This window comes from Plecotus auritus (genome assembly GCF_963455305.1).
Source record: "Plecotus auritus genome assembly, chromosome: 3".
NCBI classification, from domain to species: domain Eukaryota; kingdom Metazoa; phylum Chordata; class Mammalia; order Chiroptera; family Vespertilionidae; genus Plecotus; species Plecotus auritus.
In genome coordinates, this window is record NC_137772.1 from 33656884 (window position 1) to 33728972 (window position 72089).

The 72089-nt window shown below is 42.5% G+C and overlaps 1 protein-coding gene and 1 pseudogene across 3 annotated transcripts; one reads left to right on the forward strand and one right to left on the reverse strand.

Annotated features, from left to right (window-relative positions):
* Positions 1-4214: 4214 nt before the first annotated feature.
* LOC308243489 (peptidyl-prolyl cis-trans isomerase B-like) lies at positions 4215-4750 on the reverse strand (annotated as a pseudogene). The gene has a single exon. The product of its transcript is annotated as a peptidyl-prolyl cis-trans isomerase B-like (transcript).
* An 11920-nt stretch (positions 4751-16670) lies between these two features.
* Positions 16671-45605, forward strand: IRS2 (insulin receptor substrate 2). 2 transcript variants are annotated; one of them, XM_080661169.1, is made up of 3 exons: positions 16671-21196; positions 32089-32312; positions 43150-45605. In XM_080661169.1, exons 1-2 carry the CDS (start codon positions 17191-17193, stop codon positions 32295-32297), a joined length of 4215 nt encoding a protein of 1404 aa, XP_080517295.1. In that variant the 5' UTR covers positions 16671-17190; the 3' UTR covers positions 32298-32312; positions 43150-45605. The 2 variants fall into 2 exon arrangements, with proteins under 2 accessions (XP_080517295.1, XP_080517296.1); XM_080661170.1 differs by lacking the exon at positions 32089-32312.
* Positions 45606-72089: the final 26484 nt, after the last annotated feature.

Genomic DNA, 72089 nt, shown 5'->3' on the forward strand with positions numbered 1-72089 from the left:
TTACACACATATAAACAGGAAAATTTTAAAGTCGATGCTACCCTTCTGGTAGAATTTTCAATTTGTATATTCACTTTAAAAATATTTTTAAAATACGCATTGAAGTTAAAGTTGGGCAGAATTAAGATAGTCTATTCCATTCCTGTGTCCAAAACAATGTGCATTAGAATATATATGTATGTACAAGTATATGTTAAATAGTGCTTAAATTGTTAAATATACATTTTTTACAAGTGAGGTTAAAATAAAAATTTTAAATGTGAAACAACTACAAATAACCTAAATTTCCATTGGCAGAAGTGAAAAATTGTTATATATTTATTACAGTTTAAATGAATGAACTGAAGCTACATGAATAGAGGCACAAAGTGGATTAGTGGTCAACAGGATTGGGGAGAGTGGAGTCAGGAGTGAATTACTAATGGGTACAAGGTTTCTTTTTGGAGTAAAAAAATGTTGCAGATTTAAATAGTGGTGATGATTTAACAACTCTGTGAGTATGCTAAAACCACTGACTTACTAGTACACCTCTTTATAGTATACAAATTGTATCTCAATAAAATATATAATGTTTAGTAAATAAAGCAAGTTGCAGAATAATACAAATAGTATGATAATGCTTAAATATAAGTATAATGCAGAAATATATTATTTTGTTTACATACATATGTGATAAAATCTTAAAGACAATCAAAGAATAGTAAAACAACATTCAGGATAATGATAAGTCCAGTCAATAGTCTTCAAAATATTGGTGATATTCTATTTTTCAGGTGTACAGATGAGTATATTTATTTAAAATTATTTAAAATTGATATAAATGTTAAATATAACTATGTTACATAATGTAAAAAAATTTTAAGTACTAGTAAACAAAACAAAATCCCATTAAATACGGGGGAGAAAAGTTGGAAGAGGATAAATGACACCTGCCTCTTAGAGTGTGAAATATAAAAGAGATAACAAGTTCCTAGCATATTACTTGACCAATAACAAACTCAAAAATATTAAGACAAGGTGTTAATACAGGGGTAGGTACAGTAGAAAGAAGTGAATAGGTTTTTGAGATATTTTGGATGGTTTGGGATTGGGAGTGATAACCATAGCAAGAATGACTAGTAGGTTTTTAACTTGCACAACTAAATGTCTGACTTACTTACCAAAATACAGCAGTGAGGAAAAGTAGGTTTACAGTTGTTTATATGGAAAATAATACAATAATTAATAATATTACAAGAATAAACTCTGTTTCTCATACTCATAACTGTAAACCTACTTTTGCTCCCACCTCTAATGTTTAGTCAGTTCAGTTTAAAATTTTTAAGTTTTAAAAAATGTTTAATAATAAGAAATTAGCAATAAAAAAAAAAAACATGGGCAAGTATGAGAGTGGTTAAATGAGTCATAGTATAACTGCATGGAGGAATGAGTGTGTAGCCATACAAAATCATGATTACATTCAAAAATATAAAAACAGACTAATATCTGCATATTCAGAAGAGTTCCCACTTTTGCACAATAATATACACTGAGTGGCCAGATTATTATGATCTCTGAATGCATAATAATCTGGCCACTCAGTGTACTTCTCTTTAGTATCTCATTTATTTGATATCAAAGATACTATAAATCGTGCACCTGATCAGTTTTCCCCTTTGCACTGGCAGATAGAAAGCTCAGGGCAAATAGGTGGTTGATCTCCAGCAAAAGTCTAGAATACTTTGGTACCCATTTGAGATACAAATACACTCAATGGCCAGATTATTATGCGTTCAGAGATCATAATAATCTGGCCACTCAGTGTATATGCATCTTATGCCCAAAAGTCCTCCAAGGGCTAACAATGGTTGTCTCTGGGTGATATAAAATTGTAATTAATTTTTATTTATATAACTTTAATTTTATAACTAATTTAAAATTATTACTAAGTTTAATATTCTTCTATTCACTTTTTCATAGTCTAAAATTGTTCTACAATAAGCAATTAGTTATTGAGATTATTTATTTATTTATTTATTTATTTATTTATTAGAGTGGGAGGAAGGGAGAGAGAGAGTGAGAAAGAGAGAAACAGCCATGTATGAGAGATACATCAATTCATTGCCTCCACATGCATCCCACCCGGGATCAAACCAGCAACCTAAGTATGTTTCCTGGCTGGGGATTGAACCTGCAACCTTCTGGTACACTAACTGAGCCACACCAGCCAGGGGAGCAATTATTTCTGCAATGATCAGAATATAGTATATGTGGTATGTTACATTATGGCTGAAATCATCGCCAGTCTCTTCAAGTGTATGTTAAGACACTGAAGTTGTCTAGTAGGTTGCAAAGCCACACATGAAACCATGTGTGTGCTGCAAGATAGTGTGGGAAATCAATTGGAAAGAGAAATGTATGTTTGTTGTGACATAATCATGTGGTTGAGGTTTAAAAGCCTCTTTCGGCAATCAAATTATAGCTTTCACTCAGACATTTTTAATGCATGATCATAACGCCTTCTTTTCAAGTGCATCCCAGGTGATCCAAAGTGAGTGTTCAGCACAGCACCTTCCTGCACAAAACCACCTTAGGAAAGAAAGCTTGTTAATTTATCAGAGATATTTTTAAAAATCTGGTGGGACTACAGGCACTACATGGTTTTTCTCTTCTCCTTAATTTGGGAATGTTGGACCTTTGTATGTTTATCCTGGCCTTGCCTGTTTTTCTTAATTTTCTCTATCCCTTTTTTTCTGGTCTCCTTCCCTTCCTTCTTTTTGAAAGAACATATTTTGGAATAAATGTTATGTTTTGGTTTGTCTAGTCATTACAGTAGGGAAACCATGGTGTTACTTGAACCTTCTCTTAGAGGTGATGTGCTTTATTCATGGCAGATATTTTTTTTAGTAAAATTCACATTATATAAAATAACTATATTAAATTATAACATACAGTGACATCTAGTACTACTTCATGGTAATTTTTTTTTTTTTTTACATTTTAAGTGTTTATTTTTTTTAAGGTCAATTTTAGGTTCACAACAAAATTGAGAAAAATGTACAGAGAGTTCCCCCTGGCCCACACATGCACAGCCTCTCCCCTTATTAACATCACTCACCAGGATAGTAGAGTTTTTTGTTTGTTTGTTTTGCCAAGGATGAACCTACATTACTCCTCCCTACCCCACACTAAGAACCTCAAGCTGGAGCCCCTCTACTCAACCATGACAGCTTTGCTGCACTGACCATGGATGCCAACACAAACACCACACAGAAAGTGGGTCTTGAGTGCCCCCACCAATGCCAGGCCTCACTTTCCGGCTGCAGCTTAATTGGCATCTTCACAGACACTGTTAAAACTCAGCTTGCCAGACATCACACTTCTGCCCACAGCAGGAGCCCTCCAGCCATCCACCTGCTCCCACGGGTTATCCTGACTGGTCCTTGCCTTTCAGCAAGCCCAGTTTTCCTCCTTTATCCCCAGTAGGTTCTTTCTTTCAAGTGTCCATCCCACTATAAACCTGGGTCTTGTCTGAAGCCTGGTTCCATCTGGGGGCACCAAAGGCCCTTTGCTCCCTGAGGATGCTGCTCGTCCCTACCCTACCTTACCTCAGAATTCAGTGCCTTTCTTGGTCCCCACTTTTCCTGTCAGCCCAGGACTTTCAACCCATCATTGAAAGTACTTCCCTTGTTAAATGTCATCTCCAGGAACCCTGGCCATCTTTCATGCCTTCTCTGGGCTGCATTCCAGCCACCCCCATCTCTACGAACACCTCACATGAAGAAATTGAGCGCGTCTAGGTCAACAGCGGCTTCCAGGCACCCAGACCCCCCTGCTGGACCACTCAGCATCATTGTCTACTCCCCCTGATCCCTCCGCCTCGCTATCTTCTGCTCATCCCGGGATTCCTCACCCGCTAGTTTTCTCCTGCTTCAAGGAAGGCTTCTTCCAGAATGTTTTCCTTGGGACCCTCTCCCTCTTTCTGACTTTTATTTTATTTTTATTTTTTTAAAAAACTCCCTTTTTTAAAAAAAATTGGTCAGCATTGGTAGATGTTTGTTACAAAACTGGGCCTATGGAATGTGAAGGGCGGGTCTGCTCTGTCCGGCATCCACACTAGGGCTGGTGCAGCACAAAGCCCTGTGGAGGGCTGTCTTCAGCCCTGGCCCCCGCCCCAACCCAGAGAGGGCCACAGGCCCAAACACAGTCTCTCAAGAGGAAGCTGTCCCGGGGCCCTACTTCTTGGCAATGGCAAAGGGCTTTTCCACTTCGATCTTGCCACAGTCTGCAATGATCACATCCTTGACTATTGTGATAAAGAATCAGGAGCCATTGGTGTCTTTGCCAGCATTGGCCATGCTCACCCAGCCGGGCCCATAGTGTTTCAGCTAGAAGTTCTCATCGGGGAAGCATTCACCGTAGATGCTCTTACCTCCAGTGCCATCTCCCCGAGTGAAGTCTCCGCTCTGGATCATGAAGTCCTTGATCACACGATGGAATTTGCTGTCTTTGTAGCCAAATCCTTTCTCTCCCGTAGCTAAGGCCTCAAAATTATCCACTGTTTTTGGAACAGTCTTTCCAAAGAGACCTATGACCACCGGCCTATGTCTTCATCTTCAATCCACAGGCCGAAGTACACCTTGATGGTGATTTTGGGCCCCTTCTTCTCATTGGCCGTGGAAGGTCCCGGCAACAGAAGGAAGACGACAGAGCCCACCATCAGGGCGGCGATGAAGAGAAGTTTCATGTTCCGCTCCCAGAGGCGTAGCATCCATAGGGAGTGACTTTATTTTTTAAATAAACTTTTTATTGTTGATAGTATTACAGATATCTCCCCTTCCTCCCCTTTGCTCCCATCCTCCCTGCCCCTTCCCACCCACCCATGTCTTCACTATCCTATTGCCCCTGTCCATGGGCTATGCCTATAAGCATATAAATTCTTTGGTTAATCTCTTCTCCTCCCCTCCACCCCACATCAAGGTATGTCAGTCTGTTCCATGCCTCTATGCGTTGGGTCTTATTTTGTTGGTCAATTCATTCTGCTCATTAGATTCCCTGACTTTAGAATGTTAACGTGGTCTGGGCACAATCCCGTGGTCTTCTCTATCTCATCTCTCACATAAGGTTTTTGCTAATCCTGCATACTCAGATGCAGCTGTATGCCCCTGACTCCCAAACTGATACTTCCCATCCAAACCTTTCCAATGATCTACCTGACATCTTCTCTTGGATTGCGACATCTATGTCAAACCTCCGTTGTCTAGAATCACTCTCTCAGTTCCCCCTCTGAACCCTCTCTCCTCGGCCAGTCTCCCCTCCTGCAGGGAAGGACGCTGCTGTGTGCACAGTTCCTGTGCACAACTTTCAGGAGCCATTCCTGATTCTTCCCCGCTTCCTCATACTCAAACTGTCACCAAGGTCTACTGAGCTTTTAACAACTGAAACACATCCTTTGTACACTTTGAATATTTAATAGATTCTTGCGTTACAAAATTCAGAAAATCGAAAAAGTAACTCTGTGAAATGTGAGTCCTTCTCTGTCTCCTACCCCCAACCCCACCTGGGTCTACAGGGTTGCCAGCTTTGTGAGTATGCTTCCAGAGTGTGTATGCATGTACAGGCACACTGCTTTTTTAAAAAATAAAAATGTATCACTCTACTATGCACACTGTTTTGTGATTTATATTCTCACCTTACACTGTATCCTCCAGTATTATGAGTCAGCATAAATAGAGCTATCTCATTCATGTTACAGTTACACAGTATTCTGGTATGAATATATACACACATACCTGTATATAGATAGGTAGATGATAGATAGATATATGTAGATCTATATCAAATGTCTCTATCTCTACATATTACATCTATATTTCTATATCTACATATCTATATCTCTTTATCTATCTATTTATTATCTATCTATCTATCTATCTATCATCTATCTAAAATTTGACCAGTTCCAATTGTTGGCATTAACTTGCTTCCAATTTTTTTGCTATTCTAGACAACACTGTAATGAAGATATTTCAATAATATTATTGCACACATGTGCATGAGTTTTTATTCTAAACAATAATGAAATAAATACTCTTGTAAAGAAACCATCTCATATATGCACAAGTAATTTCTAGAAGTTAAATTGTGGGTCAAGGAATGCCAGCATTTGTCATTTTGATAGCTATAGTCAAATAGCCCTGCATAGGTGCTATGTCGGTCTGTACCATCAGCAACCCTGTGTGGAAACCTTTCCCAACATTCTGGCAAATAAGCTGTGTTATCAAACTTCTCGATCTGTGCCAATCTGATAGGTGAACGATTGTAGCATTCTGTGGTTTAAATCTGCGTTTATCTTATTATGAGAGAGGTTAAGCAAACTTTCATTTGTTTAATACTTTCTTGCATTTATTTTCATTATTGTGAACTTTGTGTTTAGATCCTTCACCTATTTTTATATGTCGTTTTGGCCTCTTTATTATTCTCTTACAGGATCTTTTTAAGGTATTAAAACTCAACCTTCCATTCAACATACATCTGCCCACTGCAGAAGCTATCTCAAGCCATCCACCAGCTCCCACTGGGCTGTCCTAACTGGTCCTTGCCTTTCTTTATTTTATGTTTAACTAAATTTTGTTTTTTTAAGTTTTCAATTGCAGTTGACATTCAATATATTAGTTTCAGGTGCACAACATAGTGATTAGACATTTATATACTTTACAAAGTATTCACCCCAAATAAATCTAGTACCCATCTAACACCATACATAGTTATTACAATATTATTGACTATATTCCCTAAGCTGTACTTTACAACCTGTGACTATTTTCATACCTGATAATTTGTACTTATTAATCCCTTTCACCTTTTTCACCAATTCCCCCAGCCTCCCTTCCATCTAACCACCATCAACTCCTTCTCTGTATTTATGGCTTAGTTTCTGTTTTCTTTGTTTATTTTTACTTTTTTTTTTTTAGATTCCACTCAGAAGCAAAATTATATGGTATCGTCTTATTCTATTCTGACAATTTTCAACAACACAATGGACCTAGAGAGTACTATGCTTTTTCCTCGTTTATTTCCCAAACACTTTCAATAGGTTCTTTCTAGTGTCCATTTCACTGCAAACCTTTTAAATACATACATACATATATATATACATACATACATACATACATACATATATACAAACATACATAATTAGCACTTCATCTGTGACACTAGCTGCAATTTCTTCCCAGTTTGCTTAACTATACTTTTGACTTTGTTTTTACTGTATCTTTCCTCAGCATTCTTTTTCAAAAAGTCACATCTTTAAATAGTTCTTTCATTTTCTCCTAAATTTTATGGTTTCATGTTTTAATATTTAAATCTTTGATTCATCTGACATTTTAAGGAAGACCTGGGACCCAACTTTAATGTGTCTTCAGACTTATTTTCCAGTATGCCAACCCCATGATTTATCTTCTCCCCAATGAAATAAAATTTTTAATACACAAATCTCCCCTATGCAATTGGTCCTATTTCTGAACTTCACACAATTAGCCCTTTGATTTGGCTATCTGCCTATAGGTTCTTTCTCTCCCATTAGACTGTGAACTTCCTGAGGGTACTGTGGGGTCAGAGATTTCATTTCACATTTTTTTTTACAAGCTGGTGGGTCAGCCTGCTGCTATGACACGCGTGCTGGTGGAGGACATGAGCTTCTCAGATCCGAGATTTCTGGCACAGAAACTTGCTTCTGTTCCTCTTGCTCCCCTCTTCCCAAGCATGATTAAGGTGACATAGAGAGGCCCAATGGGCATTACCCCTGCAGGGGCATTTTCACAACTGACACACTGGGCTTGAGGCATCCACCCCTTTTGTAGCAGGAAATAAGCCAGCTGTTTGTCCTGGAGGGAGCCATTATCTTATGGGGTAAGGTGATTGGCTGCAAAAGCAATCCCTAGAGGTGGCTTGAATGAAGGGAGGCCAGGGACATGTAAATTTCACGTGGCCACCGAAAGATTTGGGAAATGGAACAGGTGGAGGGGCTGTTGCAGGTTTGCATTTTGTTGTCCACAGGAACACACACACAGTGTTTAACACAAAGTAGATGCTTGAAACATATTGACACATTTAAAAGAATCCAATATTTCATGGGGTTAGTATGAATTTACCAGACTATGTAATTGGGAACCTCACTGTTATTCCATACTAAGCAGATAATTCCTTGTACTCTAGACCTAGGCAGAATCAATAGTATAAAACATTAGCTTTAAAAAAATTAACCTAAAAATAGACTAAATAGAATTACTGATGTTTGACTAATTAAAACTAATTTCCATGAAACGAAACTTAGAGACTTTATTTACAATTCCATTCCCTGCCAACTACTCAGCTGATAAACTTGAAAGCACACACTGAGTTTAAGCGCCCTTAATAGCTTTTAAATGGATATGTCTTATTTATAAAATGGGCACTTGGTTATAACCATTAAAATGTTGCAATTACACATTATTCTGTTTGAAACAGTAATCCAATCATGATTGGGAATACTATCCAGAAAACAAACTCTGGGAGACTAAAAAGGGTTTTCCCCTCCTATGAAATTAGTTAGGATGCAAACACCATTGAGAAGAGAGAAAAGTGAACTTGTTTAAGAACTTTTAAAAAAAGAACCAATAGGAAATAACAGTGAGACACCAATAGCAAATAGTTTCATTATATTTAAGGAACATTTTGAAGTGAATGACAGGGACTTCAGTATCATTATAAATGGAGTTGTTACTCTTTAACTTAACACTGAATAATGGGACAACCACGGTGATGCTTCTGTGGGGCACATTGAAGATGTGGAACAGCAAGGTGGGTGTGGCAGAGACCACAGGAAGCTTCAGGATCGCTTGCAAACCAAGGAGGATGTTAACTGCTCAATACCTAAGATCAATCAAATAAAACAACGTCAATTTTAAAGTTGTCCCACTTTATCTTTTACTTTATTCCCTTTCTTTTAAGTGCAAACAAAATTTCAATTAAAATTTAGTTCTACTTAATCAAAATGAAGTCCAGTTCTTCTTTTACTATATTTTCATGTCACCTTTTCCTAGAATTTTTCTGAATATGATGTGACATATGATACTTTGAAACTTCCTGGGCTCAAGATAAAAACCATTTTATCTACCATGCAGTATTAGTAAGAAGAGGCTAATATAGCAACTTTAGGAATTAAAATAAAGCATTAAGAAAATTAAGAAAAATGCCAGATGATAGTTTTAATAACATATAACAATTTTTGTTTCCAAATTATTTGACAATATTTAACAAAGGCACAAGAAAAAGAAATCAGTAGTATAAAACATTAGCTTTTTAAAAATTAACCTAAAAATAGGTTAAATAGAATTATTGATATTTGACTCATTAAAACTAATTTCCATGAAACGAAATTTAGATACTTTATTTACAATTTCATTCCCTGCAAAGTATTCAGCTGATAACTTTGAAAGCACTCTCTGAGTTTAAACACCCTTAGTAACTTTTAAATGGATGTGTCTTATTTATAAAATGAATGACAAGGACTTCAATATCATTAAAAATGTAGTTGTTACTCAAACATAAATAATTTAAGAAAAATAGTGCCTTATTATTTAGATAGAAAACGCAAGGGGCAAAGATCTGTTTTAGATAATTCCTAAAATATGCTTGCTACTTAACAAATACTTAACACATGTTTAGCAATTCAATGTTTATTTTTTTATGTTTTGACTTGAGAAAGATATGTTACCTGCATAATAAATGATAATCCTATAATCCCACTTATTATTCTATAACTGAAAAGTAATGAGGATCAATGACAATCTGCATATTAATTTCCTTTTTAATTTATACTGTGAAGGATATGGATGCAACTTTGAAATTGGGATACACTTTTAGTTTGTACAAGTTTTAAAATCAGGTACACATTTACCAAAATAAAAACAGAAAAATCTCATGTCTCAAAATCTTCATATATTTTCTGTGTGCTGCTTTTCAGGATGGATAACATGACTTTTTAATTCTTACTCTTTACTATGTAAAAAGACATTCTTGCAATACAAAATGTAATTTTAAGAAAAATTTAATGTAATTATTTTTTCTCTCATTTAGCAAGACAATAAGTTGGCATCTTATTTAAGAAGTAGCAAACTCAAAAATACAGGCTGATGCTTACACTTCCAGTAGTAATTCTTAGAATGTGTTTATCTAAACTGAAATCTCTATTTAACATTTAACAGTCCTCGGGAAATGGCAAAAGATGGCATCTGCTTTAATTGTACAAGTTGTTCCTTTATCTATTTTCTGTGAACCTCACTAATCCACATTTCTTCAAGTCGCTTTAGTTAATATCATTTGTGTTGTAATTGTTCTAAACAAGGCAAAAAACATAATGCATATGTAAATAGCTAATCATGCTTCTTAAACATTGTATGTGCACTCATAGGACAGGTTAAAAAAGATTACCCACTAGGGGAATTTAAAGACCTAGGCTCCATGCTCAATTGTGTTAGAATCGTATATTTATCATATATTTATAATACTGGCATTATGGGAAGATAATATATATTTTTATTTATCCCACAGACTGGTAAGAATCAAATGGCTTAACTTACATAAATACACTGATAAACTACTCTCGCTAGTTATTATTATTTTTATTATTGCTATTTTATATACAAGCTTTTTTTCCAATCCACAAATAAAGGTACCTGAAGAACATGTTTGATAGCAAATAAAATGTCTTCTGATCCCCTCACTCTATTTGGATAATTTAGCTCTAAATACCATCACTAACGAGAATATCTTTATCATTGGCATTGTCTAAAGACTGAGACTAAAGCAGTTAAGGTAGAAGATGTAATTTATACATTTAGAGTTGATAAATAAGTGATGAGTACATAAGTCCAAATTATTTTAATCAAAAAGATAGCTACATTTGACATATTGACAGCCATTTGTCATTTAAAGTTTTAAAATGTTTCCATTATTTATAGTTTTCAAATATATTTTATTTCCCATCCATACTTTTTTCAAATTTTGCTTTTCAATAGGACTTGGCTTACTCTTAAAAAAAGAAAGAAAGATAGGGAAAAAGAATGAAAAATGAGACTGATAGGCCAGTTTAGGGGAGAAATATAATTAAATGTTTACCTACAAGACAAGCAAATCTTGATTGTAACTCTTAGGATTGCCATAGCAAACATTCCAAAACAATCCTGAGTGTAGATTCTTGTTTGTTTTTATTTTGTTGGCTAGATAGTTTTCTGAAATCTTACAAACTGGCACAGTAAATATGCAAATTGGTAAGTAAATATGCAAATTGAAATATAAAACGTATTAGAAAATGTGAACACATTTGCTTAATACTTACTCAACCATAAAAAATAAGTTTGTAAACTTACTAATGTATCCATTCCTTAGTTGTCATCTGATATCGTTCTTAGTCACTCATTGTCAATATTTCTTTGTTTTATCTCAAATTGTTTCTATCAACTTATTTAAAGATTTGTACAAAAAAAAAATGTATGTTAGGTTGTAATCAACTTTCAAAAAAGCAGCCACCACCCTGGCTGTGACAACTGGCAGGAGAGCGGGTTCTGCCTTGGGAAGAAACATTGCCAGTTGGTGGCAGCATTCACAAGAGCGGGTCACATTTCCTCTGTTATCTTTGGGTTGTATTTCAAAACAACTCAAGAAAACAGACTCAGAGGCAAGCCTGGAAACAGCACGTGAACTGCAGAAAAGTGGAAGATTTCTGATTAAAATTCAGTTCCACAAAACAGTAGAGCATCTGGCGGAAAAGGTAGCTCGTGTCCTATTTACCTCCTGAGCAGTTTTAGAAAAACAGGTGAAAGCTTGCTCCTAGAACAAACAGTGGGATCAATGACCAGGGGGCTGGTCTTTCCCCTTCCTAACATTTGCTCTGGGTTCAAGGACACTACCAGCCATCCTCACTGCTCATCCCCCCTCCCTCTCCTAGAAAATAGCTGTGTCATTTCTTCTGTCATCTGCTCATGAGCTACAGATTGAGAAGCAGGCATTTTTGTTCTGTTCTGATAGAAAACAACAACAACAAACAAACAAACGTTTTTAACTCAGTAGCTAGAACACGAACAGCCAAAACTACACCAGGCATCAATTTAGTCATGCAAAACGTGAGTGATTAGGTTAAAGGGCCAGCATTCCCAGGAAGAGGGATGTTCTAAGAAGAAAACTTTTGCTTTTTTTTTTTTTTTTTTTATGATTCAGTAATGTCATACAGTCAATAATGTAAAATTTTTATTTCAATCATGGGTAATCATTGAGAGATTTTTTTAAAAAAATCTAGAAATACATTTTCAAAATTCAAACATAGCAAAAATCCAGTGGTGAATTAATAAGAATTTTAAGTTACTAACTGTAGTCACTTTGTAATTGGTTGTTTATATGTTTAAATTTCTTCAACTTCATTATATTGAAAACAAAAATGTTTTTAATATTCGCTTAGCTGTTCTTGTGCCTACTGAATGAGTATTCTTCAAAAACAGTATTGTTATCGGTGAAAGTGAGTTATCTATAGCAGTTTGCTCTATTTATATGCACATGAAATATTCCTTTATTATGGAAAATCCTTCCTCTCTAAATGAATATTTAAGAAAAAGACCATTTGAAATATATCAGTATTTTAAAAAATATGTTTTCATTGATTTTTAGAGAGGAAGGAAGTGAAAGAGAAACACCATCCATCCACTGCCTCCTGCACGCCCCCTACTGGAGATTGAGCCTGCAACCCGGGCATGTGCCCTGACTAGGAATCAAATTATTGACCTCTTGATTCCTGGGTTGACCTTCAACCAATGAGCCATATCAGCTGGACTATATCAGTATTTTTAATGATCAAAATAAATACTAAAGTGAAAAGTCTTTACAATTCCCAAGGAACTGATAAGATCTATGAACAAATCCTGATCCTTTAGACATTTGGAAGGCCATACATTAGATAACAAGTGATCTGAACAATAGTTACATTCTCTCATATAAAGCATTGCAGCTCAGAATTAGCAAAACTTGTGAAATTTCAGTTGAAACATATTAGCAAATATATTTGTGAAGGAAAAAAAACCTAGCCACTATAATGTAGGAAGTCCCCTTAGAATCCTAGATGAGGAAAAGTCTGTCTTTGTATGGCTCATTCATCAGAGAAAGGGAAACTTATTAAATGAGCTACTAAAGTACTTTATTTATAAAGCAAAATGTGATGAAATGTTGCCATTCTTTAAAAAGTCAAATATATTCTGTGACATAAACCTCTGAAGTTAAAATCTATACCTCCTGAAGTACATTTTAACTTAAAGCTATTTTAACTGGTCACACATAGTATTCCACTTAATGATCTCCCTAGTAAGTTTTCAGGTAGAGTTAATCTCGATAGAAAATACTGTCAAACAGTTGCAGTGTTATGAATTAAAAAGAAAGAAAAAAACCTAAGCACTGTAATGTTATCTACTTTTCTCCTTCTAACATGTCGTTTCTATATGAAACAGAGAGCGTATAAATGATGCTTACTATTATAAGCAGTATGGATTTTTATACATTTTAACATCTATATTTTAATGAATGGACTATTTTCTGAAAGGCAATTAAATTATTCCAGGAAAGACTTTTTTTTTAAATAAAAAGGGTAATTGTATACAATTTTATGGAAAACACACACACACACACACAACACAAAACAAAAACACTCCTTGCTAAGAGATATGGCCATTTTGTTATCCATGAAAGGAAAGAGGACTTCCAACGAAAGATCTTGGACCATGAGAAAAAATGACATCCAGGCTGCTTGCTGGCAACAGGCCACACGAGCAGTACCCAGCCCTGCATGGAGAGCAGGTTGGCAGATGTTGTTAGCTGACTTTTGCTGAAAAAGTATGGGAGAACAGTTGGAAAATCACAAGGTGTCGAACAAGCTTTAAAGAAATAAATAGCTTATTTGGCAATAGAAAGGGAGAAAGACAACGAGTTCCTTCGTGGAGGAAGAAGACTGGGATACTTCCAATTACAGAGTTTCATGAACTGACTTCTTAATAAGAATAGAATTTGTATTTAGATGTGATCTTCTTGTATGAGACCACCACTGATACAGGTGATAATTCCTCCCCCTTCCCTCTTCTGCCCCTAACTGGTAACTGAGGCAGTACCTGGGGAAAGTGCAAACAGCCAACTTAGAGCCCCTGACACCTTAACCTGAATACTGGTATTTTAAACTAGAATAGTCCTAAGGGAAAAAAACAAACCCAAGATGACACTGTGAATACCTGATGGGCACAGCAAGTAAATATTCAATAAATATGTGAAAATCTAATTTTGTATTAAAGTCTGAATCAAAAAGAAAATATGAAACAATTGCAAAGGATACTTTCCAGAAGAAAGCATTATTGCATGATGCTGAAAAGAGGTTGCCCCATGATCATTGTCTGCTAGTTAGCATGACTGAACATACAGGCAGGCCCGTTAACATCCCTTATACAATGGGATGTAAATCATCACAAAGCCAATAAAACTGAACCACATTTTCTTCAAGCACTAAGATAAAAATCCTTTCATCTGAGTAGACATATTGCTAGGCAACATTTGTTAACATAAAAAGAGCAACAGGGTCTAAAAGAATAGAAAAGCCAGAGTACAATGTCCATAAAGGTACTCTGCATACACACAATTATACATGTATAGACATATATATACATAACCATACATACACACATATAGATACACATATAGATACATGAATTCATACAGACACACATATACATACACACATGCCTACATGCATACACGCACACCTATATATACATATGTACACAAATACATACATACACACACACACACACACACACTTAAAAATGGCATTCCTAGCTGTATTTTTTAAAGCACGGTTTAAAATGGAGGTGCAACTTCAAATATAATTCTATTATATTTGCCTCACTGATTATTCTTCCCAAATTTATGCTTCTCATAACTGTATGCATGCTATAAATGCTATGATCTTTGGGTAAGTAGGGTTCTCTTTACACATATTAGCTAACAGAATCTTTGTCACATTCTTACACATATGTTATATTATAACACATTTTCAAAAATTACAATCTTTACTTATTTTCCTTAGATTTAAGATTTCATCACATCTTTAAAAAATAAAGGCTTATATAGACTACAGAGGACATTCAAAGGCAGGGCTTAAAAAACAGCCACATTATTGTTTCAAATTATTTCATGAAGACACAATTTTTCTTTAAAGTAGACAGGGGTTTGTTTTGTTAGCTTTCTTAGTTTCTGCAAGCCCCGGAGCCTGTTAGGATCTCAACCCAGGACCTCCCACCCTCACCAGTAGCCCTCACTTCTGTCATTTTCGAGAAGCCATTGTATGGGTCCTTATTTGTAATCGACTTTGAAAGTCAAAAGCGGCGCAGATGTAAAACTAAAAGCACTTATTCAAGGGCATCTTCAACGCAGCAATTGCTGCCTGGTAAGGACGTACAGGTCTGGAGCCGCCCATTCCCAGCGCCTCCGCTCAGGGAGTCCAGGGTCGGTGGGAGCGGGGGGTACCCCGCCACGGGCACCAGGATCCCGAAGCTGTTTTCTCGCTGGAACCCACCCTCTTCCCAGCACTATGGAAACGGCCTTTTTTTTTTTTTTTTTTTTTTTTTTTTTTTTTTTTTTTTACGTCCTCCTCTTTCTATTACATCCCTAACAGAGAATTTCAACTTCTCAAGACAAGTGAATGGTGCTGGTGACGCCCGGGAAAAAGCCCTCGACCCCGGTGCGGGGGAAGGGCACCCCTGGAGGGTGGGGCCCCAGGAGCCACCCGCGACCAGTGTGGCCGGGAGTTGGGGGCGCCGCGGCCCCTCCCGCACCCCAGCTCTCCTTCCAGGAAGGCGCACGAAGCTGATATCGATCCAGAGCTCACCGGTGACTAATATGATGAACGTAAACAAGCCTCCGGCGGGGCACCAAGGAACCACCCAGGCGCAAACCCGCTGCGGCGGGCGGGCGCGCGCCCACCCTGAGCCTGGGCGCAGGATCCGCTCGCCTAAGTGTGTGTTAGTGGGAGGGGATTACGAGAGGGCAGCCAAGTTCATTACCCTTTCGTGCCCTTTCTTGTGGCGGTGGCGGGGCAATAAAGGGCCAAAGAGGGATGTTACCCCATTCCCTGCGCCCAGACCCGAGGGCGGTATTGGGCCTGGATCGTCACCGGCCCCTGTCCCCTGCAGTGTCTCCTCCTCCGATCCCCTCCCAGGCGGACGTTCGAGCCCAATTAATTGAGTAAAAGCGGGAGGGAAGGACCCTCCGCGCGGCGGCTAGCCCCCGCCCCTTCTGCGCGCCCCTTTTCCCGCCCTGGGTGGCATCTCCTCCGCCTGCATCCACAAGGAGCCTCTGATTAATGAGGTTTGGGCCGGCCCCCACCCCGCCCGAGCCCCAGCCTCCGCGGGAGAGGGCGGGGACGGCGGGAAACGCAGCCCGGGGAGAAAGGGGGGCGGGGCGGGGGCGCGCGGTCCACCCCCCCGCGCCTCACGCCCATTGGTCGCGCGTGCCATCCGTCGGGAGGCGCGGCGCCAATGCAGGCGGCGGGGCGGGGCGACCGCGCAGTGTGTGCCTGCGTAACGCCGAGTCACATGTTGTTTTGCTCTTCTTAGTTCAGTCACTCGGTGCGCGATGTGTTACTCACAGTGCGGCGGGGACCGCGAAGAGCCCGGGTCGCCGTTGGCAGCAGCAGCAGCAGCAGCAGTCCCGGCAGCAGCGCGGACCCGGAGTGCCCAGGCGCACCTCGGCACCCCGAGCGCGGTGCCGCGGCGGGACTAGTGCGGCCGCGCGAGCCTTAGGCTCGGCCCCTCGACTAGGGGACCCCGACTCTCCGCCCAGCCAGCGAGTCCCCAGGCGCCGCCCGAGAGCCCGCCCGGGAGGCAGCGGCCACGGGCAGCCGGGCCAGGCGGTGGCCACCGCCGGCGCTGGGCATCCTCTGGGGCTCCGGATCGCGGAGGGTGCTGCGCCACCGCTCGGTGTCGGCCCCCGCGGGCCTCCCCGAACCTTCCCCACCTCCTGGGCCCAAGGGACGTGGGCTCGAGCGGGCGAGCAGGGGTGAGGGAGCAGCCCCTGCCTGCGCCCCCTCTGCTCCCCCCGAGCCCCTTTACACTGGGCTGGGCATCGCGGCCTGAAGTGCCCGTGATGGCGAGCCCGCCGCTGCACGGGCCCCTGGCGCCGGCGGGCGGCGATGGCCCCAACCTCAACAACAACAACAACAACAACAACCACAGCGTGCGCAAGTGCGGCTACCTGCGCAAGCAGAAGCACGGCCACAAGCGCTTTTTCGTGCTGCGCGGGCCCGGCGCGAGTAGCGACGAGGCGACAGCGGGCGGGGGTCCGGCGCCGCAACCTCCGCGGCTCGAGTACTATGAGAGCGAGAAGAAGTGGCGGAGCAAGGCGGGCGCCCCGAAGCGGGTCATCTCGCTGGACTGCTGCCTGAACATCAACAAACGCGCCGACGCCAAGCACAAGTACCTGATCGCCCTCTACACCAAGGACGAGTACTTCGCTGTGGCAGCCGAGAACGAGCAGGAGCAGGAGGGCTGGTACCGCGCGCTCACCGACCTGGTCAGTGAGGGCCGCGCGGGTGCCGGCGACTCAGCCCCCACCGCGGTCCATGCCGGGTCCTGCAGCGCCTCCTTGCCCGGCACCCTGGGCGGCTCTGCCGGCTCCGATGACAGCTACGGGCTGGTGGCGCCCGCCACGGCCGCCTACCGCGAGGTGTGGCAGGTGAACCTGAAGCCCAAGGGCCTGGGCCAGAGCAAGAACCTGACAGGCGTGTACCGCCTGTGCCTGTCTGCGCGCACCATCGGCTTCGTGAAGCTGAACTGCGAGCAGCCGTCGGTGACGCTGCAGCTCATGAACATCCGCCGCTGCGGCCACTCCGACAGCTTCTTCTTCATCGAGGTGGGCCGCTCGGCTGTCACCGGCCCCGGTGAACTGTGGATGCAGGCTGACGACTCGGTGGTGGCCCAGAACATCCATGAGACCATCCTGGAGGCCATGAAGGCGCTCAAGGAGCTCTTCGAGTTCCGGCCGCGCAGCAAGAGCCAGTCGTCTGGCTCCTCTGCCACTCACCCCATCAGCGTCCCCGGCGCTCGCCGCCACCACCACCTGGTTAACCTGCCTCCCAGCCAGACGGGCCTGGTGCGTCGCTCGCGCACCGACAGCTTGGCTGCCACCCCGCCGGCCACCAAGTGCAATTCATGCCGGGTGCGCACGGCCAGCGAGGGCGACGGCGGCGCGGCGGCCGGAACCGGGGCGGCGGGCGGCAGGCCGGTGTCGGTGGCCGGGAGCCCTTTGAGCCCGGGGCCGGTGCGTACACCTCTGAGCCGCTCACACACCCTGAGCGCCGGCTGCGGCAACCGCGCGAGCAAGGTGACGCTGGCGCCGGCAGGGGGCGCCCTGCAACACAGCCGCTCTATGTCTATGCCAGTGGCGCACTCGCCCCCAGCAGCCACCAGCCCAGGCAGCCTGTCGTCCAGCAGCGGGCATGGCTCGGGCTCCTACCCGCTGCCTCCGGGCCCGCACCCGCACCTGCAGCATCCCCTGCACCACCACGCGGGCCAGCGGCCCTCCAGTGGCAGTGCTTCAGCCTCTGGCTCCCCCAGCGATCCCGGCTTCATGTCCCTGGATGAGTACGGCTCCAGCCCTGGGGACGTGAGAACCTTCTGCAGCCACAGGAGCAACACGCCTGAGTCCATCGCCGAGACACCTCCTGCCAAGGATGGGAGTGGGAGCGAGCTATACGGGTACATGACCATGGACAGGCCCCTGAGCCACTGTGGCCGCCCCTACCGTCGAGTCTCAGGGGATGGAGCCCAGGACTTGGACAGAGGGTTGAGGAAGAGGACTTACTCCCTGACCACACCTGCCCGGCAGCGGGCGGTGCCCCAGCCCTCCTCTGCGTCCCTGGATGAATACACCCTGATGCGGGCCACCTTCTCTGGCAGCTCTGGCCGCCTCTGCCCATCCTGCCCCACGTCTTCTCCCAGAGTGGCTTATCACCCTTATCCTGAGGACTATGGTGACATTGAGATTGGGTCCCATAGGAGCTCCAGCAGCAACCTGGGCACGGATGATGGTTACATGCCCATGACCCCTGGAGCGGCCCTCATGGGTGCTGGCAGTGGCAGCTGCAAGAGTGACGACTACATGCCCATGAGCCCCACCAGCGTGTCTGCCCCGAAGCAGATCCTGCACCCACGGGTTGCTGCTGCAGCTCTGCCCCCGACGGGCCCTGCAGCGCCGGCACCCACCAGTGTGGCAGGCAGGGCCTTTCCGCTGAACAGGGCCAGCTACAAGGCTAGTTCCCCAGCGGAAAGCTCTCCTGAGGACAGTGGCTACATGCGCATGTGGTGTGGCTCCAAGCTGCCTACAGAGAGCACCGACAGCAAGCTGCTTCCCAACGGGGACTACCTCAACATGTCCCCCAGCGACGCAGGCACCTCGGGAACCCCACCGGACTTCTTCACCGCAGCCTTGCACGGCGCTGGTGAGATGCTCAGGAGCGTCCCTGGCTACTGCTACAGCTCCTTACCCCGCTCCTACAAGGCTCCTTACACCTGCAATGGGGACAATGACCAATATGTGCTCATGAGCTCCCCCGTGGGGCGCATTCTGGAAGAGGAGAGGCCGGAGCCTCAGGCCAGCGTGGGGACCACGCACCCCGCCAGCAGCGTGGTGGCTGGGGTAGGTGGGGGCAGCCACACTCAGCCTCCTCACTCCGTAGTGCCTTCTGCAGGGAGGCAGAGTGGCAGTGGCAGTAGCAGTAGCCGCCCAGAGGGCTTCCTGAACCAGCGCTGCCGGGCAGTGAGGCCCACGCGCCTGTCCCTGGAGGGGCTTCAGACCCTGCCCAGCATGCACGAGTGCCCTCTACCGCCTGAGCCCAAGAGCCCAGGCGAGTACATCAATATTGACTTTGGCGAGGCTGGAGCGCGCTTGTCTCCACCGGCCCCTCCGATGCTGGCTTCGGCGGCCTCATCCTCTTCGCTGCTGTCTGCCAGCAGCCCAGCCTCGTCCCTGGGCTCTGGCACCCCGGGCACGAGCAGTGACAGCCGGCAGCGCTCCCCGCTCTCTGACTACATGAACCTTGACTTCAATTCACCCAAGTCACCCAAGGCTGATACCCAGAGCGGGGACCCAGTGGGCTCCTTGGATGCCCTCCTGTCCCCTGAGGCCTCCGGGTACCCGCCGCTGCCCCCGCGCCCTGCCGCCCCCTCCTCCAGTTCGCAGCTGCAGCCACCTCCGCCACCCCCTCCAGGGGAGCTGTACCGCCTGCCTCCTGCACCCACATCCCAGGGCCCCAGTGCTGCCTCCTCTTCGTCCTCGGAGACTGGGGACAATGGTGACTACACCGAGATGGCCTTTGGCGTGGCTGCCACCCCGCCACAACCCATCGTGGCCCCCCCAAAGCCAGAAGGTGCCCGCGTGACCAGCCCCACATCCGGCATGAAGAGGCTGAGTCTCATGGATCACGTGTCTGGGGTCGAGGCCTTCCTGCAGGCTGGCCAGCCCCCAGACCCCCACCGTGGGGCCAAGGTCATCCGTGCAGACCCACAGGGGGGCCGCCGCCGCCACAGCTCTGAGACCTTCTCCTCAACCACCACTGTGACTCCCGTGTCTCCGTCCTTTGCTCACAACCCGAAGCGCCACAACTCGGCCTCCGTGGAAAATGTCTCTCTCAGGAAAAGCAGTGAAGGGAGTGGCAGCGGTGTCCTTGGTGGAGGTGACGAGCCCCCTGCGTCCCCTCGCCAGTTGCAGCCACCACTCCCCCAGCAGGCGCGGCCATGGACACCAAGTCAGCCTGGGGGTCTGGTTGGCTGTCCCGGGGGCAGTGGCTCTCCAATGCGCAGGGAGACCTCAGCTGGCTTCCAGAATGGCCTCAACTACATTGCCATCGATGTAAGGGATGAGCCAGGGCTATTGCAGTCTCCACAGCAACACCCGCACCTGCATCCGCATCCGCAGCCAGGCGACAAGAGCGCCTGGGGCCGGACCCGTAGCCTCGGGGGTCTCATCAGCACTGTGGGGGCCAGCAGCACCGGTGGGGTGTGTGGGGGTCCAGGCCCTGGAGCGCTGCCCTCCAACACCTATGCCAGCATTGACTTCTTGTCCCATCACCTGAAGGAGGCCACCATTGTGAAAGGTGAGGCCCTTCACCTTGTGGCTGGTGGGAGGAAGGGTGGGTGAGCGTTGGTGGGTTCACTCCTCTTCGCTTTTTTGGTACCTTGACCTAAATGCCAAAATATTGGCCCTAGATTCTTGTTTTGTTTTACTTTAGGCTCCTGTGTCCTCCTCTTTCCCCAAAGACCTTGCCAAGAACAGTCAAATCATCTTTGAGTTGAATGTGAAGCTTCCTACTCAGGAAACTACTATTTGTATTTTTTTTTTTTCCCCAACACGTTTCTTCTTTCCCACAGTCCTCTTCCCACCTATTAACACTGGACATGCTCTCCAGGTCCCCACCTTAAACCCATCTTCTTGATCTGAGAGTAGGAAAGTTCTGCTAGGAAGGGCCCTGAAGTTCTGACTTCTCCCAGGCTTGTACCTTTCATTTTTCTCTTTGTTTTCCTGGAGCAGGGCCCCAGCTGATTCTTGCTGAGCCTCAAAGTTTATAAAAACAGGCTCGAAAGTCACTTAGGAAATGAGCATCCATTTTTGTGGCTGCTAAAGGGAACAGTTAACCATTTACAGTTTACACATAAACTATGGGGGCTTTTCCATTAGAGACATTCTTTTTCTCCTAAGGGGCTGAAATAGTAATGCTGCTTAAACACAGCTTAAAAGCAGTGGTTCTCAAACTTGAGCATACCTGGGAGTCATCTGGAGAGTCTGCTGAAACCAGGATGGCTGGGCATGTGTAAAGCCCCAGGGATTCTGATGCAGTAGGTCTGGGGTGTGGCCCAGAATTCGCATTTCTAAGAAAGTCTCCAGGTTGTGCTGCTGCTGCTGGTGGTGGTTAGGGGACCATCCTTTTGAGAGCCCTGTCCCAGGTTAGACCCACCTGAGGAGGTTTGAGAAATTGGCCTATGGGGCCTCACACCAAACACTCAGATAAAACATCCAATGGGCAGAGTGGAGGCAGGAGCATTTTCCAGTTGCCCAGGTGATAATATGCAGCCAGGATTTAGAATCAGTGCTTTAGAGAAAACAAGTGAAGACAACATCATGGGGCTTTTCAAGAACAATTGGATAGGATGGTAACCCCGTATTGTTCTTCACATTCTCATCAAATATCCATGAGGAGAGAGAGACTGCTTGCTTTGCAGCTGGTGGTGCATTCTGACTGTCTCAAACTTTGAATGATGTGGGGGAGAGAGAAATAAAGGGGTGAGGGATGTTCAAGGGTTTCTTCTTTAATTGTGCAGCTGATTGTCTGCAGGGTTGCTAGTAAGATAGAGGCACTGTGGGAACCACAGAACACATAGTAGTGGATGCTGTCCTAGATGCTGGCCTAAGGTCAACAGTCTGCAGGGGTTACAACAAGGTGATGATCAAGGTGGCTTGGGGATCCATATGCCGGTTTTTTTTCTTAAGGTAAATAGATCAGTTTAATGCTGTCTAAATGCAGCATGTGTTTGATAATATCCATGGGATTTAAAATTATAGCTGTAGGGTAAATGCCCTGTTATTGTAATATAACAGAGGAAAAGCTATTTACATTTTTATTAAAACCATAGAATAAAAGATGAAAAGAGTCACAGAATTATAAGGAATGTGGTGCTTCAGTATCTAATTAAATCAATTGGAAGTTGTCAGAATGTTTCCCTTAAATGGTGACTCGCAGCTGAAGGTCATTTTCCTTGGAGTTATGATAGGCACTACAGGTACCTCTGAAAAATTGCTAGTGTGTCATGGAGTTAAGGATTAGCTGCCTTTCAAGACACAGACCATATGAACACACCGTATAACTAGAATCAAGTGTTGGGTGGGGGGGAGGGGATGTACACACACACACATTTATTTGGTATGCCCAAATGGGTATATGCCACAGTGAACATGAAAGTACCTTTTGCTGAAATCTGATTCTAATCAGAAAAACAGTCTGAGAACATAACACCTTTTACTGTTTCTGGTGGAGTAGGCGGTAAAAACCTGGATTGGATTCAGGAGGGCCCCAGGAGTGGGTTCTTGTAGTAACAGGAGGAGTGAGCTGGAGTGTGCCTGCGACTACAGGCCTGAAAGGAGTCGAGGCCTTTTTGATAAAGTAGATACATTCAGAAACATGATTCATGTATGATATAATGCCCTTTTCAGACTAGGGAAAATTTTAAACTACAAGAGATAAGTTTAGCTAGAGACCCTATTTAGCTTGTTTTGTTTAAGATTTCCCACCAGTATAAAATTCATTTCAACCTATAGGATTCAGGATTCTGAAATCAAAACAGCAGTTTGTATGTTTCATGGTGGCTGAACAAAGATGAGAGATCGTTTTGGTTGCTGTTTTTCCAAAGTCTGTGTGGTAAACACGCTTTTAAGAAGGAAAAGGGTTCTTTTTAAACAAAATTGATAATTACAATTAATCCATTGTGCCCAAACCACATTTTAAAAAAAGGATCACATGCTAAATGGGTTTCTAGTAAACTCATTTGAACACAGAGAACAGTAGAATAGGAGAGAGGAGGGTGTCATCTTAATTAATGTGCAAGCTGTGGTCTGTGAAGCCAGGAGAACATTTAGAAACTCAGAATGAGCATCCACTTGTATTTAACTCATGTATTCCCGTTGACATTTGTTTGGGGTGCTCATAAATAAAAAGCTCATAGGAGATTAATAATTTAATCCTTTGAGAGAATAATTTCCAGAAGGAAGACTTGCAAAGCATTTCTTTGAAGATGAAATAGAAAAAGAACTTCCTGGGTCATTGCGTGCACTGCTCTGGCTCTCAGAAGTGGCATATGTTTGTTTCCACATCGAGCTTCTCGGGTTCTGCATGGAAAAACTGCATTGGTTATACTGAAGCAGAATAATTTGGGGTCACTGGGTAGTGTTTGGTATTTGCATAAGTGGTGACCAAGACTAAGGTTCCAGCAATCTTTGATAGTTGTTTACAATATAATTGGGAATGGGGGTGAGGTTTAAATGCTCAAGCCAATTAAAAGTTAGTACACTTGAGATATATGTACATAATATAGACATATTAGTCCAGAGAAAATAAAAATTTAACTAAAGTTTGCATCTCATTTTTAAGTAGGGGAGGTTATTTACCGTGTATTTTATGTGTGTGTGTAGAAAAATCCAGCCAGTCTGTTAGCCTGTTGCTGTTGGGGAAGTTGGAAGTATGTTATTGAATTTGCTGTGCTTTAAAACTACTTTTAAAAATTAACTCTTACATATTTTTGTGTTGATTATAGATTGGTACGTACCATAAAATATGGTATTTTAGTGTTCGTTTTTAGTGGGATTTTTATTCTAAAGTTGTTTTTTCCATGTGTACAAGGTAGATTAGGTAAGAATTGCCACTGGAAGCATCTGTATTTAAATTTTGTTTGAGTAAAAGGGTCTGTTTATTCATAGCCTATGGTAAAAGAATCATGGAATAAGAGAAATGTTTCCACAGGAACAATACAGTCTCGACGTATGTTTAAAAGTATTGCCTGTTGAAGTCTTAAAGCAAAGAACTTGAACACTTTCAGAACGCCAGTGAGATTGCTTGACAAACAATACCCCTTATTTTTTTCTGTTGGGCATGTTTTTCTGCTTTAGCTGGATAGCTTTGTCATAATAGGATAATAATGTGCACTGCTCCTACCCTATTCTTAGTTGTCTAAGATCCAATGAAAACACAGAGGCTTTGGTGAATGAAAGTCACATGACTTGTTCTATTTCCTTTATTGAAAGAGAAACCTTTACAAAAATAGTTCTTCGTAGAAGGAAGCATACATAGTATGTGGAACACTAAACCAGAAATCAGGAAACCAGGTTTCCAGTTGCTGATCTTAATGAGTCTGTGTGTGACCAAAGGGAAATCATTTAATCCCCCTTTCTCACTTTCTCTGTCTGTAAAATGGGATAATTATAAGCCTCTCCCTTCAGTGTCACAGGGCCACTGGGAGGTCCAGGAGATAGTAAATATTAACAGTGGTTAAGCTCTTCTAAAGAAATGTGCTAAAACATCTAATGATGCTATTGATACTTGTTATCTTGAAACTGTGAGAATATACAGGAAAGATGCTTTTGTAAATGGGCGTTCTCTTAAAAAAAGACAAAAACTCATAGTTGCCTGACAACGGAGCCAATCAATACCCGTTTAAGACATGTTTGCCTTTTCTGTTTGATTGCTAGTTCCACCTCAGTCTCCAAGAACCATTGTTTCCCCCCCCCCTTTTTTTTAACGTTTTTTTCATAGATAATTATCAATTGTAAGGAAAGAGTGTCTTAAATTACATAATAAAATAACTATTAAGGAAAATAGCGCCCTAATCCTGAAACAATACTAAGACCATACTTTTGATTATCTTTTTTTATTTGTTTTCATATTAAGAGATATCATCAAATGGTGTCAAGATGAAAACGTATAATTAGAATATAGATTTATTTAAATTGACAGTTTTGGTTCTTCATGCTGGCTGCAGTGAAAGGCAGACACAACTCTTAAACTTTCAGTAGTTGAATCATCCATTGTTCAACCCTGGAGTTTCACTCTTTGGGGTTGATTTAATTAGAATGATCACCCCTGCACTGTTTTGATTTGTTTGGTCATCAAACATTAGGAAAAACTTCTGGTGTTTGGTTCTTCTGTAGTTTCACAGACCCACTCCCCCCGCAAAAAAGGATTTTATTAGATAGTTTATGTGTTATATCCTTTAGAACTATTAGTATTTAAATGAAATGTCTTTCTGAAGAGGAGAACTTGCAGAAGTTTTAGTAACAGCTCAGGTATAATGGGTTTTCTGTTAAAATTCCCACTAATGCATTTTCTGTAGAAGCATAGTTACAAGAGCTAGTTAACTTTTGGTATCAGATTTGGCAAGTGGAGAGGTTTCTTTGTTGTGTGTTTTTTTTTGTGTGTGTGTTTTTTTTTGTTTTTTTTTTGGTAGCACAGAATCAAGTGTTCCCATTTCACCTTAGAAACTTAAGGGAAAATGTAACTTTACTCTTTTATCTGCACTGCCAAGTAGAGTGGGGGAAACACTCCGAGGGAAGCAAAGCGCTATGCCCTGCCCCAAAGCCAGCTCTTCACTGAGGCCACTATACTGGGGACTTCTCTGCAGACTGGACTACAGACAGGCAGAATGTGTATCTCTATACAAGTCAGGCAAGGCATTTTCATGTTGTTGTTGTAGTAAACATACGAAAAAAATTTCCGAACCTCCATAACAATCAGTTCATGCTATCTGTCAGTGGCAGGTTTTGTGAAACAGAGCTATGCAAATATAAATGGGAACATTCTTTCTGTGTTGACTTCGTTGATTTGAAAGTATTTTAGGGATTGCAGTGGTTATTTTGAATCATTCATGGTAGATTATTATAGACAGTTCAGTGGTAGGTTTTTTTGTGCCAATCAACCGAACGGCAGAACGACTGGTCGCTATGATGCACACTGACCACCAGGGGGCAGACACTCAATGCAGAAGCTGCCCCCTGGTGGTCAGTGCGCTCCCACCAGCCAGGCTCACGGCTGGCAAGCGCAGTGGTGGTGGTGGGAGCCTCTCCCACCTCTGCAGCATCCTCTGCTAAGGGTGTCTGGCTGATGGCTTAGGTCCACTCCCCCTGGGGAGCAGGCCTAAGCTGGCAGTTGGACATCCCCTGAGAGCTCCCGGACTACGAGAGGGTGCAGGCCCAGCTGAGGGACCCCGCCACCCCTGTCAAGTGCATGAATTTCATGCACTGGGCCTCTAGTACAATATACTTCTCTGCATTGTATTGGAATTGAATTCATTGAATTTTCCTGAAATAGAATTTGGTTAAAACTTTTAAGCTTCGGATAACATAGTCAGTTTAGGGATTCTGATTTCTTTTGAGCTAGAAAAAATATTAAATTTGCAGAAAGTCGCTTTTACATGCCCAGAAACTTCATAAAACTTGAGCAAGCAAATGCATCTTCAAACTTGGCCTGTATTTGTGAATGTGACATAGTGCTTTTTCTATGCAAATTTAGAAGTAGTTACTTAAATCAGTCTATCTTTTGCCTCCAAATTCTAAGTATAACTAACAATACCAAAACTTGGTGGGCAATGAATGATTTTGAAAGGATGCTATTGAAATTGGAGATGATAAAAATGTAACCATTATTCTGATCAATATTTTTTTTATTCTGATCAATATTGAAAGATAAGCGCAAGCCCCTCTCCCATTTGGATCAGAATATTTGCTTAAAATTCAAAGGTGTTTTTCTTTACTTCATAGTGTTAAGACATTTTCATATATGTAGTATCACATAACACTCCAAAAACCTTATGACATAGACAGGGCCATTTGGATCCCCAATTTTTAAAATAAGGAACTTGCAGCTTTTAAGAGGGCTAGTGATTTATCCAAGATTCTCAAGCCAAAGGGAATAGTGTTGGGCTTTATATAAAGATGCTGTTTCACCAGCATTTTCCTATAACATTTTGTTTTTTATTCCACTTGGGTGATAATTTGTCTTTGTGCATTATTCATTTGGAGTAAAATGGGGACAGTTACGCAGAAAGACCGGACATTGTAGGAAAGTCCCCTCTGAAGAGTTTAGGAATTGATATTACTTTTAGGGCTCTCATATTGTCAGGGGATTTTAGGGTCCAATCAAGTGGTTGGTTGGTCATCTGTTCAGGGTTTTTTTTGTGTGTGTTTTTTTTTTTTTTGTTTTTTGTCTCGCTTCCAGGACTTCTAGTGGTCTGCAAAGTGGAAAACTTACATTCCTTCTCCTGTTTTTGTTTCAGAAAAGCAAACTATATATTATACTTGATAAGATACCTCCCCATCACTACCACCACCAAATACATTAAAACTCTTTCCACACAGTGTAGTGACAACCAGGAAAAAATACAAGGACGTTTTGAGGGAAAAGGGTAGGGAACCATTGGTATAATGTAACTTATTTTTAAGGTTGTGAAAACAGAGCCCAAGGGAGGTCGGGAGTCCTTTCCAAGGTCACTGACTTAATTAGTTGGTAAAGATGTTTGTAAATATTATCAAGAAAGAATAGGGAATTCTCTGTCTCTGTAGGTCTTTGTGTACTGATGAATACGTTTCTCCCAGGATATGGCCTGTCCTCTCTAGAACAGTTTAGTATTTGGGGAAGTGGTATCCATCTTTTTACTTTGGAACATTTCAGTAAATTCTTTCATGCATAGACAAGGTATGCTAGTGGGCAGAAATAGAGAATGCAGAGGTGTTCCTAAGTCAGAAGTATGTTTTAATCAGGGAACTAGGGCTGCTCATGACTATGTGAGCCGTGTTGCTGATGAGGCAGAAGAGTGAAGTTTTGCTAAACACTCTCATGTGCTTGTGAAATAAAAAGGAGAAGAAATAAAATTTTGGGGATAATTCAGATCAAAAGGCCTCTATTTGGGAAAATGTAAGTTCTTGCTCTTTGTAGATTGGTTCACCTTGGGCCACTGATTACCTAAGGGTTCATTTGGTGTGTCGGTTGCTGCTTGAGGTGTCTTTAAGATGCATTTACTTTATAAGTAGTATATCATATACTTCTCATTATGAATAAGTCCATTAACAGGTTCCTAAGAAATGAGTCATTAACCTGTTTAATGATGAGTTTATTTGAAAACTAACCAATTTAGAATTTACCTAAGAACCCATAAGTCAGTCAACAGTTGTTGCAAGGTATTCTGCGGAGTGAATTCTTTTACCAGTGTCCTTTTTCTCAGGTCCCCACCCCCCCTTTTTTTTCCTAATGAAAACATTTAATTGAGTTTTTATATGAAGAGAAATGTTTTTCCCAAAGGTGCTACCTTTCTGCTAATGTGACTATAACACCGTATGCAAAAGAATAAAGAAGACCTAAGCAAACATAAAAAGTCATAAACTACCCATATTTTTCAGAAATGTAATCGGGCATCCATGGCCTCGTGCTCCTGCGGTGACTCAGGGTTTTGTTTACATTCACTGTCAGTCGCTGCAGCATCCTAGGAGAGAGTACTTCCTTCCTAGCAGATGGCAGCCTCAGGGCCCTGTGCCTGCTGTTATAAGCATTGTGCACAAGTGCTCTACCCAGCATCTCTGTTGACAAGAGGCATGGGATTGGAGACTGTCTGTCACACAGGATCAACAAAATAGGGAAAGGCTTTCTCCTTCCATTGGGGATTAATGGAGCGATGAAGCTACTTTTCAGGTTATGAAGAAAGCAAAGTTCAGAGTATCCTTGCGGTAGGTTATCTGTTGGTCACTTAGCAAGTCAGGCAGAAAAGCTGACAGGATAGAGATTCTGATGTGGTCTCTAGGGAATCCTCACATTTAAGCCCAGCAGGCTTCCTCTGCGCGAGAGGTTTGGAGCCCTTCTGTGAAATCGCGCCTTCTGCTGAGGGCCTGGGAAGTGAGCGCTGACTTTGGTGTCCAATGCTGGTCGTGGAAAGTCACTGAAAATAGGGACTGAAGTAAGCAGCCATCTGATGCCTGTGATTCCCGGGTCTGTTGTAGAGGCCATCCCCAAGCCCATCATGTGAGATTCACCACCAGCCACTGGCCCTGTCAGGCCCATTTCACACCCAGCAGGGCCTCCTGCATCCCTTACCTTGTTCCTGGCTTCCAGAGCCCGTTGGTGGATGGATGAATTGGGGGGAGATTGTGAAGTAAAGGGAAAAGTTTGCAAATAGGACAGGATGTTCTTACCAAATGTAAAAATGAAGCAAATAATGCTTGAACTCTGGACAGTAAGGCATGGATTAGAATGTGATGAGCACCTTGGTTTTGTTTGCATATCAGAAATGGAGGTACTAGCATTCTGGTACACTGTGGACATCTCTGGGTTCTGAACTTACAAGACAACAGAAATTCCTAGAAAGGAAGATAATAGTGGTCAGTTTCTTATACCACACCCTGGATGCATTTAAAAAAAGATTACTAAAGTGGTCTTTGGCCATGTTGTGCTTCTGTTTTATTCTTATATGATCATAGGGGTTTTATTCTATTGTTTTCCGACAGAAAAGTGACATAAAAATAACACTTTTCATATGGAAATGGAACAAAACAAATCCATAAGCTATATCTATGCTCTTCCAGTTATATATATCAAATACATTTGTGAAACCTCTACAAAGAAGTAAGATGAAACCTCTACTTCACCAAGTAGACTTCTAAAAAACACACAGTTCACTTGAAAATATTCAGCTGTGTTTTAGTAAAATATGTTAGTTGCACAACTGCAAGATCTAATATTTTCATTTTTTAGGATCATATAAATCCAGGAGTGTAAATTTATTGTATAGTCAGTTTTGGAAAACTGACTTGCACTGGTTGAGTAAACAAATTTAAAACTTTAATAATGAATGGTGTGGATATATTAAACAGGAAAGCCTGACAGACTTATACACATGAATGACTTTTTAGAAATTCTTTAAAATTTTACTTATTTTGGCAAAGTTTTGCAATGAGCATATTCTTTTAAAGTTTTAACATTTCTGTAGCTTCATTAATGGCATTTTTGTCTTTAAGGTCCTAACAAAATGTTAAAGATGCCACAGAACTGACTCACCTTAATTCTGTTTTACTTCTTATCATTATTTGCAGTTTAGCTTATCAGTAATGCTGGTTTATTAGTAGTCTTAGTTCCAAGTGAAATAACCGCAGCAGTAAAATATCCACGTTTCCCCGGCATGGAGCATTTAATTAAGTTCCTAGAATAACTCCAGGCGATAAGCATTCATCTTCACAGCTCTGGGGTCCCTGCAGTTCAGTTGGAACGTTCTGAAGTCAGGGGGTGTGCAGCCATTTCCTAAAGCTGGGAGATGGTTGATGTTGAAGCCAGTCGGTTTATTGAGAATTCATTGTGTACCAACACGGGAGTAGATGTTCTGGGAGATACAGGAAAGTCTGAAACAAGCCTCTGTCCGCTCGGCGCCTTTATAGTCGACTTGGACAGCACCCCACTCAAGCTGCTTTCTGGGCAGCCACTCTGAGCCCTTCGTTAGGTGCCCACTCTTCAGGCATTCTTGGCCAAAGACAAAGAATGGGACGTCCCTGCTGGGGCTATGGGTGCCCTTGCTGGAAAGTTCTGAAGGAACCATTCAGATGTTGAGCCCCCTCCCTACACAGACTTGGGGTGCATTCGAGGAGGCTGCATTTCTGGATCGGTTTTCTTCTCTGAGAAACTATAGGTTTGATTTTGCTGGAGTCCTAGCTCCTAGGTGTCAGCCTGCTCTAAGCTGTTGGCAGCCTTGCCTCCTCACGATTCCAGTGTTTCTCCTTGTGCCCAGTCTTTGTTGGCAGTGATGGTATTCCAGAAACTTCCCAGGGCTGGTTTATTGGTCTCCCTTTCCTGTGCCTGCTGATTCTTCTCTGGCTTGCCTTTAAGTATTGCTTTAAAAAGACACTCCCTCTTTAATATGTGATAGGAATTCTTCCTGCGAATTCCCTAGACATTCACAGCTGCACCCGCGAGAGAGCTCACATTGAAAATGGGGTTCATGCCCTCGCTGGCTTGACCCTGTGGATACAGTGTCGGCCTGTGGACTGAAGGGTCCCAGGTTCGATTACAGTCAAGGGCACATGCCCAGGCTGCGGGCTCAGTCTCCAGGGGGGGCGTGCAGGAGGCAGCCGATGAATGATTCTCTCTCATCATTGATGTTTCTATCTCTTCCTCTCCCTGACTCTCTGAAATCAATAAAAAAAGAAAAGAAAATGGGGTTCATACTGCTGCTTGCACACAACTGGGCCTTTCCACAGAAAGTAAACATTTTTAGTTACTATTTTTCTCAGAAATAATCCACACACATTTAATACGGTCTTATTTCTTTTTATATTTTATGTTTCAAAATTGCTTGATTTTTAATCATCCTAATAACTTCCAAATAGGATTGCATTTTCTTAAGAAGCACCTAGAACCATGTGCAGGTGGCTCTGACCCCTTTTGTAAAAGTGTGTATCCCGTCGTTTTTGCAGACATCCATGATCTATCCAGGAAAGCCCCCTTCTCCTCCTGTGCAGAGGAGGCCTCCTGGCCAGCAGCAGCCCCCTCCACTCATAGTGCCTCCTGCTCTGAAAGCCTGCTGCTGCTGGACCCCCTGCCCTCCGCCACAGTGGCCACTGTAGTCGGAGTAGGGCAGTCCCATTTGGTTGGGCAGCTCTGTGTTACCAACACATCAGGCTGATGGAGTCAGCTCCAGGTGAGTTTCCTGTCATTCTTACCTTTTACCACCTTTTATCTGTTCTTTCCAGAAAAAAGAAACAAACAAAAACGACAGGAACTTCACTTAAGGGCTGCTTGGGAGGAGGGTAGAAGGCTGGGCTTTGGGGCAGGAGGGACGAGGCAGAAAGGGTTAGATCTCCCTTCACCTTTCAACTTTAACCAAACTGTTACACTTTCATATTTTTTCATTACAAAGAGGCCAGTTGTTACATGCTAAATACTTTTTTGAATATTTCACTCCTTTGAAATATATTAAAGTACAGACTACAAGAAAGAGGTTTGGTTTCTAAGCTAAAAAGAAAATAAAAAAAAGGCAGAAGGCACTGAGTCTTCAAAGTCTACCTTTGAAACCTAGGAAATAAACTTAATTTTAAAATGTGTTCAGAATATGATGTATTATAGGTGGTGATAAATGGTCTAGAAAATAAAGTGGGAAAGGGAGAGAAGGAGAAGGTGACGACCTCAAGGCGGTGAAGAAGCAAGTCTTGCATGTATTTGGAGGGAGAATCCATATGGGCGAAGGGAGTGAGTAGCCATGCAAGGGCCCTGGGGCCGAAGATTGCAAGTATGTTCCAGGATAAAAGTAAACCTGTGTGGCTGGCATGGAGGGAGCTGGGTGAGAGGCAGTGACTTGAAGGAGGTAACAAGGGGCCATGGAGAGTCTGGTCAGCCATCGATCGTAAGGATGTTCGTTCAGATTTAAGTGTAAAAGGGAGCTATAGCCTCTTTGGAACAATACGTAGAGTATTTTAAAACTTTTCTACTGAAGTCATCTCCTTTTGTCATAGTGTCTTCTTCCTTAGTGAGGTTATGTCTAGTCTTCAGTTTCTTTCTCAAAAATAGTACATGAGATGTGAAGAACCCTAAAAGTCTTCTAGTGCACTGAAGATACCGAGATGTAATTGAAGTGGGGAAGGCAGCCAGAAATTTGCACAAGATAAACAATGAAATCAAAGTGCCAGTGTTTAGTGATAGAATTGCATACTTGATTACACAAACATACTTGTAAAGCACCTTATAATTTATAAAACATTTTCAAATGGTATTTAATCCTCAGAACCTCCTTGGAAGGGCAGGTCTTGTTATTATTCTTACTTTTTTTTAAGGGAAAACCCCAGGGTGGAGAGTTCCTCCCGCAGGCATGCCATGGCCATGCCGGAGAGCCTTTCCCGACCTAGAGGGAGGCACTGTTCGGGGAGGCCTGCTGCTGCCTGGTTCTGTGTCTTCTAGGCAACACGGTGCTTTTGTCTGTTAAAAAAAAAAAAAAAAAAATCCTGGGGCCCGGCTGGCAGTGATTGAACGATGAACCCGGAGGTCACTGTTTGATTCCAGGTCAGGGCACATACCAGGTTGTGGGCTCGATCCCCAGTGGGTGGTGTTCAGGAGGCAGCGGATCAATGATTTTTCTCTCATCATTGATGTTTCTATCTCTCTCTTTTTCTCCCTTCCTCTCTGAAATCAATAAAAATTTATTAAAAAAAAATACTGGGGCACATCTTGGACAGATAGATCTCTTGGAGCTACAGTGCAGCCTCACTTCCAGCTCTCCCTGACCCAAGGGTCTCCTGAATATTCTGCTTTTCTGTGAGGGGTGCTAAATTCAGGCGATCCAACAAACTGACTTAATTCTTCAGCTGATTTGGAAAGTGAATCAGTCCAGGTATTTCATAGAATTTCCGCCTTAAAATGAGTTTGGAGCGGAGGGTGTAAAACTTGAGAAGTGCTAGTGCGCTGCTTGTGGAAGACCCCGCCCCACCTCCCCCCCCTTAGCTTAGCCTGTCTGTGAGGAGCATGCACACTGAATCGGTGGACTTGGGTCAGCTCCATCTCTTATCTGCACCAGAGGAATTTAAATGTCCATCTCTATTTTGGTGCATCTTTGTATAGAAGCCAGAGAAAACAGAAAGGCAATGCCCTGTGGCCCTGACTAATCAGAGCCCAGCTAGTTGATAACCCATTGTGCTGGCTGGGCACAGGCGACATGAAGAGGAATTTGTGCATTCTCCTTCGGTGCAGCTGCCTGCCGAGGGACACATGGAGCCCCTATTTGGGCGTTTTGTCCCGTCCACGGGGCGTGAAGAAAGCAGCTAGGCAAGGCGCCCTGTGCTGCGTTTGAGAACTGTTAGCTTTACATGGCCTAGAGTTACCCCCAGAAAAACAATTCTACTTCTGTTCTGCTTCTCTCCCATTAAAACAAGTTTATTCATTTTATTCCGGGAGCTATTTGCCATTGTTTTTGTGTATTCATCAGTTGTTTGTGTGCTGCTGAATTTGCAGTTGTTCGTGATGTCATTCATGGATATAATTTTGAATGAAGAAGAAGCTGTGATGGCCAGTGTACTCAGATACCACGGCTGTGGCTCCACAAATTAGCCCAAAGAGCGGGGTGGGAGGAGCAGGCTTTCCTTGGCAGCAAAGGGCTGCCCGGGTTTAAGAAGTCTTTGTAGTTCAAAACAAAACATGTGGTTACATGTGTACATCATTTAAAGGTGCATGAAGAAAGCAAAAGGATCAACCACAAGATGCAAGTCATGCCAGTAGCATGTGCTTCGCCGCATATGAAAAAAATACATATGTATTTGTGTTGTTTATAAATTGTACACATAAAATTTCAGTTGGTAGTTTCACAATGACCCAGTGAAAAATTCAGAGCAGGAGGATAATGTCCCTATTAACAGGCTGGTGTGGTGGGTCCCGGGCCCCAGGACCCTAAGTCTGGTGGGGCCAGTGGCTTTCCACACCCACGTCTGCTTGAGCCATGGGACTGGCATGGGTTTTAAGGTGTGGGAACAGCTTGCCCTGAGTCATTCCTAAGCTCCCAGGAATGCTTTTGTGGTGACTGATGGTGGAATGAGTACTCTGACCTGTGCCGGGTAAAGAGACTATGCACTTCAATTTCTGAGTAGGGTTTGACCTTCAGCCTTGACCTTACTGGTAGAACTGAAAGAGTGCCCATTTACACAAAGGCTGTTACATTAGATACAGTTTTCCTCCCAAGAGGCAGAGCTGACATCCTGTGTTATGCAGATGTTACACACCATAGTCTGGGAGGAATTTACCTACAGTTTAGAAGCAGATGCTGCTGAGGCCACTACGTTTGTGCCCAGTGGGAGCTCAGTTTCTAGAGGGAGGACTGGCTCTCTCACTGGCCTAGTGAGGTGGGGAAAACGGGAGGCAGTGGATTACATAGTTTTCCCCTTTTTTCTTTAATCTTTTTTTCCCATATAGTGAAAGACAAGCACTTCAGTATACCTATTTTTAATACATTTTCAAATTACTGCATTTTTGTTAAATATGAAAAACATTACATTTTAGAATCCCAAGGGTATACCTGTTTAGGTGTCACATAAGTACGTCACATTTAGTGATACTATAGAAGGTATTTGAGTTGCATTGGGCATAATTTCAGGCTTCAGAAAATGCTTATTTCAATTTCAATGGTAAAAACAAAAAAGGAATTTAATCATGAAACTAAAAAAGGTAAAAAATGTAGTAGCAACTCTTAAATATTTAAAAATTTGAAAGAAAGGTTCTTTTGTAATGATATATAACAACAAGCTACTGGGGATGGATATAGTTTGAATAAATTGTTATTCTACTAGTATATTACCTAATTTCATAGGAAAAGCATTTAGGTTTGAGAACTTCAGATATAAGCAATATAAACATTTTTATAGTGTAAATAAAATACATATTTTTTACATCAGTATAAAATCATAACTATAATGTGTTAAATTTGAGGAAAGAATTACACCGTACATCGGCTATTTGCATTTTTAGACAAGTTATCATTTATTCCAAATATTCTTACTGTTTTGTAGGACAGAAACATAATGCTTATATTCACATTTTCCAGTGACCTAAGAAAGAGAAAAAATTTGGCCCTTTTAGCATCGCAGATCTGATGTGTATAAGTTTACCTCTGTTAAAGTTGAGAAAGTGGTAGTGTGGGATATATTTAGTAATAATCAGAGTTATTCAGTACTTTTGTGTTATGCATGAGAAACCACATAGAAGAACCATAAGTAAGGGAAATTAATTCCAAAAGGGTGCCAGCTTCATAAATGATTTCATAACTTGCTTCCTTATTTTCAGTAGGGTCTGTAATCGGATAGCATGGTTTTTAGTAGATAGTATTGCATTTCTAAAGTATGTAAGCTTGCAGATAATTTTCAAAGGGGGTATCAGTTAGTTCCCAGGTGTAATATACAGATGGAAATATACAGTGTTATTTTGACAAATTAGTCCTTCTTTGTCCCCATTGTCTTCCTTATGTCGTCGGGCATACAGTCTCTGTAACAAATACTCAACTCTTCTATTAAAGTGTGAAAGCAGTTATAGTGCAGATGAATGATTGTGGCTGTGTTCCAATAAAACTTTATTTGCAGAAACAGGCAACAAGCCAGATTTGGCCGTACTTTGCTGACCTCTGTCTTAGAATGCCACTCTCATTCTTTTAAGGTCTTTTCTCTTGGGCTTCAGACAGTTCTAAAGTTTTGTTCTCCTTTAGAAAAAAAAAAATGTTTCGCCTTTCTGCCTATGAGAAATGGCATAAACCACATGGGTTTTTGTTTCAATTTAATTCAACAAAGCTCTGTAAGGACCAAACAAGTACTGTGCCAGATGCTGGGGACAGGCATGGTCCAGCTCTTCGCCTAGCAGGGGAGACAGATGCACAGAGCAGAAATTCATTGTCTGTGCAGTGTTTTGTGTCACTGAGAAGAGTTATATAAAGAGCCAATGGTACTGTGTAAATGTTTAAACTCTGGGTCCCCAAGTGAAAATTCCAGGCCTCCTCGACCCCAGCCCCACTCCCTTTTCATCATTTGCAGAAATTGACATTCATGGCCCCAAGTCCAGTAGTGAGGAAAGTTCTGGGAGAAGTTAAGGCCTCTCTTTCCCTCTGACCAGCTGTGAGGTTTTGGGTAAATCACTGATGCTCCCTCACCTGGATTTTACCTAGAAAGGTCTAACATTTTATAATTGAACAGAAGGGTCCACCAGCAGTTAGAGGCATTGTTGCCTCTTGAGTGTTAGTGCTGAAAAATAACAGTATTTGTCCTATGACGTTGGACACTGCTGCTGCAGGTGTTGTGGGAAAACCTTGCCATAGAACAGTAGTTTATAGGATGCACCCATCAGTCCTTTTAATAACAGTTACAGAAAAGAGATGAATACTTAGGTGATATAAAGTCGGCTGAAGCTATGCAATATAAAATTAATATAGGTGGCTATGGGTGAAAGCTTGACTCTGTGGAGGACATTGGAAGTGTGTAGCTAACAGTCCAGGAGGCCTGGTTACTCTAGTCTTTGGAGATTAAGACAAAGTCTTATGTGAAGGATTAAACAGGAGCTAAAAAAGGAGAGATACCTTTTATTAACCCCAGCCTTATATGAAAACTAGGTTTTCTCATTGTCTCATCCTGTTTCATATTGTGTCATTAACATCAAGTTACAACTTGATGCTAGGAAATTTCTTCAATAACAAGCATTCAGAATGAAATGGTTTTGTCAGTGGAAGTGATGAGCTCATGTAACATTTTAACTCTTTCACAAGTAGGGTTGGTAAAGTAATTTACTACCCCCATTTATCCAGGGAAACTTGTTCTTCCATATTTTCCTTTTTAAGATTTTTTTTTTCCAATTTAAAAGAAAAGTTCCAGTAACCGTTTTTCTTAGAATCTCTGGCTTGTTTGTTATCACACCCAACCTTAACTTTTTTTTTTTTTTTTTTTTTGCTTGTATATTCTAAGTGTTTTGCTTTCAGTCAAGTATGGAGATACTGAACTATCAGGTATATTTTTCTAGGAATTTCTCATGTAACTGAAAAGTTTATTTTTCCCTCCGTAATTCTATGTTTAACACAAAAGGTCTGAATGGGCCTGAAGGACATGTGTGGGCTCACCAGAGAGTTTATTTCTTAATCATAGTTGCTACCAAAATACAAATTTTTATTTTAAGTATATTTTTTCATTTTGTCATGCAAATCATGTCTGTAGAACTCTTAATTCAGATATGCCTGAAAATGTTACCTACTAAATGGACTGCACTCTGTTTGGTCCAGTGTTGCTTACCTGAGGCCAGTGAGGCCCTGTTCCCTTCAGCAGTGCCGTGGAGCCCTCCCTGGGACTGTGCATGGGCTGCACATGAAACTGCACTGAGCTCCATATGAGGAGTACATGGAGCCTTCCATGGGACTATATGTGGAGCCCTCCATGGAGCTGTGTATGGAGCCCTACATAGAACTGTGTATGGAGTCCTCCATGGAGCTGTGTATGGAGCTCTCCATGGAGCTGTATATGGAGCCCTACATAGAACTATGTATGGAGTCCTCCATGGAGCTGTGTATGGAGCCCTCCATGGAGCTGTATATGGGGTCCTCCATGGAGCTGTGTATGGAGCCCTCCATGGAGCTGTATATGGAGTCCTCCATGGAGCTGTATATGGAGTCCTCCATGGAGCTGTATATGGAGTCCTCCATGGAGCTGTGTATGGAGCCCTCCATGGAGCTGTGTATGGAGCCCTCCATGGAGCTGTATATGGAGCCCTCCATGGAGCTGTGTATGGAGCCCTCCATAGAGGTGTTTATGGAGCCCTACATTGAGCTGTATCAATGAGCTGTATATGAAGCCCTCCATGGAGCTCTACATTCTAGACCTGATGTTTCACTGTATCTTCCACTAATGTGACTGAAATCATGGAGCCCAGCACACAGGTGGCGTGGCATGTTAGTATTTTAACATTTGTGCCATCTGGGGAAAGGGAGCTTTCCCACTTGTTTTAATGGCAAAGTTTTTCAGTTATCTGTCTATCTATCATCTATCTATCTTGTCTATCATGTAAAATAAATTGAAGGTTTGGTCTTTATTGGACCCCACCTTTTACTCTTGTCATTTGCATTCTGATTGCTCTTCAGTATTTTAGAAATGGGGTGGAATTCTTACTAGTCTCCAGGGAATTAACTGGCACCTGGGACTGTACTCATATGAACATCATTTGTCATATGTGACAGAGCAGAAAAATAAAATATTGGGACTAGCTAGCCTGCATGACCTGTCATATGGAACAACTTTAATCTTTTTGCTGAAAGTTCTGTTTTAAATCAAGTAACTCTAGATCAATGCTCCTGTGGATGGGATTCTGGACAGAGCAAGGTCTAAGCTGCAGAATAGTACAGTGTGTAATTATATGACACATTCAATGAGTATCAATAAGTTTATTTTTAGATGCATTGCCTCTAGGAGCAGAATCGGTGCAGGTTGTTCTGTAATTGCATTCATGACCAACACATGCTTCTTGCTATATTCTCTTTTGTTTTGCTGCTGCACCTAATGTGTTCAAAGAATGTCTCCCATCTTAATGAATATTCAGTGTGCAGTGATCCTAAAATTAATCATTTGTTCTTTGCTTCTACTAGAATTAATATAGATAATAAAATAAATAAAATTTTGCTGAATCTCATCATTAGGAAGCCCTCCATGGAAGTTGAATATATCAGGTCAGTAGTAGTGTTAGCAGACATTTTATTTCTTCGTCTGGAAGAACCAGATTAATTTGCAAGGGGAGGGATAACTTAACTTACTTTAAAAGTAAGTAAATAAAAAGACCAAAATGTGCTCACATTCCTAGGTCCCAGTTCCTGCCTCTCCCCTTCTTCCTGTGGATGAGGGAGTGACACTTAAGAAGGGATTCCAAGGTGGCCTCCAGACCTGGTTTGATGCTAATGCTTTTAGCCCTGGCATCTTTCCTGAGTAGTTCCCACACCACCTTTTCCTTTGGCTGGTTCCCTCCTGTGGTCCTAGGTCAGAGCCCTTGCTGGCATGTGCACCAGAGATTTACATCCCACCCATATTGGAAACAGGTGTTTTAGATCTCAGTCGAGGCACTTCTATCTCCGGCTTTCTTTCCATAACATTAAGAAATTGTAGTTAGGTTTCTAAAACAGACCCCTTTTTTCTCTGCACATTCTTCGTGAGTATTTACCTTCCATAGATTTTGTCAGAATCCTTTTGCTCAGCAAGTAATAGTCATCTCACTCTGATTTGGAGGTATCCACAGCCTTTTCCTTCTTTTGCATCTCAGCAAGGATTGCTTTTAATGGCTAGCTCTATTTATGTTTGCTGTGGGTACTTCCTGTGGGGGAAGATATCCAGGGAGTTGGTGGTAAGCCACAGATGTTTCAGTGGCAGGCTGCTGAGTGGCATGGACTTGAGAGTTCCATGAGCCATGAGGAGACCCACCAGTCTCCGTTTTCTTCCTTGGCAGTGAAAGGAGGCGTCCAGGGAAAGCAGTTGGTCTGTATCCTAATAGGAGACAGGTTGCATCCATGTTGTCTTTGCTCTAGTGCACATCTCTATATTCAAAAATGTCTTTGAAGCACTGCACACCTCATGCCCAAGCAGCTGCCTCTGAGCTGGTGGCCGTCTTCCTTCTGGTCCCCCTGGCCTGAGCCTGCTTGCTCCTGTCTCAGGTGCCATGAACAGATTCCTCCTCCTGTGACAGTACATGCACGTTTGTGCCTGCACCCTCAGTCATCAGTGGCTCTCCCTGCCCCTTCCTTTCCGTAGAGGCCTAGGGCAGCTCGTCCTCCTGGGAAATTGGGTTCCTTACTGTCCCAACATTAAATTGCATCACTGGGTTGCTGACAGCCCGCGCTTCTGCTGTGCTTTTGGAATAGCTTTCTCCTTTGCTGGTAACCGCAGCCTGGCAATCCTCTACAGTCTAGGCATTTCCAGAGTGCTGCACATGTTTCAAAGGCCTGCTTTCACTCCCTCCCAAGAGAAGGGCTGCCGTGGGACTCCCGTTCTGATAGGACTCTCTCACTCATGCATATCCCGTGTGCCTTAGAGAGGCCCTGCGCCAAACTAGAATTTTTTTTGAAAGGTTATTTTATGAATAAAAGCATGAATGAATGATTTCCTTGCCATTATCAACTCTTTTCTTTCATAATGTTAATGCCCAAAATGTGTATCATAGTAAGAAAGAGGGAGAAGTAATGAGTCCTGCTCTCAGAAAATTGGATCATCTACCCTATTCCTAAAACAACCCAAGATTTCAAAAGCTAGAAATTAAGGTCATGATAATTGTATCATTAGTGTAAAAATAAACTGTGAATAGAAATCTTTCGTTAAGTGGATCCATAGGGTCTGGATTAACTACTCTGGGGTGGTGGTGGGATTCGTCTCACAATCAAGGCTTGAGTGACAAAATGCAGTCATTTTAGAGTGAGAGGCAAATCCAGGTACATTTAGCAAGTGCCTGCTTTTAAGGGTATGAACGGAAGTCACAATGATAATGAGTGAAGTAGCTGGAGGTCACATCTTTCCTTCCAAGGACAGTTTGGGTCCTGTTTTCTGTTAGGTTTCTTTTGTAGAACAGTTTGCCTATTATATTTTTGGAAGGACCTAAGTAACGTTTTTTAAAAAATAATAAGACACACTTAGCACAGCCTCCTTGCAGGGACATTTTAAAAACAGTCGCGTGTGCAGGAGGCGGCTGATCGATGTTTCTCTCTCATCGATGTTTCCAACTCTCTATGCCTCTCCCTTCCTCTCTGTAAAAAATCAATAAAATATATATTAAAAAAAACAAACAGTCATGAAAAGATCCAGTATTTTCTTCACACGTTGACAGCACCCTGTGCAGGCTTCTGTTTTTCTGGCCACACGATGCACAGTTTGTACCAGGGGATTGACTGCCTGGCGTGCAGAGCCCGGGAGGTTTCACACACGCACTACCCGTTGTGGGACACACTGGAAATTTCTGGCTGGGATCGGTCCTCTGAACTCAAGATGAACAGAGAAAAACGAGATTTACAAAGAAGTAAACCGGAGGGTGTGGTGGGTGTCTAGGGTCAGAATTCTAAATGATCAGAAATGCAGGTTATATAAATGCAACTGCAAGGAAGAACACATACCTGCTTAGGACAGGGTGTGACTAGCAGTGCTCTCAAGTAACCTAGTAGCTGGAGTTATGGAGAGCGGTGAAATGAGCAACTTGGCATGTTTGTTGAAGAGCCTAGAAGAAGCTTTTTTGAAAAGGTACTATGCTATGAACTGTCAGAGTCTGTCCCATAAGGAACAACTCCAGTAAGAATATGCTGTAAATGTTGGAAACTGGAAAAAGGTTAAAGTCTTTAGTCTGGAAGGGCAGTAGCAACGACTGGTTGGGGTCCAATGCCATGCCCCCTCCACAGTCAGCAAGAAAATAAATTAACCTGGAACATGGAGAGTTGGATAGATGAAGAGTTATATAACAAAGTGCATCATTGCAGGAGCTTTTGAAATCTTGGGTTGTTTTAGGAATAGGGTAGATGATCCAATTTTCTGAGAGCAGGACTTATTACTTCTCCCTCTTTCTTACTATGATACACGTTTTGGGCAGTCGGTGTAGTTTACAATGTATTAGTACTTTAACATGTGCCGTGTTTTCTCATCTTCTCAGCAGCCCTGTAAGGAAGGCAGTGGGTCTTCCCCCTCAAAGAATCAAGAGGGCCAGTTAAAGGGCCCTTGCCAGGTCGCCTCTATGTCTCATTCAAGGGAATGACTCACAACAGCACGTGTGAATAGTTTTCTTCAATTGACCTCACAACTCACTCTAAACCTAATAGTTCTGCCTCCAGGGAAACCAAATAGGAGTGTACCCATCAAGCTTGTTTCTGGAAGAGGGAATTGAATAAATGTTTGCTTCCTAAAGTGCATCATTTTATGAAATTCACAGATTAGAAAGGCAGGTTAAGAAGGGTCTTTCTCTCACTCTAAGGATCGTCTTGTTCTCCTGATAATCACTACTGACTGACTTCTTGTCTTTTTCAGAGTGAAGACCTGCCTGGCTTCATTACCACAACATCACACATCATAGAATCACGTGAAGAAGAAGAGGCTCAGCATTTTATAAACATTTGAAGCTGCTTACAATTGTTCTTTTGGATCTGAGCAATTACTTTGTTTTAAACATCTGTGGCTGTACTAGACCTGAAACCAACAAGGCAAGAACAGCCGCCTCCCTCACTTGTTCCCATAGGGGGCATTCATCCTTGTGCTGTTTGTGTTGTGTTTTGTTTTGTTGTTTTAACACAATTTGCCGAAGAAGTAATTCTCAAGAAAATTGGATGTTTTCATTGGCCTTTTAAATGGTGGCCAGTGTCTTAATTTCTTCTTACGTTCATTTTGGCAAAGCCAATTTGTCCCTCGGCATGCTAGGAGATTCTACCAATACCCATTAAAGTGGTAAAATCTGGTATTTACTGGCATACACTCAAAACTACCACAGTCCTACCTCAGTTCCAGGTGAAGCCGGATTTGCGGGGTTGGGGGCCGGCAGGACCTCCGTGTATCTCTGCTGAATGTGGCGCAAGTGTGGTCATCAGCCTTATTCAACTGGTCCCAGTACACAGCTGCTTGTTGGACTCCAATCCAGGTTCCTGCGTGTTTACTCACAGACAGAGCCCAGTGTGGGACTGACATTTCTCTATGGGAATGAAATGTGTGATTGGACTTTGAAGATGAATTAATAAATAATAATTATATGTAACTGAAGCAGCCTACTTTTGAAAATCATCAACTGTATTGGGTATTGGGGGTGGGAGGGGAGGTGTTGGGGAAGGGGCTGAATATCTCTTTTTAACAGACTTGTTTAATCTTCTCTATGTAGATGTTTATGTAGGTACTTCAAATTGCGAAAGCCTTTGATCCTATTTACAAGCTCAAATGTCTCCGCTGTCCTTAATCTTGAGCTTGCATTTCTTTAACCAAAAACTCATCTAGGCATGCTAGCAATTCAAGGGTGGTCACCGGTTTAGCAGAGTTTTAAAAGTGTATTTATTATCTTGACTCTAATGCTATGATGTGGGCCAATGAGGCTTCCCTGAACAACAGTACAACAAAAAATGGGAGGTGGGTGGAGGGAAGAAACTGATAAAAGAGGCATTTCGGGCCCTATGTTGTTAATGGAAAAAGAAAAAATAAGGAAAACAATCTCACACTACATGTCACGTGTTGAAAAACTCCTGACAAGACTACTCTTACGTTTTCAGTGTTCTGAAAATACCAGTGTTGTGTCGATTATCACAGGTGTCACCTAAAACTGCTGCCCTTGACCAGCAGAATGTCATGTCATCTCGCTGCTCCCTTGACACATGGTGGAGGGCTCTAGACCTTTTTCTCCCATGGGTGCATCCCCAGTGCCTATCTTCTCTGATAGTCCTGAAGAGGTTACACTAGTTCATTGGAGGTGTGAACTTGTTTTTTTCTTTTTTTTTTTTTTGGAGAAAAAATTATATATATATATAGATAGATATATATCGCTATAGGATAATGCATTAATAAAAATTAGGCTTTTTTAAGAGGAAGACCAAAAATTTCAATGTCTTAAGAATATATTTAATGGCAATGCAAAAGTCTTCCTGCTTCCATGCTGAACCTTTAGAACAGAGGATTGTATTGCAAGACAAAGTTGAATGTAAAGTGATCCCCCTGGACATTTTCTAAAAGTTTTACTTTTCTAAAATTACACATCACAGTAGTGCATAGACCATACGACGTTAGTTTGAAGGTCAACTTCAGTGTATAATATGCATACTTTATAAAAATGTATAAAATGTCCTAAAGTTTTGATTTAGTCTTGGGACTAGGACTCGGGTGGTATTTGCTATGTGACTCCTCCAGGTACGTAGGATTGAATATGGACCCTGCTGAATACAGTGTATGACGGTATTTAAGTAGCTCTCTATACTTAGAGTAGTCATGCCACTATACCAATGGTTCATGTTCATACTGCAACTTCAAACTAGCAAATGAAAAGTCGGTAATATACTAAATTTTCCTCTATCCTGTACATTTCAAAAAAGGCATATGCAATATTTACATTTTTAATTTAGTTTACAGAATGGAACCAAAATGTATAAATGTTATGTTTGCTAAAACTTCACAATGTATATTGGGGTCTTTGTACATTTTGCCTGACTTACCTTAAATTTAAAATATTTTTTGCTATATAAACTTTAACAGTTATTAAACAGTGTTTTCTTTTTTTGGGTACGTATTGTTTCTGGATATCAAGATGTTAAATATATTTCTTGCTATTGTGATATGACAAAAGACTTAACTAATCTTGCTCTGTCTTCCACTGTACACGCTGTATATAAGGGTCAATGTGATGCTGCTGGAGACAAGAATAAATGGAACTAGAATAGTGCATTGTATTTAGTCTGTATTGATCATGGATGCTCTCCTTAATAGCCATATGCAATAAAATAAAATACATTATTTATGAAATGAATAAAGCCTTGAGGATATTTTTTTCAAGGTGGGCTCTGGATTTAACATAAAGCCACTCTACTCCTGGTGTTTTGGAGTAAACAAGTAAACACTTGGCTCCTAAAAACCCTTTGATGCCTCTCAATGTTAATATGTTCTGGGAACCAGAAAATCCCCAAATCACAAAATTTTTGAAAAGTAAATGTGTTAAGAAAACAACAACAAAAAGACTTTTACTTTACAAAACAGAATCCTTGCAAGATGCTGGATGCTGTTCAAAATGCTATACAAATATTACATCCTTTATTGCTCACAACAACCTCAGGTGTTAAGAATCACCCCATTTTATAGATAGACAGGCACAAAGAGGTTAAATGAGTTGTCGGAGGACACATATAGCTCATGAGCAGCAGAACCAGGGATCACACCCAGGACTGCAGTCACAGAATCTGAGCACTTGTGCACTCTGCCATGCAGCCTCCCAGAGATGCACACAGGATTAAACCCATGCGTACATGGAGAAGACATAGAAGTAAAGACAGAGCCACGAGGTGCAATTTAGGAGGCAGAAAATATTAACATAACTATTGATTTTTTACCAAGGACAATGCTTCCTCCTTGTCAGAAATATTTTTATACCTTTTTTACCCTAAAATTATAGCAGTGCAGTAACATGGTGCCATCTCTTTTGAACAAATAAAAAGCGGAGGAATTTAGAAGTTGATTTTAAAATAATGGCTCTTAATTCACAAGCCTGGCATGCATCATGTGGCATTTAGGAACGGGCAGGTGACAATGTGACCTATTTGTGCCAAGATGGATTGTTCTGAGGGTTCCTGTTTGGCAAAGAAGGAGGCATGATCTGCAAGGTTAGATATCCCTGAAGTGTAATGACGAAAGGGTAAATGATAGATGTCACTCCAGGGGAGTCTTTTTCTAGCAGGAATTGGCAAATGTGTTTTCCCAAAAGTCGCAATTACAAATAAAGAAGTGAAGAGTTGTTTCACAGGACCATAGGTCTGGAAATATTCACTCAAAACCAATTCATAAACTTTTAGGAGGAAGCTACGTGTTATAACAAGATGAAAGATAAAGATTGCATCACATAGATGTAGGAAGTTGGATTCTGACCCATTGATGGTTTTAGTAGTCAGTTTGGAAGACGCAGATGGCTTTTTGGTGCTGTCATTAGACTCAAGAGTCCAATATTGTTGAGCTGATCTGCAGACCGTAGTTAGTCCCTCTTGAAGCCATGGACCCAGGTTTAATGTCACTTAACAAGTTTCCAGGTGGCCTGAGGCAGACTGTTCATTCATTTGGGCATCTAACCCTGTGTTGACGAGGTGTACTAGTATTTGAGTGAAGCCAGCATTACTTAGAGCAGTTCTTAGATGCCATCAGTTGAAGGACAAAAGGCAAAATTGCTTCTTTTAAAATATGCAGTGTCTTCATCTTCACCCCAGTTGTACAGCTCTTCCACATTTCTCTGATTTACACAATTAAGTCAAATGTGCTTACAATTCTTGTTTGGGCAGTGGTCTCTATACAACAGAACTCTGTAATCTCATGTGGTTGACAGTTTGAAAACACTGAACATCCCTCCAGGCTCTCCTGTTAAATTTGGACTTTTCTACCTGCATTTCTGCTCTTGTCTCTTGAGCCTGCTTTCACCCTATAGCTCCAAAGGACCCCACATAGCAATTTGGTGGTTTCCTTGGCACCTCCTTGATTTCATGCTGAAACTACTTTTCTTTTTTAAAAATATACATTTTTTTTGTTAATTTCAGAGAGGAAGGGAGAGGAAGAGAGAGATAGAAACACCAATGATGAGAGAGAATTATTGATCAGCTGCCTCCTGCATGCAGCACATGGGGGATTGAGCCCTCAATCCGGGCATGTGCCCTGACCAGGAATAGAACAGCGACCTCCTGGTTTATAGGTCACCACTCAACCATGGAGCCACACCGGTTGGGCTGAAACTACTTTTCTTGAATCCACCTGAGCCCGCAAGTTCTCACGGCCTTTGCCACTGCATGTAGAAAAATTCTGCCCTCTTTTGGGCACTGGCACTTCTGAATGGGGATGTACCTTCGAAATTGTTTCTCCCCTTCTATATCAGAATTTCCTCTACTTACCTAGGAACTCTAAAAGCTCTCAGTTTTTACCAAAATTCCTTTCACCTGAAGAACCCTACCTCAACTCTTGACCCGCCTACCTGGGTGGCCCTGGACTCTTATCAGAGAATATACAACATGTTCCCATTTCTCCAGATCTTCTCACTCACAACATTCTAAATGTGCAAATGACTTCAATATTTAAAAAAAAAAAACAAAACAAAAAACAAACAAACAAACAAAAAAAAAACCCGTCAAATTAACTGATAGAGTTTCCAAGAAAAGATACATATAATACAAGTACTTGTAATTATAGAATATGTTTAGCTGCAAATAATAGGAAACCCAACTCAATGGCTTTTAAACCAGTAGTTCTAAAATTTGGGGGCTTATGAGAATCCCCTAGAGTGCTCTCTGGACCAGCTCTTGGGGCCCACTCCTAGCCTTTCTTTACACTTGGTCTGGGTGGGACCCAAGAATTTGCATTTCTAACAGTTTCCCAGGTGATGCTGATTCTGCTGGACCACACTTGGCGAACCACTAACCACGTAAAGAACTTTATTATCTCACATAATGATAAGTTCAGGGTTAGAGTCATAAGACAGCTAAATGACATCATCAGGGGCCCAGGATCTTTTCATCTTTCTACTCACTCAGCCATCCTCAGGATCTTGGCTTTCGTCTCTCAGACCTGTCCCCTCGTGTTTATAAGATAGTCACAACAGCTCCAAACAGCATATCCTCGAATAATAATATCCAATAAAGATAATCCCTCTCCTGTTGGTGTCTTTTTGGAGTGATGCGAACAGTCCCAAAGCCACCCACTTCACCCAGCTCTGCCTTAAGTCCACTGAACAGAACTGGGTCCCATGCCCATGCCGATACTGGTCCCCGGGAAAGGAGACTGCACTGTGGCTGATTTACACTAAAAGAGATTCACACTGTGGGCTGAGAAGCAGTCAGCATCCCATAAAGCACCAGTCTGCTAGATACTGAACAGAAGTTGGGTGTTGGGAACACACATTGAGAAGGGATGAAGTTCCAAGGGCAGTAGAAAACCAACATGTGATCAAAACCCTTTCCAAATACAATTATTCCTCAAATGTGTTCTCTGCATTCACGGTGCTCGTATTCCCAATCTCCAGTGATGTTGAAAAGGAGGATTTCTAATGAAGCACAAGTAGAATAAAATAATTTCACATTATCAAAAATGTAATAGTGATGCTGACCTATATATACAGAATTTTTATTTTCAAGACGGTGGACATAATTCTACTACTATGTTTCTCACGTATGTTTGCTTTTATTATTGAATCCTGTGCAACACTGGAAGCGAGTTTATAATATATTTTTATTGATTTCAGAGAGGAAAGGGGAGGGAGACAGAGGCAGAAACATCTATGATGAGAGAGAATAATTGATTGGTTGCCTCCTGCACAACCCCTACTGGGAATTGAGCCTGCAACCCGGGCATGTGCCTTGACCAGGAATTGAATCGTGACTTTCTGGTTCATAGGTCAACACTCAACCATTGAGCCACACTGGCAGGGCTGTAAGCTATTTTATAAAAGATCAAGATACAAAGGATGGGAAATTAGAAGGTGCCTGAAAGAGCAAGGACTATTTAGTTGGAAAAGAGAAAACTGGGGTGATTTGTTAGCATTGATTACATTAGAGACTATGCTAAGAAAATGATTTGTCAACTGACCTTCTCAGAAGAAGAAATAATCAGAAAAAAAAGAGACAAAAGTGAGAAAAATATGTTCATTTTCCACAAGAAATAATTTGATAATAATGAGGATTATTAAATATCAATATTATTGTCAAACAAATTTTAGATTACATTCCTTGGAGGCTTTAAAAAATAGGAATTTGTAGCCATCTTTGTTTGAAGGATGAGAGAGTGTCAAGATGGCCATACAAGATCAACTAGCTCTTCTCACCGCCTGGGGCCTCCACAATTCACAGCTCCAGAAGCAGGGGGTTCGCTTTCTTCCATGTTCATGGCACAGCCCCGAGGCCTTGTGCAGGGCCCAGCCTGAAAGCCCATATATCCTGGTTCTTTTCCTTGTCCTGGCATCTTTGAGGATTAGCATACTACTTCGCATTAGACTTAAGCAGGAAAAAGAAAATTCTTATAGTGTATCTTCTACATAGTTTATTTTGTAACGAAAGTATGTACCAAAGTAATGTTTATGAATCTGAAGGAAAATCTACAAACTTGAAGGAAAGATCAGGAACTTAGGTTAATCCTGACTATCATCTAGCTTTGTAAAACCATGCTATCTCCAATTCATGTCACTTCAAGGGATTATAAAACATGGTGCAACTAGTGACAGAATGATCTTTATAAACTGCACATTGACCAGGTCTCCAGTTGGGTTAAAAATCCCTTGGTTTTACCCACCCCTCTCCATCCCTATTATCCTATAGGAAAAGTCAAAATGTCTTAGCCTGGTAGACACAAAGTACTTTATTATTAGCTTCTGCCTACTTTCATATGCTTCCCTTCATGGCCCTCTTCTCCACGTTCCACCTTACTGTGAGTCTGTCCCCAGGCCTTACTAAATTACATGAATGGTACTCAGCTCATGGATGAAAGAAAACAATGAACTGAAAAGAATTGCTGAAGTTGAAATAAATGTTTATTTACCAAGAGATGTTATTTCATAAAAGATCTCTCAAGAAAAGCTAATGCAAAATATTAGAAGTTTGGAGCATTTTTAAAAATACACATTTAAATGTTACACATCATCCCTTCAATTCTTCTTTTAAAATCTGAGGCCATTCGCATGATCATTTCCACTCCCCACCTCTTTTCTCTCCTATATGTGTTAGTTACATTATTATTTTTGCATTGTAGTGAATAAAAAAGTTACATTTGTTCTGTAATATAATCAACAGGATTTTAAAATTTCAACCTCAACTTGAAGTGATTCATTGTCTTTTGACCGTGCTTACTTTTTGATCCATTTATGAATTGTCTGGTTTTGTTTACTAAAAACAAACAAACAGAAAACTCAAAACTTTTCAAGAAACTTTTCTATATGCTATATTGTTTAAGTTTTCTCATATATGAGAATATGTGCCTGTTGCCTTTGTAGATGAGCAACAAATTGGTTGGGTAGAATATCCTTAGGTCATTATGTTCTTTTCTCAAGAACTTTACATACATTTCTCCATTGCCTTCTGTCACTGAATATTGGTAAATAGAAATATTACCTAAGCTGATGTCTTACTCTTATACTAACTTTTCCTTTCTGTTTAGATGCCTGATAAACTCTACCTTTATTCTTTGAAGTTCAGTAACTTAACCAGGGTATGTCTAAGTGTTGAGTATTTTATTTCAAATACTGTTGGCAATACTGTGACCTCTGTGTTTGCAGATACAGATCTTTCTTTCTGTCAAGATAACATCCTTGTTTTATGCCTTTGAATACTTTTTATTTTTAATTTATGAGTTTTCTACCTTAGGGGCAATGATCATTTCGATGGGCTTTATCTTTATTGTATCTTTATATCCATATCTTTAGCTTCTTTCTAAATGTCTTTTTATCTTGCTCCTTTTTCATCTGTTTGTATTCATTATGAGTTGAAATTTTTCTTGAATCAGTAAAAAATTTCAGCCATGTCTACCCTGTTTCTTACATTTATAATATATGTATTAGTACTGTGTCAATGTTGTTTTTGTCCTTAATTCATTGATTTTAGAGCTACATCCCCCATTTTCATCTTATTCTGATTTTTGTTTACTAATTTGTTTTTGAGCTCTTAATTTATTGAATCTAGAAGTTCTACTGAATGGTTTCTGAGTTTGAATCTCTTTGAGGGAATTGGCATTGTTAAAGGTTCCCTATGTACGCTGTCTCCTAGCTACCTAATTTCAGGAGCAACTTCTGCCTCTCTGCCCCAACCTCTCACTGTTAGGAGCAGTTGCACTGAACTCATCACCAAATGTTAAACCTTTTATAAAACTGTAACTTAACATTAAAAATTCTCTTGGTGCTCCTTCTTTACTGGAAATGGGCACTTAGTCTTTAAATATCACCTGGATCAGTTAGGACAGGATAGGCGATGCTGCAGTGACAAGCAGCCCCCAAATTTCAGAAGCTAATTTTTCACTCACAATATCTCTAATGTGAATGGGTGGAGGGAGGAATGGGGTCTGGCTTATGGTGCTACCAGAGACCTAGGCTGATGAAGGTACCAACATTTACTCCACAATCACAGCACAGTTAGTAGGAAACATGGTAAATTGTTCACTGCTTCTTAAAATTTACACTAAGAAATGAGACATGGTGCTTCTGTTCATGTTTTCATTTGGCCAAAGCTAATCTGAAGGCCAAGACTTCAAAGAGGATGGGAGACAACCTTGCCATGTGTCAGAAGGAGGAAATCCAGAAATATTTGGTGAACAGTTTTCATGAAAACACAACCTATTTTCAGCTTACCTAAGCAGAACTAGTTACTCCCTTCTCTGGATTCCAAAATACTCTGCTCACCCCTCTGTCACTGGATCTTCCAAGTTTCACTGTATCATCTGTTTATGTATGTTCCTCCATGAGAAAGTTCCTTGATGGAGAGAATCACATTGTAGAGGCAGAAGCTACCAAAACTCTGTTACCATAACTGCGAAGCAATTGTCGTATGACATTTATCTACATTCCCATTTCATATTCACAAACCCCCTTGGGCTAAGTGTTATTTAGAACACCGAACCTCAGAAAGATTCAACAACATGCTCAAGGTCACACAGCTAATAACAATGAGTCTGAATTCAAAGCTGTTTTTCTGGGCCTCTGCTTTTTCCCCACTATGTTTTGGTAGAGCCAACACAACACATGATGTATAACAAATATTGGTTCAATATTATGAATGAATGCATTGTTCTTATATATTACTAAAATAATACCTGTCTGAGTTTGTTGTTTTTACTGATTATCATGCATACTTGCATTATTTCTCAATATTTACCTTGTTTATTGGCTTTATGAAGGCATAACATTGCTCAGGAAATTAAAATACATTCTCTGAATTATAGTAAGTGACCAATATTGCATCTTCATGCTCCTCCAATGCCAAACATGTATTTAGCTACATATAATGAAAAGCCAGAACAACAGTAGTTTAAACATAGAAAGGTTTATTTTCTCAGGTTAAACTAGACCAAATGTGGGCATTCCAATGTGGGTATGGTGTTCCCATCAAGTTTCCTAGGACCGAGGCTCCCTCTGTCATTTAGCTTTGCCATCCTCAGTGCATATCTTTTGTCTTCAAGTTAGCTTCATGGTCTGAGGCGGCTCCTGCAGCCATCACATTTGCTTTGCCAACATAAAAGGTGACTGGAAAAAACTAAAAAGTGTCCCCTCCTGACTTAGGCAGCTACTTTATAAGTGAATCTTCTGCTCAAGTCTTACAAGCTGGAATTTAGACACATATAAAAGCTGCTGCACGAGATGCTGGGAAACAACAGACTTAGAACTGGGAGCACTGCACTGCAGAACTCATTCCGGCTCTTATTTTAAGGAGGATGGGAAGAATGACAACTGGGTAGACAGCAATCTCTGAAATATCATATATGTAGCTCTGATGTCAAAAGCAGCTGCTGCTTTTGGGTTAACGTGATCATATGTTTTGCTTTTTAAATGTATGTCTTTTATTAGGTTTCTTTCCCTTTGAAGAGTTTTAAAAATAGCAGGACTCTGAAGTGAATGAAGGACTTAGTCTGAAGGAGGATGCTTGTGGACGAGTGCTAAAAGCATTGAGCATAGCAGAATAATGGCTTCACTAACATGCACTTCCTTTGACGTAGGCAATGCTGAATAGGAAATATACATATGAATATGTCTATTAAAAATTACAGAATATTCTGTTGTGAGAACAACACAGCTTTCCCAGGGATAAGTGTACAAATTTAAATCAACTAAGATTACATATGAACCTCAATTGTGGTAGGACAGTCTTAGCTCTGGTCCCTCACTCAGCTGCCCAGAGACAACAGGGAAATTCATTTAACACAAATTCATGGCAGGAATTCCATGAGAAAGGGCAGGCCATGCAGAAAATCCACTCAGCCTATCCCCCTCCTCAGAAGATATAGAAAAAAGCACAGCCATCCCTGTCCAACTGTGAAGATGGTTGCCTTCAGGTAACTGAGAAGGCATGATGAGGTATACACATGCATATTTGAAACACATATTTGAACATTTCTTCTCCATTATTTATTTCTTCAACAAATGTTTATTGTATTTCTTCCTCATGTCTGGTTCTTTTCTGGGCACAGGATATAGCGTGATGAAGAAACCTTAGTCCCTAGGCTCTCTGAACTCCCTTCTAGTGATAGACAGGTAAGTAAATAAATATAAAATATGAGATGAAGATAAATAAGACAGTAAATAAATGTAGAGCAGGCTAGAGCCGGAGTGAATGGATGAGCACTATTTCTTGTAGGGGTGGTTGGAGAAGGCCTTTCCGAGGTTACACTTACACAGAGCTCTGTGGGGGGGCATGGGGACAGGGGGCTCTGTGTAAATATTTAGAAGAAGAGCATCGAAGGCCAGGGACCAGCATGTGTTAAGGCCCTGGGGCAGGAACATACTAAACCAACTGGAAAAACAAGGGGAAGGCCAAATACTTAGTTCCTGCTCCATCATTCCACTCTTTACAGTTCACTATTTAACTCTCATGTTTAAATGAGAATTAATTATGCACATAATCTGTCAAAGTTGTGCCGTTTAAATTTTGCCCATCCAGCACCCATGGATCCGTGGTTGAGCATTGACCTATGAACCAGGAGGTCATAGTTCGATTCCCCGTCAGGGCACAGCCCGAATTGCAAGCTTGATCTCCAGTGGGGGGCGTGCAGGAGGCAGCCAATAATGATTCACTCTCATCATTGATGTTTCTACTCTCTCTCCATCTCCCTTCCTCTCTGAAATCAATAAAATATATATTTATTTATAAGTAAATAAATACATAAATAAATAAATGTGGCTATGGACAGTTTTGCTTTACCGCTTAATACGGAGGACAGGTGAGCCCAAGAGGAAGGACAACATTAAACAAACAAATAGAAACTTCCCTTGGCTTTGAAGGGTTATTCATTCAGGTGGCAAATATATTCCAAGTGAAGGGGCAGGACCTAGTAGGCTGGACATTCACATAAACAGTGTGTATCCTAGAGAAGGAATATGTGATGTCCACACACACCGGAAGGGCTGTAAGTGAAGTCTCAGGCAATCGTCAAGTGATCGGAACCAGGCTTCTGCTGGGGGAAATGGCCTTAGCTCTGCTGTTTCAACAAAGTGCTTGATTTCCTTAGAGATCCAGAGCTGCCGCAGAAACCACAGCTGACAGTGCAATGATCCTCTTCGTATGGACATGCCGAAGGACAGTGTGTGGGAGCCAAGGCTCTCAGGGCCAGCGTGCATGGTCACTGCACGTGGCCATGTGCTGATAGGCTGTTGTCTTTGGCCCCAGTGTCCTGCCGTGACCAGGCTGGTCTCTGCTGCAGAATAACACATGTGCTATTTCATCGCTGGCTAATCATACGGAGGCCTTGGATGAAATCCACAGTTAGAATGAGGTGGGCCCTATGCTAACAAGATCTTGATGCTAATGGGTCCACCACCTTACTTTAAAGATAATTTTATGAGTCAGTTTAATTAAAAATTACTAGGCCCCTTATTTTCTTTATCCACTGCGATAATTATTAGTGTCTCATATCTTAATTATTGTCATCATCAGTGACGTCTGCTGTCCAAAAGAAAGCAAAACGCACAAAAGTCACGGTCCCTGTTCTCACATGGTGATGAGTATTAACTGGTGTGCTGAGGAGGGAGATTTTAACATGTTCTGTTAAAATAGTCAGATATTGCGTTTTGAAAAAGGTGTCATCACTCCCGATGTGTTTTTACATGACACCTCACTGCATCATCCTGTGATGCCCAAGGATGCCAGAAATTGTCACGCCCACAGCGACTTTGCTGAGATTAGAAATTTGGTTTATAACTGTCGTGCTGGCTGTGGGTGAGCAGATTTCCCCTAAAGAGCAAGAGGAATGCCTGGCTGGTGTGGCTCAGTGGTTGAGTGTTGACCTATGAACCAGGAGGTCAGGATTTGATTAAAGGTCAGGGCACATGCTGGGGTTGTGGGCTCAATCCCCAGTGTGCGGCATGGAGGAGGCAGCCAATCAATGATTCTCTCTCATCATTGATGTTTCTTTCTCTCCCTCTCCTTTCCCTTCCTCTCTGAAATCAATAATAAAAATATACATATTTTTAAAAAGAGCAAGAGGACCAAACTTGACAGTGGCAGTAGATGAAAAACCCCAGGGTCTGTCTTTGCCAAGTCCCTTTATTCTTGCAGATGTGTTCACACAGCTCTCAGACCACTTGCAGCAGAGGGAGGGAAGCTTTTGGCTAAGACAAAGCCATGCCCTCCCTAAAGGACCGGGTGGCCATTGCGTGGGTGGCCATGGAACCTTCGCCTTCATGGGAACAAGCTCCCTGGCTGGCCAAGAGCACCTGCTGGCAAGAGCTCAGGATGACGCCGCCCTCCCACTGCTCTTAGGAAAGCTGAGACTGGGTTGGGTTTATCCTCAGACACCAAAACCATCCTGGGTTTTTCCTCTCTGCCCTACCTACCCCCTGAGGCACGAGAAGGGAAAGGATGCCCACTGCTCCTGGCCCGGCAGCCCCTGCCCGCTGCCCCCTTCGCAGCCCTAAGGAGGCCCCATCGGTGGCCTGAGCTTTCGAGGATCTGTTGGATGTCAAGCTCTCCTCCCTGGCAAGCAGCCAAGATTTTGTTTATTGCTCTCAAAGCAAACTCGCACTCCTTCCTCCCGCCCAGCCCCTTTTTTCAAAAACATTAAACTCTTGGCTCGCAGTCATCACTTCCTGCTTTCATCTGTTTGGCCTGAGCCGATGACATCGGGCCAGGGGCCAGAGCCAGCCATCCCTCCAAGGACAGCACCACTGCCCCCACCAAAGCACAGCGGCCCAGGGACAGCAAGGCCAGCGCGGAGTGCTCCGGAGAGCTCTGTGTTCCCTTTTCTTATCACCTTGCCTGTGGTTGCTAAAAGTTAGCTGACTTTGAAGACTCCCTATGAAGTGGGTACGTCTAACTTGGGCCACGGCGATATGAAATTAAAGTAACACAGCAACCCCCCTCTCCCCACCCCGATCCTCGAGGAATACAGAGCAAGACCCACAGGGGCTGCCTGAAACCGCAGATAGTGCCGAACCCTATGTACACCGTGTTTGTCCTACGTATGCATAGCGACGAGAAGATTTAATTTATAACTTAGACACAGTAAGGGCTTGACAACAAGAACTAATCATAAAAGGGAACAATTATAACCATATTCTGTAATAAATATGTGAATGTGGCCTCTTTTCCTCTCAAAATATCTTATTGTATTGGACTCACTTTTCCACTTAAAGGAAGCACGTTAGTGCTTTTCTTTGGAATATCCAAACTGCCACCATCACTACTGTTGCACACTGAGACAATTATTAAGTAACTGGGGTTACTTGAACACAAGCACTGTGATACTATATGTGATACTGTGACAGTCAATATGATAACTGAGATGGTTACTAAGTGATGACTGGGTGGGTAGAGTGGATACACTGGACAAAGGGATGATTCATGATTCCCGGGAAGGACAGAGCAGGAGCGTGCAAGATTTCATCATAGTCTCAGAAAGGCACACGATCTAAAACTTATGAATTGCTTATTTCTGGAAATTTCCATTTAGTGCTTTTGAACCACGGTTGACCGTGGGTAACCGAAACCACAGAAAACAAGACCACGGATAAGGGGGACTACTGTACCTCTGCATCCGGTTTAATCATGACACCCTGCCTTGGTTCACACCATGTTTGCAAGAGGGCAGCCCCCTGGGCTTGTCCTCCAGAGTTCTGGTAAATCCTGGAGCCTCTCTGATAATGGAATTCCCTTCTGGCATCCGATTCTAGAAGCCTAATTGAATATAGCAGGAAGCAGTTACGAAAGCCTTTTAGCATGTCTATCTCCTTCCAATTGCACACTTTCCCAATAGGAAGCAAAGTTGCTCTATTCTGAGGAGAGAATGTAACCCCCCTCCCTCCCACTTACTTTCCCCTGCACACACATTCCCACATTCCAATTATTCAAAGCTATGTTATTCCCCTTCCACTAAAGTTTTCTCCTAATTACCTGGAGGCATCCAGGTGTGGCTGAAAATATGCTCAACCCTGGGAGTAAATATACACACCTAAGGGCCGTGAGCAGCAGATGAAGACAGCCTGTACAGGGAGCCTAGTGCTTCCAGCAACCTGTAGCTGTTTACCTGGTGACTCAGGAAGGATGCAGAGGCCAGATGGTTGGCATACTGCAGAGGCTGATAGGCACTTTCATTTGATTGCTTAAGAATACGTTCAATGGAAAGGGGGTTTCACGCCCCCTCTTCCTTTCTGCAGTTCCAGAGTTGCATTGTGCTGCTCTCTGAACTATTATCAAGGGGAAGAAAATAAAACTTTTTAACTGTTTTCTTTGCACTCAAGGTCAGGTAGGAAGGTGAGACTTATAAATCTTGAACTGCACAAAGGTATACATGTAAGTAAACTTAAAATATATATTGAAATAGTTTTTGTCATTCTGTAGGATAACTTCTAATCTTTAATTGTTGCTATAGACTGAATGTTTGTGTCTCTGCCAGATTCATGTGTTGAAGCCCCGAGGTGCTGGTATTGGGAGGTGGGACCTATGGGAGGTGATGGAGGGGACTCGTCCCCTATAAAAGAGGCCCAAGAAAGCTCCCTTGCCCCTTCCGCCACCAGAGGATCTAAGGAGAAATCAGCAGCCTGCAACCCCGAAGTGGGCCATCATCGTGCTAGCATCCTGAGCTTGGACTTCCAGCCTTCAGACGGTGAGCAATAGATTTCTGCTGTTTTTAAGTCACCCTGTTTACAATAGTTGTTATAAGATGTTTGTAAAATACCCACTTGTGACAAGTATGTGGAAGTGGCTGAACTGAAACACAGTGGTAAATGTCCAAACTAATAGATGGCAAAAAAACAAAACAAAAAAACAACAAAAAATATTAGAGTTTGCTCCTCTCAGTCTCTGACACGTGGAGATTGCAGGAACTACAGCATCAAAGATCCTGGGATAACAACTCAGAGCCTGGGTCTGTGTCCTACACGACATTGGACAAATGTCACTCGACTTCCTGCTCAGCAGCTGGTACAGGGGAAATCTCTTAGACTGCTGCTGGGTCCTTGAAATAGTGAACATATGTAAGGGGACTCTTAGAGGAGTGAGAGAGTGCTGTACCAAGTAGGTATGAAGGCTACATCAGCCACTAACAATAAATCTCTGCAATCTGCAATCTTCGGTTCACACCTAAAATAGCTCAAGTGAGCCCCTTACTGAAAAGTGAGGAGTCTGTGTAGTTTCTTTGAAGGTTTTTCTTTGGAAACACCTAAGTAAAGTGTTATTTAATAATCTATAGTAGTGCTTCTCCAACATTAATGTGCACACAGATATTACATGCAGATTCTGATTCCGTAGGTCTGAGGTGGAGCCTGAGACTCTTCATGTCTAACAGACTCTCAGCTGCTGCTGCTGCTGATGCTGCAGGTGTGGGGCAGCAAAGGGTATAATGCTGCTAAGCACAGAGTGAGAGGACCACACACACTGGGGAGAGGAGCTCACTCTTAAAAATTAGCGTTCTCCACCTTTTATTTCATTCATCTTCAAAATCTGCCTTTCCCCATGGGCACAATAATAGGGCTAATGAACCAGAGTGGAATCGGGAGGTTCATTCATGACATGGCACAAAGTTAACTGTAATCGGTTATCTGAGTGTCTCTCCCCTAAGGCTGACGGACTGAGGGCCTTGGCCCTGCTGGGGAGTCGCTAAGGCAGGATGGACTCAGTCTTCTTGGCAAAGCTCATCCAACTGTGCCACCAACGGCACCGTGCAGTGAGAAGGATCCCTGCAAAACCACTCTGAAGCAGGGGATGAAACCTCCACGATCAGCAGCTGCCTTCTCCCTAAGCATCTCCGTATGTCACCACATGTCACAGAGGTCCACGTGAGAGTAGTCTTCTGGAGTTTGGGGAGAAATGATGAGAAGTTATGCAAAGTTATGATAAGAGTTTCTTTCCTATACCTGCTTATCCCTGGGTTCCTACTCCATTGTGGTCAGGGTATGACGTTCTTTCTCTTTTTCTGCATATTTACCCAAAAGCTCCTTAGGAGTGTTTACTGAATCAAACCCCCTTTTCTTATGTTTATACTGCTTGGTGGACAGAATTTCCATGGGTGATAAGAAGGGACAGTGATGCTAACCCAGATGTGAGAAGCAGATCCTCTCTTGACTAGAGTTTGTGTGACACAGCTTCTCTCATTAGCACATTTCCCTTTTCCTGCGCTATGAATCAGTGTTCTTAACTGTCCCATTGCTCGCCTTACTCGACATCCTTTCTGGATACCATCATTCTTCAATTCCCAACACTATATCCTGACTTTCTCCAGTCCTCAACTCTAATTTTCATGAGTCTCAACTTCACTTAACTGCAAGCTGAACAACTCATAAGGGCGTATCACAGACACCTCAGGCTCAACATATAAAACAAAACAAAACAAAACAAAATCATATTCTTGCCTAGACCTGCTCTTCCTCCTGAATCCCCCATTCTGCTATTCTTGCCAAATATCCTCATTACCACCTCCTTCCAAAACACAAAGTTTGGATGGCGATCTTACAAAAACATATGGCTCCAAATACCATCTATATGCCAATGACTCAAGTCTACCTAACATCTCACCTACATGTCTAACACACGCCTTGAAATCAACATGATCAAAAAAGACCTCTTATTTAACACAGCCCATCCCACCCACCAGTCTTCCCTACTTCAGTAAATAGCACCATCATCCATCAAACAGGCTCAAGAAGCTGAGAACCATCTTGTTATCGTCTCTCTATCGCATACCCTACATTTAACCCTTCAGCAAATCATAATTTCTTCACCTTAAAAGGATGTCCTGCCCTTAATCTAACCTTCTCACTATCTCCCATCATAGTTCATGTCATCATCATTTCTTGCTTTAGCTACATAGCTGCCTCCTAAGTGATCTTCCCTATTGTATTATTTCTGCCCCCCCATCTCCATTCCATTCTCCATCCAACTCAGTGAGATGTATGCCACATAAATCAGATCAAATCATTCCCCAGCGGCTTTCCAGCACACCTGAAGGAGAATCCACACTCCTTTCCATGGCTGACAAATGGCTAACCATTTGTTATGCCCATCCATTCTAGTACAGGTCTATAATCAATACATTAATTATGTTTTTTAGAGTTATGAGAGGAATTGAAAATGGGAAAGGAGAAAAGAATGATCCAATTTTTATTAGATAATTAATATTTACCCATTCATTTGAATTAAAATACATACATGCATATCTGAATATTCACACAGACATGAAGCTTTAAATACAACCAATATATTAATTTATATAACAATTCATAATAATAAGCTTTGTAATGGGATAAACAGGATCCCATGTTTTCCTTTATAACGTCATGCCTACAAATCCAGTTTCAGCACCCTCAGCTTTTACTTGCTGATCACTTCTGCTGCTGCTACAGATGCTTCTAGTCAAATCACTTTCCATGGCACATGCTCATTCTGGAACCTTGTCTTTGAGCGACTTCTCCTTTTTATCACTATCTTCTGCAGCATCATTCCTCTGTGGTTTGAGGCTGTTTTTAGCAAAGGGCTATCATGCAGTTTGGGGATGGAATCTTCACTTACTTCTTGACAAAGGGAAACACTGACAAACAGATTAAGACTATAAAAACAAGGATCCTTTTTTAATTAAAGCCTTCCTTAAAGAAATATGGAATGAGTTGTCATGGAAAATTCTGACGCTAAAATAAATACGGTATGATAAAATGATTGAACAATGTTCTTGGATTTGATTTTCTAAGCCGTGTTGTTAAGTAATTAGCATAGAATCTGGTTTCTTATATAATAAGATACTCTATTTCATACCACATAATGTATCACATTAGCCTCAGTACTTCTTTGGGGAGATGGGGTAAATAAAAATTACATTACTCAATGTTACTGTTACTTCAATCATTTTCTTTTTTTTCTATCAGGCATATAAAACTTATTAACAAAGAGTGAAAAGAAGATGGGAAAGACTAGGAGAATATTCTTCTCCTGTGTCGCACTGAGCAAATTATCTTACCTTGCTGGGCCTCACTTTTCTTATAAGTGAATTATCTCATGGGTCATTAAGTTATACCCATTCAGCAAATACCTATACTTTTCACTTACTTTGTTCCAGGCACAAGCCCTTCATGAAGTTCATTAATTTTATAATAGGTCACAAGCATTAAAATAGATCATAAGAAATGATGACGATTTCTTACCCAATTCATTAAATGACATTCTGCATGACAGATTATAGTATCAACAAGCAACTCTAAGATTTACTCATTAGGCCTAACCAGGAGTTGAAAGTGATTCATTGCCAAGACCTCAAACTCCAAAGTCCCTTGCCTGGCCATCCACCAATCTTCTTTGTTCCCCTTCTCTTCTTCAAGCTTCCTGTGGTAAATTGATTGCAAAATGGTACTACATACTCCTCTCCCTGGTCTTGCCCTCTGCCCTGCCCCCTGAGATGTGACTCTGAGGTTTCTTTCATCAAGAAATAGAGTCTAGTTGGGCTGTGACTTGCTGTAGCCAGTAGGAAGTGGAGGAAGTGACAGAACCTGGTCCTCAGGAAGCCTTGCACCTTTTTCTTGCTTTCCTGGAGCCCTGCCTTTACCATGGTACGTGTCCAGGCTAGTCCGCTGGCTGATGAGAGACCACACGGAGCAGACACCAGTCAGTTCAGTTGTCCCAAACACATAAGAGAACCCAGTCTGGATGAGAAGTCACCCAACTGACTCACAAACTCAAAGCAAAACCTTCAGAGTAAAGGTGAAGGTTTATTGGTGTCTGCCATTGAAGTTCTGTAGTTTAGTTTGTAAAGTCACATGATAATAGGTACTCCTTTTGAACTTGTGCACCAGTCAATGGTTACCACTAGTCCCTCCCTTCTCTCTATTCTCCCAGTCCATCCTTCCTCAATGGCTTCACATGCATTTCTATCCAAGTTCATCTTGAAGAAGTGAGGAGATCAGCCATGAAAGGCCTGACAGGTGTCCAAGTCCTGGCCCCTATGTGATCCTGTGGTAAGGGGCATTCCTGGCATTGGGATGCACATGACACCCCACATTACATTTCTAATTTCAATTTGTGTTTCATTGATGTTTTGTTATTTCTATATCTTTGTCTCTTTTATTAACACCTCAGAACATCATTTGAACCTGTTATATGACAAGGACACTGCATGGGCTTTCTCAGTCCACCTCCTCAGTCCTCACCACCCAACAGTGGCCCTGGCTTTGTATAAATGATCCATATTTCCATGCAATTGCATTCACCAATCAGAGCTCCCTTCTCCCTCCTCTTCTTAAAATCTACCCCCCCCCCCACCGCCGCCTTGCACAACCGTCCTCCTTCTGCCTCATCCATAGTCAGTCATCATTCCTGTTTGAATCATTCTCAGTCTAATCAGTGTGGGTGAGTTCCTGGAAAACATGCATGTAAGAAAGTAAATGACTAGATTATGTTGTTGGGACCTAATATAAAGAACAAAGACCTATCAAGACACCAAGGGCTGGAGCCACTAATTCTGGTTTGAAGAGTCAAGGAAAACCTTCAAAAGATAAATTGTCAGCTACAATTGGAAGGAAGGAAAAAAGACTTTCTCCAGGTCAAGAAGGGAAGACAGAAATGCCTGTCTATTTCCATAGTCACTCCCTCCCTAGCCCTTTGTAGTTTGGCTCCCACTATGCCAGCCAGTGAAACGGTTGTGTTGACAACTTTCTACTTACCAAAACAATAACACATTGCTGTTGAGCAGCTCCCTCTGACTCATCATCCCTACTTAATGAAGTCATGACACTTTTTCTTGAGTGCTTGTTGTGGGCCAGACCTCCCACCAAACATCCCTCATCTCATTTCACCCTCACAACAACTCTCATTTAAAACATGATGAATCAGAGAGAGTTGAGACCAATTTCCCAAGGTTTTATGACCACAGAAGAGCAGGATCAGGGCTTGGACCCCAGTCTGTCTGACTCCAAACCTGTACACACAGTCGCCATGCCCTCGCTTCTTGGTCTCTGATTGCTGAATGATCCTCTTCCTTCACCCCTTCTTGCTTCTTCTGCTCTATAACCTCATCGACTCCAAGTTTCCATCAGTGACCTTCTCAGCTCTTCATTTCCTTTCTCTATCTATGACCTCGCTCTTTGGCTTCTCTCTGCAGCTGCCTCTCAAATCCCAGAAGCCACAACCTTGCATGTACAATTGCCTGTGAGATGCCTTAATTTGGTTTTCCCTAATAGTGTCTTAAATTCAACATGTTCAAAATTGGATCGTTGTCTTCCCTGAAAACCAATTCCACCTCCTGACCATTTTCTCTGAGTCAGGGAGGCTAAAACTTAAGAGTGGGCGGCTTATTTCTGACAGCCTCCTTCACCCTCCCTACATCCAATCAATTTCAGTCTTTGACACGTCACTGGAATCCATCCATTCCCACTGATAACATTGCTTATTGTGCCTGGTCTTCCTGTCCCAGTTTATCTCACTTCAGTCCACCTCTGCACAGAGACAGACTAATGATTCTGATGCTCAACTTGGATTATGTCACCGCTCTATGCACAAAACCATAACAGTTTCCCCTTGTTACCAAATAAAGTCCAAAGTCTACATATTAGTGTTGCAGGCCCTTACAGCTCCAGCTTGGACTCCAGCCTTATCGCCTGTAGCCTATCTGCACATCTCTTGTGCTGTAGCAGCCCCATGGCAGGCAGGAATAAGGGGTCCTCTCTGCATGTTTACACCTTTGTATCTTCATGCTTTCTTCAGTTCCCTAACTGCCTGGTAAAAACTTGCCCATCGTTGAAGGTCTTTCTCCATTGTTACCTCTTCCCTGACTTCCCTGATCCCCTCAAACACATGACTGACCCACATCACTTTTTTGGCCCATATTTGCCCCTGAATTAGTGTACCTGTTTTATCTCTCTACTAAAGCATATGTCTCTTAAGGAAAGGAATGAGTGACGGTGCCAACTACCATGAACCTTGACTCTCATGGATGCAAATATTTAGAAAATTGACTCTAAATAATAAGCGATGATTATATAAGTATGATGGTAACTATGGTTTTATAACTCAGGGATAATCCTTTTAGAAATGTTCAAATCCTCCAAAGAGTGAACTGGAGAGGTGTGCCATGTGGTTAAGAAAGACCAAACAGCTTCAGGGAGCTTAAACCTTGTGCGGTGTAGGCCTCTAGCTGATTGAAGTTTTTGTACCAATAGCGTTGGACCTCTCAAAAAACGTGAATTTTTGGATCTTCAAAATCATTTGTTTGTGGGATTGTGGGTTAGTATGAAAAGGCAGTTCTGTAGGAAACTAACTTTGCATTTTGATAAATAGCTTTTGTGGCCAGTTTGGGTAACTCAGCGACACTCTTCTGTATATTTTGGCAGGGCTGTTCTTGAAAGATATGATTATGTGTAACAGGCAAATATATCATGAGTGTGAATTCTTTTGGGGGGCCTCCTTGATTTAATAAACCTATTCATAAAATGAACCCTAGATGTTCCTTTAGAAGATCTGACGATTTGATATTAGCATTTTGAGAAACCCTCTACCTGAATTCCCTCATTCATTGAAAATTATGTTAAATCCCACAATATGCACATTCACTTCTTTAAACATGTGGGGACATTATAAGGAATAAAATAACAGTTTGAGTCAGAAGCAGCAGAGTTCAGCTCCCCTCATCCCCACTTCCCCCCGCCCCCCCCATTCCCAGGACAAGGCAACTAAACAGAAAAAGAATATCATCTGCAAACCTACACTTTTTATCCCATTAGTGCAACAAAAACAAAGATTTCCTCACTCTAGTAAGTTCAATGTTTCACATTCTTTACTGTATTTAAGTGCCTAAACCCTGATTTGGTGCCAAAAAGGCAAACACACAAGCAAGCAAACAAGAGGAAATTTGTTTTAGCTCATACTTTCTCCTTCCCTCCCCTCCCCTCCCCTCCCCTCCCCTCCCCTCCCCTCCCCTCCCCTCCCCTCCCCTCCCCTCCCCTCCCCTCCCCTCCCCTCCCCTCCTCTCCTCTCCTCTCCTCTCCTCTTCTCTTCTCTTCTCTCTCTCTCTCTCTCTCTCTCTCTCTCTCTCTCTCTCTCTCTCTTCTCAATCATGCAGATTTGACCACTGACCACTTTCTTCTCCTTCCAACGTGTCTCTGATTTCCAGGACAGCACATTTGCTTGCATTCCTCCTTCATCTCTGCCTGCTCTCATTTAGTCTCTTTGATGTTATCTCGCCATCCTTGGGCCTCAGACATATGTGCTGCCTTTCTACTCGCACCACCACGGTCACACCATCCAATCCCATGTCTGTAAATATGCAGAAACCATCTATATACCCATGGCTCTCCACTTCACATCCCCAGATCTGTATATCCCTGAAGCCTCCTCAAATTACCCACTTGATGGCTAGTGAGCATTGGAAGTTTGTTATGTCCCAAACTGAGTCCCCAATCCCCGACCTTACTGTTCCTGTCGCCTCCCCACCACATATGGCAGCTCCATTCTTTCAGCTGCTTAGGCCAAACATGGTGGCAGGTGGCAATCTTCCTGGTCTCCAGCGCAGAGGCAAGTCTGGGGGGCTGTCCCTTCAGATGGGTCCTCTGGCCACTGCTGAAGGCTCCTCAGCTCCCACTGCTGTCACTTGGCCCAGCTGCCTCCTCTGGCCTGGATTTTGGCTTCCTTCCTAACTGGTCACCCTGCTTTTGCCCCTGCCCCCTTCGATTTATTCTTTATTAAGAAGCACTGTGATCCTGTTAAGAAAATAGGTCAGATATGTCCCAGCTTCACCGGGAGGAAAACTCTGTGTCCTGAAAAGCTTTCGGGTTTGGTTTGGTTACCAGCTTCTCTGAAAGTTTCTCCTTGAAACTCCTGTTCCCATTGCCTGCTGTGCTTTCCCAGGTAACCACTCTGCTGCATCTCTCAAAGTCACCTTAGCAGGACTTGGGGCCCACCACACCCCAATCTGCTCACCACAAAGGGCAGCTCCCTGTGCCCCGTGACTCCTGCCACCTTGCCCATGGTCCTGCCTGAGGGAAACCCTGAGCTGTGTCCTCCCTGCTTACGTGGTCCTTAGCCACCTGGAGTCCCAACTGCCCCCGTGTTAACTCACTCTCAAGCACATCCTTCACCGCACTTCCCTTGCTTGTCAACCTCCGCACCTCCCCACTGGGCGCTGTGGAGTTGCCTTCCAAAGTAACCTCTTGAACCCACTAAACTGTCCCTGAGGCAAGGATTTGGGTTCAAGTCGTTTCTTTTTCCATAAGTATAACATCTGACAGAATGTTGGAATTGAAAAAAGCCTCAGAAGGGGTTGCATCTTGTTTCCTTCCCAGTGCAGAAAACCTGATGACATTCCTGACAGGTAATCAATGGTTTCTCTCTCTTTGGATTATTCTTGTGATGGGGATTTGCAACTTTTCACAGGCTGTTCCTTTGCTACAAATCCCAGTCAGCTTCATTCGACAAAAATTTCTTAAGAGAAAGCTAAATCCAGGCAGACCATAAGCAGTGAGGGAGGCTGGTCCCGCTTGCAGCTCTCTCTGGGAGGGGCAACCAAGCCACCACCGTGCTGTTGAATGGCTCAGGACTGCTGCACGCCCAGGGAGGGAGACCTTTACAGCTCATGGAGGGCTTTCCCAGCCAAATGAAAGTTCTTCTGGAAACGATCACTCAGTGGACATAAGCAAGCTCTCAGGGGATCAGCCCAGGACACCAAGAGGTTTCAGTGTTGTGAAAAAACTAATGCAAGCAAGAATCTGAGACTGAGGACACAGTGGACTCCTGGCTCCTCCAGATAGGAAGCAGCCCTGTCTCTTGACTTACAGCACAGGGGCCACTAAATTTCCTATTAATCAAGTGGCTTAGTTCAGAATTTCTGCCATTTTACTGGCACGTGTACATTATGCAGGAGGGTTTACTGTAGACTTGTTTTCAAGGAATAAGTCAACAGTAATAGAATTTCTGATGCTACCACTGACATATAGTATGTTTAGAGGTTACCCCTAAACTCTCATTTCAATGAATCCTGACCTACATTACTCTCTCTTGAATTTTACAAATAAATACCAAGTAGGAAAATATTAAGAGTAGCTTTATTTTCTTTTAATAAATCAACGAGATATACTTCTCTGTACTGGGATCTACAAAATATCCTTTATATCAATTTTGGAATATTCTGCTTTTAGGTATATCAATTTAATTACAGATTCCCAATTGTACCTACATTTTATAGCCCCTACAATTTATAGTTTTGTTGGTGGCTAGATGGCACCAAGTGTTACCTGGTGTAGTCAGACTACACTTTGTCTCAGCAACCTTGGTACTTGAGTTTGGCTAAGAAAGAATTCAGAGCCAAGACTCAAACTATAAGAGAAAGTTTATTTAGAAACCCACAGAGGTGGAAGAAGTGAGTGGTAGAAGAAATGGGCTCAGGAGGTAAAGTGCCTGGGGTGGGAGTATAGGGGGTGAAGGAGGGAGAGGGGAAAGGCACTGGGTCCTCCATCATAAGGGCTTTTAAGGGTGGTGATTTTAGGGGGGGGTGTCTTCTATGTTCAATAGAATATTCATCAGCATTCCTGGTGTGTCCTTTCAGGGTCCTGGTTTCCACCGATTGGTTGGCACTAGGGCGGGGTCATTAGTCAATGCAGCTGGTCCTGAGGTCATGGGAGGGAGGCTTTTGCTGCTTTTTTGTGCCTAGAATTTGAATACAACTGAGGCCTAGATGTATTTGATGAGGGTCAGAACCTCATTGTCTTAGGGGTTTAATGCTTAAGGCCTGTTATCCAGCCCCCTTGTTCATTCTCCCTCTGTGGGCATGTAACCCTCATGACTAGCAGCATGCTTGGGGAGGAAGGGTCAGGGGAGGGTCCAAACTGCATGACCAATGATATAAAAGGTCATGGTGTCTAAACCGAATGACGTTGTGCTAGGGGAGGAAAGGTTACCTGGGGGTGAGATCCTTATTTTCCCAGTTTTTCCTGTTGCTAGGCTCCTGAGGCTTTCCACCCTGGTGACCTTTTGCATCTGGCCTGTCACCCTTGCTCTGATGTTGTCTGTCTAACTGCCTACCAGTTTAGATCACTTAACACTTGATTTTATAGAAAAAAAATGGTTATCTAAAATCACAAAAAAAATGTGTTTATTTAACATAATCCAAGAAGTTCATGGATACAGTCCAAATTATAATTCAAAATTGAAAAGAATGTATTGGGCTAAAGTATCCAAAACCTAAGGCAGTAACTATGAGTTAATTTTATTATTCTGAGTGGCAGAAATATTAACTCGTACCTAGATAGAAAATTAATCCTGGCCTTATTGTGTATCTTAAGCACATTTTAAAAATATGATATTCAAAGTTGAAAATGGGGACATAAAAAGTCTGACAATGGAAGTGGCGATTGGGCTCTGAACTCTGTTGAACACTTGCACACGTTAGGGGATCTGATCTTCCCACACCTTCAAATTTTAAGCCACCAGTTTCTCTAAAAACAAATAAATTTAAACAAGTCAACTTATTCATAAAATGTGAGTTGTTTACACATGTTTTCCAAGCACTGATGGAAAAAGAAAAAGAAAGAAGTGGACTCATGAGTGAGGTAACTAGAGTTGGAGAAAATAGTTGGCCACCTTCTCAACAATTTCTTCTACAACAGACTCCCTTAAATTAGCTCTGCACAATCTGTCTTTGGGGAAAAGAAACAATGACTTTTTAAAGGACATATTAAAGTGTGTGCTCTCTATGTCGAAACCAGTGAAGGGAGATGGGGGTCTACAGCAGACTTGGGAAAGTTTTAATCATTGAACTCTGCACAACCGTGGCTGGGGCGGAGCAGCAGGGAATGAACTGCCTTTGCAGAACCCAGCCAGCCTGCAGGCATTCCTGATCTGAGGAAAACACTTTAATTAATATGTAAAACAGCAGTGGGAAGAAAAGCAAGGTTAATTTCCAAACCACATCACTGCGGGCAGCATCCAGGTTATGAAACCCGGGGACACTTACAGGAGTTCCTGTTTAAAGGCACAGAGGTGCTTTTGTGTGTGAGCAGCTTCGAAGAAGGTGCTCAAAGCCCTTTTACCCGCCCCCCACAGTGGTATTCCTCTTTCTGTGCTTAAAAACATTTCCTTTGACTGGCAGGCTGTTGTTTTTAATTTGCAATAGACTCTCCCGCTTTGTGAAGGGTTCCCAGTGGCTTCAGGCAATTGTTCCGGATGGATCTGAAAGCTGAGTTGGGGGGGGTAGGGGTGGGGGGACTGCCAGCTTCCTTTCTCTTTTTTGCTGCTTCCTTTTTTCCTGCCGCTGGCTACTTTTGGAATGTGTGAAGCAGGCTGCCTCGCGCTGCTCAGGAAACTATTCTGTACTTGGCCTGGGGTGAGGCTCATTTCCTGGGCTGAGGTCTCAAACCATGACCTGGGCAGAATGTATCGCATTCTCCTGGTGCCGAGGATCACTCTCTGGCTGAAACACGGATCTTTCAAGGTGAGGAGAAACAAAACTGACAAGTCTTCCCTAGATTGACCTGAAACAGCTTCACTTGGTGCTTGAACAATTAACCTCATTAAAGAACACGTGCAGCTGCCCAAAGACTTGCCTACGTGTGAATGCATGTGTACCTCCTGATTCCCGCCTTCTCAATGGCTCACAGACAACTCAAGAGCAACATACCTGCAAACTGTGGAGGAGACACCCTGGGGAGAAGCCAGAAGCTTGGACATGATGCTGTGATCCCTCATTGTCCAATAAACTACCCAGTCCTAGCCAACAGACATGCAAGCATCTCCAAAATATATGGACATTTTCTTGAACCATGGACTTTTTAAAAGAATTAACTCTCCCCAGGAAGAAAAGCAAATTTGCTCATCTATGCAAGTTTGCACACATTTTCATGGTTTTTTGCACACCCACCAATAGCCTAGTTGTCTTCCTAGAATTGTCCTGTCCAATTTCCTCTGCCATTGCCTCCATTTGGAATGCCACTTGACACCCATCTTTTGCCTGTTACTATGACCCCCAGCCTCTGGCACCAGTTTCCTTCCCATCTACCACACTGGCAGAGTTGACTTTCTGCCCAAGGGCTCTTGATGGCCTTTAGCAGAAAGCCCAAGCACTAGCTCAGACTTTAGTCCTGTGGAGGTCCTCTCTTGCCCTGGACATGCAGGATTACTTGGGTTTTTCTGAACTTGCTCATTCTTCTCTCCTACTTCTCCTAGTACATCCCGTTGACTCTCTTCTCAGACTGGATATCTCATATTAGGCCTCCAGTGCTCAGGATATTCTCAGTCCCTCTGGGAACATTCCTTGCTATCTGATGGAATCGTATGACCCCCAAGTGCACACTGGAGCACCCCGGTCTACTTCTCTTAGCATGTTCTACATAGTTGGTGTTGTCACTGTTAACTGAATGTCTGCCTCCTTCACTTGACTTTCAGCTTCTATAATTGTTACTGTAGGTAGCTAGATATTAAAGGAAGGAAACAAAGGGAGACAGACATTGTTGAGCCTAATGGGCTGGGGAGCTGAATGGGACACTGAGCCTGTTTGCTTCACCAGGAAGCTACAGCTTCACACACACTATAGGGGACTGCCCCAGAGGAGACTTAATCCCTCAGAGTGGACAGGAAATCTCCCCAGCAGCAATTCGAGTATGAATTGTTTGGGGCAGGAGGTGGGGGGGTGTGTGGAGTAGGGGGAAGTAAGCACATATGTAATAGAAGTCAAAATGACACAGGAAGTGGTACTTGACCATAGAGACCCTTCAGCCTAACCTGGGAAAGGGATCATTGGTCAGGGTGTGGGCCCATCAGAAGCCTACAAAAGCTTGCAAAGTTGATTGGTTATTTTGGAAAAGCTCCTTGTCCTTCTCTAGCCTGAGGTGATATAAATCCCAGGGGAACAAATAACTCTCCCCCTCTTCTTCTCTCTCTGTCTCTCTCTCTCTCTGTCTCTCTCTGTCTCTGTCTCTCTCTCTCTCTCTCTCTCTCTCTCTCTCTCTTCTCCCCCCGCCCCCTCCACTAGCCCCATTCGTGAGTGTACTCTCTTGCCTAGGAACATGCTACCATGTAGGTCTAGCAAGCCAACCAGCTGGGGGCAGTCCGTGCGGGCTCCAAAGGACTAAGCTTTAATATGAAAAAGAAACTCTAGACACTGGCCTTTGTTTT

What these genes read in the sequence shown, in the direction of transcription:
- IRS2 (XM_080661169.1), top strand. Translation starts at nt 17,191, where the DNA reads ATGGCGAGCCCGCCGCTGCACGGGCCCCTGGCGCCGGCGGGCGGCGAT. An exon ending in GGAGGCCACCATTGTGAAAG is followed by an intron (nt 21,197 to 32,088) that starts GTGAGGCCCTTC and finishes TCGTTTTTGCAG; the next exon opens with ACATCCATGATCTATCCAGG.